The following is a 72,089-nucleotide window of genomic DNA, read 5'->3' on the forward strand; positions in this document are numbered from 1 at the left end:
ATTAACAGTTATGTTCTTGAAGAGGGTTTATGGCAACATAGATTATAAATCCAATTATCATAAGTAGTACCTCTGACAGCCCCGCATTTCACATCATCATCGCCCTTCATCCTGACAATTCCGGACATCCGGGCAATTCACTTACCCACAATGACTTTTCAGGCGTTCCAGTGACATCAATATCTCAGTTTGGGTTTGGGTTCATGCTTCGGTGAACCTTGACTATCACCATCAGCAGCTATTAGAGAATCAGAACTTATTTCTGTATTAGATAATGTGGGTAAGTATAGCTTTTCGTCTATAGAAGACTGAAAGCCTGCCTTCGGTGCCCGTGGTCATGGGTTCAATTTCCGGAGAGGCACTCAACAATTTCGATGTTGACCCAGCATCGTGGGGGAGTTATCTTAAGTAAGAGGTAGCGGACTCCAGTCTAGAAAGCCGGCATAAGGACTTCGGGTGTCGATGAGTTGACTACACATCCCCACTTTGAACGTAAGGCCGCTGGTAGGAACCAAAGGACTGTCGTGCCAAGAATTTAGTTTGTTTTAATTATCATAAATGCCTTCTTTATTATTAAATTTTATCCAATATTTTCTTTTCAACTAGTTTGCGAAACTCGGAGCTAGCTACTTGTTTTCTTTTTAATTCATGTTCATAGTTAGAAGAACTAATCACTAAGGAAAAACAATCTTTTCAATAAAATTCGTCTCGCGTCTTTCGTAACTCTAAGTTTAGTTATTTTTAGTTTGTTTTTTTTAAGTTGAAGGGCGGTTTATCATTTCCCCTCGCTTTCCCTATTTTTTTCTAGTTTTACCTATATTTCTTTGCACGGACATTGCACCTATACCCACGTGCTTAGTGTGTTCGTTTACAAAAGCGGGCCATTTTCCTGCCACTATAGAAAGTAAGAGTGCACTGTATCAGAGAAATATTAATTGACGTATGTAAGTGAATATATGTGATGAAGTCATAATTACTCAGTTTTTGCATCGTACATAGTTTCCTCATCCTCATTAATCTCTTTACCCCCGCTTCCTGAATTCCAGTTCTAGTATTCTTTCTTGATAGCAGACTGATGTCTCATGTAGACTTATTAACTATAACATCAGCAATAAATAAAGTACGGTTTAATTTGCACTAATTTTAAAACATTACATTAATTAAATAATAATAATAATAATACGGAGCGAGCTCAGGCTACTTGTTATGATTCTTGCTTCGCAATTGGATAATACCAGATTCGAATTCGGAGACCAGCCATCCTGACTGAGGATTTTCCAGGGTTGTTTCTCAGTTATACTGGGCAAATGCTAGGTTAGTACCTTGATCTAAGTTCTGGAGACCTTCCTTCCATTCCTTTTCCAATGTTTTCATCTGTTGATTACTACAGTGTAAAGTAGCCTCTGAGGATGTATCTGGTAGCTTATAGTGAAAAAACAATAACGACGTAATATATCTTCACGAAACGTGTGGGTTAATTTAACTACAGCCTTACAGTCCCAATAGATAGCTAAAGTTTTAATATCAATTTCCTGACTTTTAAATACTATTCTCATATTGTTTCAGCTTTCAATTTTCTCATGTATGTTCCCACCGAGAATTGAACCTGCGATCACATGAACAAATGCGAATATGTTAAATATTTTTGAACACTTTAATATACAAAACACAAAACGCTTCAATGATACGATGCATGGATATGTTTTGGTTACCTCCTGCAATGTATGTTTAAAGAAACATGGAGGGTGAAGAAAAATAATAGAAATCTCTTTTATATTTACTCCTTCAACAAACGACCGACCTCAGAAGGGCAAGCCATAAGTTAGGTAATAAAGTCATACAACGAACACAACCATATCGCTCTCCTGAAATTCTCACGCCACCAGTCTATATTTTTTGCTGTATATACCTTCGAAGTGAAAGATATTCATTATTACATTTGTTGATGGTTGGACTCTAGTGAGTCAGAAACTACTATTAATAAAGAGTTTGTTTTGTCTAGTATTCCTGCGATTAAAAGGGCCTTATCTATCCTTTGTATCTGAGAAAAGGAGAAAGTTTATTTTCTAAGAATAAAATAAATATTATCAATGTGAACCTAACATTAAGTTTCGAAGAGGAGCTAAACAGAAGAATTTGTTACCATTTACATCAGTTTTCAGACAGTTCACTATACTCTGAAATGGGAAGAAATCAAACTTGGAAACATTTTACTAAAGCGACTTCGACAGAAAGTGCAACATGTAAATATTGCAAGGTTAAAATAAAATAAAGAACAAAGGTAGCACAAATGTGTTACGGAAACATTTAAAAGCACAGCAACCTACTATATCAGTAATCCGAAAAGAGTTTTAACGAATTTTAGATATTCAATTTTATAAGATCACAATTTCAGATATAGGTTTGGATACGAATCAAGATCTGAGATTCGAATTTCGGATCCAGATCCGAGATCCGGACCCAGATCCGAGATCCGGACCCAGATCCGAGATCCGGATCTGAGATTCGGATCCGAGATCCGGATCTAGGTCCGGATCCGGCAAGATCCGGATCCGGATTTCACTGGATCCGGGATATCCGGATCCGAAAATTTTTGGCCATCCCTAATATATATAATAACATAGCATATTTCTTTCCAAAATTTTATAAAAACTATTTATTTTATAGAGTTCAAAATTCGGCCAAATGTTTATTAGTATTAATATTGCATGTTCACTTTTACTTTTTCTTGCTACGGTAATATTATAGCGCGCTAATTAAAAATTAATTTTCTTCCATTTAAAAGCTGTTTAAGATATTGGCTGCATTTTGCAACAGTGCAGAACAGCAGATAGGAATAGGAATAGGAATAACCAGGTAGATTTCTTTCTCTCTCTTCCCTCGCTGGGTCACGTGCGTGAACTTAGGATTCTCCGCGGAGAAAAAGAAACCGATGGAATGCAGATTGACAGCAAATAAGAACAAAGTCTGTTTTCTTTCTCTTCATAGATCGTAAAGATTTCCTTGATTCTATGTAAACATCTCCGCGAATAATTACCTGTACAGGAATATTGCAGCTAACAACGTACGAAAGTTTCAGAAAATCTGTCTATGTTGTTTTCAAGTGTGGGGAGTCTGTTCATCTTATAAAATCAGTTTCGAAATGTAGAGCGTAGAACAAACTCACTTATTTTTTGCATCAACTGACAAAAGTTTACATACAGATCAAAGAGAAGTCTTAGTGCGTTTGCACACGGCAACGATAATATCGGTGGAAGCATCGATAATGTCGACGGTGAAATCGACTTCAATGTACTCAAATCGTAGCTAACACACGCCACCGATATTATCGGCCGATCCTCCGACACGCAGATGCTGTCGGCCAAGCCCCAGATAATGTCGGCGGTATCGCCGACACCGATTTTGTCGGTGGCAATGTTTTCTTATGATTGGATGCACATGTGGCCGATAATGTCGGACGGCCAGTGGGTTAGATGAAGAGAGTGAGTGACAAGGCGCTGTATATTTTTGTTTCGTTTCTTGTCTTTGGAATTTTGTTGTTTCCACTTTTTTCTAATATAATTGTATAATAATATTATTATTATCTTGCCCTATAAACAACTTCGGAACAGCTTATTATTTTTTTACAGTCTCTGTTTTGGAGTAGCTAATTCCCTTTATTAAATAAGTATAAAATGTGGGAGGTTTGAAGAGTACTGGTTTCCTTCTAAATAGCTATTACCAAATAGAATATAGAAAATTTAGATAACCAAGTTCTTGATTATTTTCCACTAATTTTTAATTTTTGTTCTTTCTCTCTCTGTCTCTCTCTCTCTCACACACTTACACTCTTTGATGGTATATTTTTTAATCTATTAATGCATTTAAATTTCAATAATTCTGGAAATTAATTTAAGCGTAATTTTCAAATTTTGATACACTGTGAACATAAGCATATGGAAAAAATCCTGATTATTATTACTTCCTTTTATTTTCATTAGAATTGTGTGCAGATTACTTTCCCGGTTCCACTCAATAAGCAGTGATTGAACACAATATTTTTTGACAAGTCAAAGTAGAATTATTATTTTGAAACGAAACCAACACAATCAAACACTCTTTCCCAAGCTCCAAGGACAAGTTACTCACTTGGCATTTTCTTGATTGTGATCTCAAAAATAGGGATGTGACTTCATGCTTCACTTGTTACAGATTTTTTTCTCTCACTTCCAAAACTATCCCAAATCTCCCATTTTAAAAAATAATGTGTAGAATGGCAATTGAAAACAAAGACCAAAGCTATGTATCCAAGTTTTCCCTCTCCCCTTTGTACCGGGATCGACCCCCTGATAGAGTTCTGCATTTTAGCTACAGTGACTGGATCAAAAGGTTGTGTATTATTGCATTCTTACCTTTCTAGTTTTGCTTAGATTTTTAGAGATGGCAGGAATTTTTCCATTCGATATTTTAACTTTATTGAACTTGTGGAATGTAGACTTTGCATATGGGATAAGATAACAGACTCTTTCAAGGACAGGATTGAAAAGCAAAAAGCCCGGCGAGAAATTTATGCAAGCCTTGTCCAGGATTTTGAGTTCATGGACAAAAAGAAACGAGAAACGACAGGTATGTATGCAACAGCGCAAATCTGTCTTCAACATTAGGGGAGGGGGGGACGGGTAAGATCGTTCCCATATTATATATATACATATATAGCGATGTTCAAAATATTTCTGTAGCCGAGAAACAATGCTGTAGAGGATCAGGGGAGCAGAATTGTCTTCAACATTGGGAGGCGGGCAGATTTGAGGCTTATTCTGAGTGGACATTAATTTCATCTCACTTTCCTTTCTAGCGATCGGACACAAATAATCAAATTTCTTTCCCAAAAAACACATTTCAAATCGAATTATTGGGGAGGACAATCTCCCCAGTTCCAAGATTGGAGGGGACATGTCCCCTTCATCCCCCCGGGATTTGCTCCAGTGTATGTATGGAGCAATGTAAAACAGAATTACTAATTCGAATTTTATCATTTAATCTACTATGACATTAATGTTAACTACATGGAAAACAAAATAATATATATACATGTGTTTTCTTTGGGAAGGCCGATGGGGGCTGAATTTGAACGTAAACACTATCGGGGTTGTCACTATACATCTGAGCAATCCCGATAAATATGGATTCGACACAAATATTGGTCATTTTCTACTACTTTTACATGTCCCGGTAAACGCCCCCTGAGACCCCCTTGGTTCGAATTGTGAAAAAATCGCCTCTGGCCTCCAGCCGATACCGCGAAAACTATGAATGTGACACTAAAATCTGCCATTTTCTACTACTTTTACATATTCCGATAAAAGCCCCTATGATCCTCTGGTTCCAATTTTGAAAAAAAACCATGCCTCTGGCCAGCAGCCGATGGGGGCAGTATTTGGAAGTCAACGCCTGTGTGAGTATCACCATTCATCTCAGCGACAGTGACAACTATTGATTTGAGACTAATATCGGTCATTTTCCATTATTTTTACATGTCTCGCAATTCTCCACCCCGGTGACTCCCGGCCCACATACAATGGTGGCTGAATTAGAAAATCATCGCTAATGAAAGTATCACCATTGATCTCAGCGACCGCGAAAACTATGAAATCGACACTAATATCGGTCATTTTCTACTACTTTTACATGTCTGGGTTAACGCCCTCCTGAGACCCCCCTGGTTCGAATTTAGTCAAAAGCGCTTCACCTTGGTCTGGGACCTGAACCAAGGTATCCGTGTCCAAAATTTGGTAACTCTCTGCCAACTTGTCTGGTTCCCAGGCCGGTCCCGGTTGAAAAAAAAAAACTCTTCGTCTTGATCTGTGGCCTAGACCAAGCTACCCGCGACCAAATTTTAAAAACTTTCGTCCACTCGTCTGGTCCACGGGCCGCACACAGATAGAGAGACAGACACTCAAGCAAACTCTATTTTATTTATATTAGAAAAGTCAGATCCACCGTTATTGTAATAGAGCGGTGCTTGAGTGATTGATCGTAGAAATTTAAAATCCAATGAGTGATAATTTCATAGCCTTGTTTTATTACAAGTTTAAACTCTTTAGTCAGTAGAGAAGAGGGCATGATTCGTGGGTCAGAGTTGATGACAATGGGTTTCGGTGGGTCTTGGGTCACAGTGTGTAACAGTGGTTCATGGTGGATGGTGGGACAGAGTGGGTCACGGTGGGTCATGGGTCACGATGGGTGGTGGGTCAGTTGGTCGTGGCTAAAGTTTTCATTGCCCCACACTCTCTCTGAACTACAATGTTGAAAATTAATCAGTGAAAATCAATTGCAATTGATCAATCAATTGCAATTGATCAATCAATTGAAAGTAATTGCTGTGGAAATCAAAAATTGCAATTGAATTAATTGCTAATTCATTTCAATTGCAATTACTTTCAATCGATTGATTAATTGCAATTGATTCTCCTTTATTAGTGGGCAACTGCAATTAACAATTAACCATTACTTACTTCCGTTGTCAATTGCAATTAACAATTAAATTTACAGATTAATTGTTAATTGTCAATTCAATTGAAATTTGCCCAACACTGCCACTCTTCTCTTCACTGTCCCGATCCGCAAATTTGCACAAACTTTTTTCCTTCTATCGAAGCCAGTACTGCCTATTTGGGAAAAGTCTCAATGTAGAGTGGTAGTGGTAAAAACTATGCATATTCGCCGTTCTGTTGGAAGGGGGGCTGGTGGAATGTGCCGTAAAATTTTACGTTGCCCCCATAGGAAAAAATCTAGATTCGACACTACTAATATATATATATATATATATATATATATATATATATATATATATATATATATATATATATATATATATATATAAAATTGAGAAACACTATGTTTGTGACTATAAATCTCCCGAACCACTGATCTTAATCAAATTTGAAACATGGATGAGTTTTACGGCTGGGCTGGTTTTAGGCTATTCACTTTGATGGTACAACTTAGGGGGGGTGTAAAAATAAATAAAATTTAATAATTCCTGAACCACTCGGCCAATCTTGATCAAATTTTCAACATAGATGAGGCTCAGGCCTGGGATCGTGTTATTTAAATTTGACGAAGTAACGTGGGGGCGGAGAAGGAGGAGAGATATCTATATATAAATCAATTTATATAAGACTGAAAGCCACTATTTTTGTAACTTAATAACTCTTGAACTATATCTTGAATATCCGACCGATCGCAATCAAATTTTCAAGATGTATGAGGTTTGGATCTGGAAACGTTTTTGTAATTTTACTTTAACGGTACATCCTAGGGGGGAGGGGGGACGTATAAATAGAAACTAATAACTTTTGAACCACCCAACCAATCTCGATCTAACTTTCAACAAATATGAGGGTCGGGCCTTGGGTGTTTTTTTATCATTTCACTTTGACGAGCCAACGTAGGGGAGGGAGAGGGGGCAGATATATGTAAAAAAATAAAAATAAAAATGCCTGTCTCTGTGACTTCATCACTCTTGAACCACCCGACCGATCTAAATCAAATTTTCAATATACATGAGTATAGGGGCAGGGATTACTTTAGGCTATTTACTTTGACGAAACAAGGGGAGGGCGAGAGGGAGAGAAATTTAAAAACGATCAAAACTGGCCGATATTAATGTTGAATCCATAGTTTTCGGGCCCGATGAGACAAACAGTAACACTTCTGATGCTGTTTCAATCCAAGTTCAGCCCTAATAGTTGGGTAGGTGGAGGGTACAATGGAGGAGAGGAGGATAAACGTTTAAAAATGATCGAAACTGAGTAATATTAGTGTCGAATCAATAGTTTTAGGAGTAGCTGAGATTAACAGTGACAATTCTGATTTCGTGTGCCGTAGCACGGGGGAGGGGGAGCTATATATAATAATAATAATCGAAAATAACCAATATTAGTGCCTAATCCATAGTTTTCGGGATCATTCTGATGAACTGTGACATCTTCGATCCGGTTTAAATGCAAAATCAGCTCCGCCACTTGCGGGAAGGGGAGAAAGTGATATATAAAATGATCGATAATGGCCACTATCAGTGTCAAATTTATAGTTTTCTACGTCGCTTAGATGAGCAGTGGTACTTTCGATAATGTTTCAATTCAAATTCAACCCCACAACTTGGGGGAAAGGGAGGAAGAGATATTTAAAGATAATGGAAAATGACCGTTAATTAGTGCTGAATCCACATTTGTGGGGGGTCGCTGAGATGAACAGTGACACTTTCGTTGCCATGGCCCGCAACATAGGGGAGGAGGAAATATATATATAAATGACCGAAAATGACCATTATTGGTGTCGAATCCATGATTTTTGGGGTCGCCGAGTTGATCAATGATCTTTCCGATGCTGTTTAAATCGATGCCATTAAAAACGAAAACAGCATATTTCACGGGTACTAAACACATGAAATACGGAGTTGTGCTTTAAAATTTTCATTTTAACTTACCAAAGCGGGTAATATATGCTAGTAATACTAATAAAGCTCAGGTACTGTCCTTTCTCTATTTCAAAATCACCTATTTTTTAAATATCTTTGCTATAATATCTATTACTGGAGCTATCAGTAAATTTTTGTTTTTCGTCTTTATACAACACCAAGGTTATAAAGGAAGGTCTTTTATATGTGGGTTCGGAACTTGAATCTGATAGGTCGTTCCCAACCATACTATCTCGCCTCCAGAAAAACTGGATTACAGGGCAGAGTCTAAAGCAAGAAATTTCTCTCTCTTTTGCTAAAAATACTTTAGTTCGCATACTAGTCATAGCACATGTTTAGAGGTTTTTCAACGAATCTGTATGAGACGAGACCTGCAAATGACACAATACTGAAAGTTGAGCTTACACCAGGAGTGGATTCTGGTATCATCCTAAAACAAAAAAATCCTAATGGCTGACTACTTTAATGCTCATAAATCATTCTAATGTAAAACGTTTTGGTGAGCCCGGGCCCCTAGACTCCCCGTGGATACGAGCCTGTGTGACCCCCCACCCTCGAACACAATTTTCTGGAAGAAAGCCTCTATTCTTCCTTTTGTCTGTCTAGTTTACTGAAAACATGAAAAGCAAACTAGATCACAGAGAATAGAGTTGGAAATGATGGACATGTTGCATTGCAGACATATTTCGTACCGTTGATGATTTTGGGAGGTTTTCCAGGGACAAAATTCACCTCGGAGTTATATCTCCTATGGTGCTCAATATGAGTTGAGTTGATTTTGTCGTCCCTTTCAGCAGCGAGGCTATATAAGACGGGACCTACTGATTAATTGACAAACCCGAACTAAATGAGCTCTCACCGGAATCGAACCCGGGTCTCTCACGCCAAAGGCACGTACGCTAACCACTTAGACACGAAGAAGCTCGGAGCTCATATTAGAAAAGAAGAAAGCACATTATGGGAATTTCAGTGCAGACAACTAAGTATGACGACTGTTAAAAGAATATTTTTCATCTTGAATATATTGTAATAATGGTCAATCTTATTCAATAATGTCATTTTTTAAAAAATAGCATTCTCTTTTCTGTAACTTACTACAGTATACAAGTTAAATTTCACACAGTGTGCAAAAGAGGGGAGGGATTACAACGTACGATGGGCTTCGTTCGCTTCCTATCCGATGGACAAAACCTTTCTTGTAAAATTCAGCGTTTCAAAGAACCTGTGTGGTTGCTGATAGCTACACATAAATTGACAGAATTTTAGTACTGTCTGCCTGAAGCAAAGTCTTAATTTTAGCCTGAGGCAAAAAAGCAAGCACACCGCAGGCGTGGTGACTTCTGTGCCTCGTAACATTGTGTTTAAAAAAACAGACACAAGGCCACTTGTCAGTTCTTGCAACTGATAAGGCTTTTTTTCTTTTATACAAATCATATTGTTTGGAGCCTCTTTATTCCTTTCAAAAACAATATAACCAGATTCATGGGAACCCACAGCAATTGTAATAAAAGTTGAAAAAATATCTGTATCGTTCAGATACTTTATTATTATTATTATTATTATTATTATTATTATTATTATTATTATTATTATTATTATTATTATTATTTTTCGTTAGTCCTCACAGCAATTAATACTTAGCAGCAGGGGTTAAAGTGCGTGGGAACGCGGGGGACCCTATCCCCACCTCCAAAAGACTGTGTACGGCGTCCTCCCACTTCCTAAGCAATTACAATGGGCAAAGATAGGCATGGGGGACGGCGTGACGTCATGCCGCTACCTACCGTACCCCTACCTTTTCAGATGATTCCATCCCATCTAGCCTAATCCCACCTCGCCTAACGATTTATCAGCCACTTATATCTCCAAAATAAGAATGTCTACCATTTTAGGCGAGATGGGAATTTCCATCTTACTTAATCCCATCTCGCCTAAAATGGCGGTAGGATGCAATGAGGGAATTTCTGTACTGAAGAGGGAATTCCTCTAATAGAATTTTAACCAGATATTTCAATCAATATTGGCAATCTCTGTCAATTACAATATAAATATATAATAAGTACTATACAATAAGAAAGCATAGGGGGAAGTCGATTTAGTGAATTTAGTTCACTTTTGGTTTATTTTGGGAATACTGGAAATTGATTGGCAAAGAGAAGCTAATCAGAAACAGGGTAGAAATATAGAGGGTGTTTCAAAACAACACTTACAACGTTTGAGAGCTCATTCCTGACACCGTGATAAGACAACCTGGGTGCACAATGCTTCCTTTTGGCGCTATGACCAGCCAAAAACCAGTCGGAAAAATGCCCAAAACAGCCGTAACTCGAGAACAAAATGTCGGATCGAAGTCGGGGGAAAGGAAATGTATATTATTTTTAGCCATGGCTTCCATTAATGCACAACCCGATATGGTACAGAGGCAGCACAAAGGTCACCTCAAATAAATTGAAGAATTATGGGGATATTTTATGAAAGGCGGTTATAGCCCCACACAAGTTACTGGCACATGCAAGGAGCATTAGAATATTAATTCTGTGACATTTGTGAAAAATCTGACGCTCACTGGCATTTCCGGAACAAAATTTTGAATTTTTATAAAGGTACATCATCTAATGCTTCGTCCCCTGTGCCCTTCTAAGGCGGTGCGTTACCAAAATAGCATTCCATATTTCTAAAATGCATACTCTTTTGCTACAATGACGCCAAATTTCACACTAATTAACAAAAACACCTTCTTCTCGTATGTCCCTACTAAATCTCGAGCCGGGCTCTAACCGGGCAGGGCACATTTCGGGCCGAGCCGGGCCGGGCACAAATCGGGCCGAAACGGGCCGAGCACAAATCGGGCCGAGCCGGGCGGCTCGACTCGCCCCGAACACTGTGAAAGACGGATCGGAAACTAATGTTGGCAGCCTGTGTTAATCGTAATGTGGGAAATTAACTCTCTATTCAAAACTGTAAAGTACTGTACTTCTACTACTCTTATTACTACTACTACTCCTACTGCTATTATTATTATTATTATTATTATTATTATTATTATTATTATTATTATTATTATTATTATTATTATTACTTCTACTACTACAACTGCTACGAGCGTCAGAGTTGACATGTCTGGTGGTACATACTTTACAATCTAAGTACAGAAAAAATCGAAGAAATACTAGTTATTATGGCCAGTCTGCGTAGTCTGGCCAGTAGAATGCATTCACATCTGGTGCTAGAGGTCGTCGGATCGATCCCTCCTCGTGTTATGTGAGCTTTGTTGTGGACAAAAATCGTGATCGTGGGAGTTTTTGGATTAGACCGTTTTCGTCCACTGTTTTCATTCCACCAATTCATCCATCATCATTCATACGTCTTGAGCCGTAATTGCCTAAAGAACATATGAGAAAGTCAAGTCCTTGACCTACTAATTAGAATTTGTTCCGCTACATTAGACCACGGAGGCCGAAACCATGAACTGGCGTGTTCATAAGATTAGCGCAATTTGTAGTAATGCTCAATTCGCACGGCAGATTCCAAATCATATTACATGTTCCTGTATTCTTTATAATTCGATGCTACAATAATAATAACAAAAAACAATGATCAAATAAATCACCCAGACCCCAGGATCGATGAAATGTTCCTGGAACGGTGCGTAACAAGTAAATAACAGAGCTATATGACGGAATGCGAGGCAGTAAATCAAAACAAAATCCACACATATCATTGTTGATCAAAAAATACCTCAAAAGTCCCCTGAATGAAAAATGTATAGATATCAGCTATCAAAAATGCCTCTTAACATCACATATAATAGAAGGGATAGTTGATATTAAGAAAATGAAAATATAAGGTTTCCTAAGAAACCAATAGTGCAAAATGAACATCGCTTTACTGTATGTCCTTGTACGCATCGAATAGCACGGAAACAGATTCAACAGTTTCAGGCTTTAGAACATTTCTCCGTTCCTGAGTACCAAATTCTCTTTCAGTAGACGCACTAGAAGCAGGGATGACGAGATACTGACGCGTTAATTTACACAATTTTGGTAATGTTTGTTCTTGTTGCTTCCACCACTGCAGTATATCTAGTTCTCTTACACATGATGACATGTTGAGGTAGATGTCTACTTCATCATCAAATTCACCAGAGACTGAATGTCTATCTTCCCAATCCATTAGTTTATTCTTCTTGGTAGGTGGCTCCAAGTTATGCCAACTAGCCTAAAGGAGACGATGGTGAGAAATAAATGAAATAGTGGAGTAAATAAAGTGGAAGGAAACAGGAGAACGCCGCGAACCCCCCACATGGTGTTTGTCCACCACAAAGTTCACTTGGCGAGAGCTCGGATCAAACCAGGGACCCCATACACCAGAGGTGAACGCTCAACCGCTGAGCCACCGTTCCAGGAACACCTAATCGACCCTGGCGATTTGGTGATTTATTTGATCATTATATTTTGTTATATTTGTAGCATCATACTATAAACAATACATGAACATGTAACACCATTCGATATTTGCCTTGCTAATTGAACATTACTACAAATTGCACTGATTTTATGAGCACGCCAGTTTATGGTTTTGCCCTCCGTGGTCCAATGGTAGCGTACCAAATTCTACTTACTAGGTCAAGTACTTGACTTTACCATACGTTCTTTAGGTAACTACGGCTCAGGCTGAATGGATGATGATGGGATGAATTGGTGGAAAGAAAACAGTGGGAGGAAGCGGGACCACCCCAGAAACTCCCATGCACACGATGTTTGTCCACAACAAAGCTCACATAGCATGAGCAGGGATTGATCCGATGACCTCTAGCACCAGATGTGAGTGTTTTTTCTATTGAGCCACTATTCTCCCTCGTAGATCAAGCATCGGTTCACATTCTACGCAGACCGGCCATAATAACTAGCATTTCTCAATTTTATTCTGTACTTAGAAGGTAAATTCGGTACCATCAGACATGTCAACTCTGACGCGAAGTCGTAGCACTTGTAGTAGTATTAGCAGTGGTCGTAGTAGTAATAGTAGAAGTAGTAATAGTAGTAGTAGAAGTAGTAATAGTAGTAGTATTACCAGTGCATCACAGTCTTGAATAAAGAGTCAGTTTCCCAAACACATTACGATTAACATAGGCTGACAGTAAGACCGTATAAACACGGCAAAAATAGAGGTAGTGGAGGACATTAAAAAAACAAGTAGGCTGACAACATTAGTTTCCGAACCGTCTTTCAGACTATCGGGCCGGCCCGGTTCGGCCCGATATGTGCTCGGCCCGAAATATTGAATTATTAAGTATTTCAATCAATGTTGCTTTTTTATACAATTAATAACAAGTCTTATTATATTTAAAAGAAGAAAAACACATCTGTAAAATTTCTCCCGATTGCAAAGGTTGACTTCGAAGTTCGAACCTGGTTTACTTTTTCCCGAAGATACCCGAAGCTGGACTTAGAAAATTTTTTCCTTAAAATAGCAATAAAGAATACCCTCGACCTTTGAGACAACATGTACCTTTCGGGAGTCAACTTTCAAAAGTTTGGTGTGGGTTCTTTTGCCCCATAAAACTGTTTTTCTGCAGCAAATAAAAAAGCATTCCTTTATTTTTTTGCGTATTTGTCCATACAAAAAGTTTCGTTGGAATTCTTCGTGGCCTTTACACACATATGACATACTGTTACCAGCATTTTTTATATTTCGTGATCAAAGGTTTGGAGGGGTCCGAGCCCCCTAACCGTTTTTCTCAGAAAAATACGAAACCCGTTTGCCCTCAATTTAAACCTCCAATATCTGTGCAATATTTGATTCAATTTGGTTCACTTCTTCGCGTCTTTCGGGCGTCAACTTTTAAAATTTTGGGTGGGTCTCTTGCCGCCTAAAACCGTTTTCCCGCAGATCATAAAAAACCCGTATTCCTTTATTTTTTGCGTATTGTCCATACAAAAGGTTGTGTTGCAATTCTTCATGTCCTTTACACACATCTGACATACTAGCACTTTTCATATTTCGTGATCAAAGGTTTGGAGGGGTCGGCGCTTCACGCTTCCGTTTTCCCCAGGAAAATACGAAACTCGTATTCCCTCATTTTATGTCTACAATATCTATGCACAATTTAATTCACTTCGCCTCACTTCTTCCTGCCTTTCGGGCATCAACTTTCAAAACTTTGGGTGGGTTCTTTTGCCCCCTACAACTGTTTCTCCGCAGAAAATAAAAAAACGTATTCCTTTATTTTTTGCGTATTGTCCATACAGAAAGTTTCTTTGGAATTCTTGGTGGCCTTCACACACACCTGACAATCTGTTACTAGCACTCTTGATATTTCGTGATCAAAGGTTCAGAAGAGTCCGAGCCCCAACTAACAGTTTTTTTTAGGTAAATACGAAACTCGTATTCCCTCGTTTTATGTCTACAATATTTGTGCAAAATTTCATTCACTTCCGTTTACTTTTTCTTACTTTTTGGCGTCAAATTTCAAAATTTTGGGATGGGGTCTTTTGCCCCATAAAACCGTTTTTCCGCAAAAATAAAAAACCCGTATTCCTTTGTATTCAGTGCATTGTCCATACAAAAGTTTCGGTGCAATTCTTCATGTCCTATACACACATTTGACATACTGTTAGTAGCACTTTTGATTTTTCGTTATCAAACGTTTGGAGGGGTCGGCGCTCCACCCGACTGTTTTCTCTAGAAAAATACGAAACCGGTAACCTCATTTTCTGTCTGCAATATCTGTGCAAATTTCATTTACTTTGGCTCATTTCTTCTTTTCTTTCGGGTGTCAACTTCAAAATTTTGGGTGAGAGATTTTGACCCCTAAAACAGTATTCCGCAGAAAATAAGAAACCAGTATTCATTTATTTTTTTTGGTTATTTTGCATACACAATGTTTCGTTGCAATTCTTCATCTTCTTTACACACATCTGACATACTGTTACTAGCGCTTTTGATATTTCGTGATCAAAGGTTTGGAGGGGTCGGTGCCTCACCCAACCTTTTTCTTCAGCAAAATACGAAACTCATATCCTCATTTTACGTCTGTAATATCTCTGCAGAATTTCATTTACCTCGGCTAATGTGTTTTTACCTTTCGGGCGTCAACTTTTAAAATTTTGGATGGGGTCTTTTGCCCCCTAAAACCGTTTCTCGCAGAACATTAGAAACTCATATTCCTTTATTTTTTGCGTATTGTCCATACAAAAAGTTATGTTGCAATTCTTCGTGTCCTTTACACATATCTCAAATACTGTTACTAGTACTTTTGATATTTCGTGATCAAAATGTTTGAAGGAGTCCGTGACTCACCCAACCCCTTTGTCCAGGCAAATACGAAACCCGTATTCCCTCGTTTTAAGCCTTCAATATCTGTGCAATATTTCACTCACTCCGGTTCACTTGTTCTGACCTTTCCAGCTTCAAATTTAAAATTTTGGGGTGGGTTGTTTTGCCCCATAAAACAGTCTTTCCGCAGAAAATAATAAACTCGTATTCCTGTATTTTTGCGTATTGTCCATACAAAAAGATATGTTGCAATTCTTCATGTCCTTTACACACATCTCAGATACTGTTACTAGTACTTTTGATATTTGGTGATCAAAGGTTTGGAGGGGTTGGCGCACTACGGAACCGTTTTCCCCAGGACAATACGAAACCCGTATCCTCATTTTACGTCTGCAGTATCTGTGCACAATTTAATTCACTTCGGCTCACTTCTTCTTGCCTTTCGGGCTTCAACTTTCAAAAGTTTGGGTGGGGCTATAGCCTTTAAAACCGTTTTCCCGCAGAACATAAAAAACCCGTATTCCTTTATTTTTTGCGTATTGTCGATACGAAATGTTTCTTTGGAATTCTTCATGTCCTTTACACACATTTGACATACTATTAATAGTACTTTCGATATTTCGTGATCAAAGGTTTGGAGGGGTCGGCACCCCACGCTTCCGTTTTCTCAAGGAAAATACGAAACCCATACTCCCCCATTTTATGCCTACAATATCTGTGCACAATTTCGTTCACTTCGGCTCAATTCTTCTTACCTTTCGGGCATCAACTTTCAAAATTTTGGGGTGGTTTCTTTTGCCCACAAAATAATTTTTCCGCATAAAATAAGAAACAAGTATTCATTTTCGTTTTGCGTATTCTCCATACACAATGTTTCGTTGCAATTCTTCATGTCCTTTACAGACATCTGACATACTGTTACTAGCGCTTATGAAATTTCGTGATCAAAGATTCGGAGGAGTCCGTGCCACACTTAACCGGGTATTTTTTTTAGGTAAATGCGAACCCCGTATACCCTCATTTTATGTCTACAATATCTACGCAAAATTTTATTCACTTCGGTTCACTTTTTCTTCCCTTTCGGTGCCAAATTTCAAAATTTTGGGGTGGGGCCTTTTGCCCCATAAAACCATTTTTCCGCAAAAATGAAAAACCCGTATTTTTTTGTTTTCAGCACATTTCCCACACAAAAAGTTTCATTGAAAGTCTTCATTTCCTTTACACACATCTCACATACTATTAATATTATTTTTGATTTTTTGTTATCAAACGTTTGGGAGGGTCGGCGCCCCACCTAACTGTTTTCTCTAAGAAAATATAAAACCCTTATCCTCATTTTACGTCTGCAGTACTTGTGCAAATTTCATTCACTTCGGCTCATTTCTTCTTGTCTTTCGGGTGTCAACTTTCAAAATTTTGGGTAGGAGCCTTTGACCCCTAAAACAGTTTTTCCGCAGGAAATAAGAAACTCGTATTGATTTATTTTAAGGTTATTTTCCATACAAAATGTTTCGTTGCAATTCTTCATTTCCTTTACACACACCTCACTGTTACTAGTACTTTTGATATTTCGTGATCAAAACTTTGGAAGGCTTCGTGCCCTTTCCAACCGTTTTTTCCAGGAAAATACGAAACCCGTATTCACTCATTTTACGTTTACAATATGTGTGCACAAGTTCATTCATTTCGATTCACTTGTCCTTGCTTTTCGTTCGTCAACTTTCAAAATTTTGGGTGGGTGCTTTTCCCCGTAAAACCATTTTTACGCAGAAAATAAAAAAACAGTATTCGTATGTTTTTCGCATATTATCCATACATTAAGTTTCGTTGCAATTCTTCATGTTCTTTAGACACATCTCACATACTGTTACTAGCACTTTTGATATTTCGTGATCAAATGTTTGGAGGGGTCCGTGCCTCACCGAACCTTTTTTTGCAGGAAAATACGAAACCCGTATTTCCTCATTTTAAACCTACGACATCTTTGCAATATTTCACTCACTTCGGTTCACTTCTTCTTATCTTTCTCGCGTCAACTTTAAAATTTTGGGGTGGGTTCTTTTACCCTATAAAACTGTCTTTCCGCAGAAAATAAAAAAACGCATTCCTTTATTTTCTGCGTATTGTCCATACAAAAAGTTTCGTTGTGATTCTTCATGTCCTTTACACCCATCTGACATTTGTTACTAGTACTTTTGATATTTCATGATCAAATGTTTGGAGGAGTCCGCGCCCTACCCAGCCGTTTTAAAAGGAAAATAAGAAACCCGTATTCCCTCATTTTATGTTTATAATATCTGTGCAGAATTTCATTCAGTTCGGTTCACTTCTTCTTACCTTTCGGACGTCAAATTTGAAAATTTTTCGTGGGGGCTTTTGCCCCCTAAAACTGTTTTCCGCAGAACATTAAAACCTCGTATTCCTTTATTTTTTACGTGTTGTCCATAGAAAAAGTTTCGTTACAATTCTTCATGTCCTTTACACACATCTGACATACTGTTACAAGCATTTTTGATATCTCGTGATCAAGGGTTTGGAGGGGTCCGTGCCCCACCCTATCGTTTTTTTTCAGGAAAATATGAAGCCTGTATTCCCACATTTTACGTCTGCAATATCTGTGCACAATTTTATTCACTTGGGTTCAGTTATTCTTGACTTTCGCGTGTCAATTTTCAAAATTTTGGGTGAGTCTTTTATATTAAACCTTTACTTTATGTAACTTTTTCTTTTTTAAAATTCTTTTTTTTGGGGGGGAGAAGGAGAGATGTTTTTTCTGATATGTGTCTTTTGCCATTCATCTTTTTTGAACTGCTTAAGTAAGATCATTTTGTAACTTTTGATGTCATCCAACTCCGTCACCATAATAAAATTGTCATTCTTAACAATTTGTTTTATTTCCTTATGTTTCAGTTTGCCACACTGATATATTTTTAACAAAATTGAGGTTTGGTCCAACGCCTTTCGAATTCGGAACCAACCCAACCGCCGAGCTTTTTGGGTTGCCTGCTATTGCAGGAAAACGAGAATTGCAGGTGGTAATGCACTTTTGGAGTCGTGTATACATTCAGATTACACAAGGTGGTTCCTCGTTACATCTATATCTTTCTAGTTCCTATAGCAACGACATTAAAACAAGTAAACAAATCGTCATAGCAACGATAACAGGAAAAATCTCAATATAATACAAAATATTTAAATTATTTACTAATTTCTTCTTCTTCTTCTTGATAGCTTGTGCCTTTTAAATAGCTCATTTTGCCCGTAAATACCAATAATACTTAAAAGTACATAAGCATTATACATTATTGTTGTATAATGGCTCCCGAATTACTGGGACTTCTTTACATTGATCACAATTAACGAAAGAATCCTGGACCGTTAGACATTTCGTATACAAGTTACCTTAGTTTTTGAATATATATTACAATTCCTAAAATAACATACATTTTCATTTTTATCTCAATATCATTTTTATATGTATTTCATAATCAATTTTATTTTAAGTCTATAAAATTACCGACGATAAGGAGATATTCAAAATGTGGTACGTTTGTTGGTCATTTTTAGATCCTATATAAATTCTCTAATTCGATGCCAGTTATACAAATTAACAATAAAATTGATGTACGTTAAAATACAACTTAACCTATTTCATTTATTCGGGCATAGTTAGTATAAATTTGATAGACAATATTTGTATCGATGCATGGATGTAATTCATAGAATATGAGCGAAGTAGAATTACAATAAAATCAGAACAATGTTAAACGTAAAACAAAATAAAAACTAATTAATATCACAAAAAGAATAACACTTTCAAATATATATTATTATTAGTTACTATTATTTATAGGATTTAAAACATTGTCATTTAAGTTTAAATTACTGTTTTTATATTCTTGCAAATCCATTGCTAACGTGGCTTTAATCCAATCCACTTCAACTACATTTAGGATAAGTGACATTACTAAAAGATTCGAGGGGCGGGCAAGATGTTTGCAAGTTCCAAAAATGTATTATTACAACCTTTGCTTCGCATTTCAGTTGCCGCGAGGCGCGGTGGCTTAGTGGTAGAGCGTTCACCTCCGGCGCTTGGAGTCCCTGGTTCGAACCCAGCTCGCGCCGGGTGGACTTTGTGGTGGACAAACACCGTGCTCGTGAGATTTCTCGGAGTTCTCCCGTCTTCTCGCACTTTCTTCATTCCACCATTTCATTCATTTCTCGTCATCACCGTCTCCTTTAGTCTAACCGGCATAACCGTGCTAAAACTGAGAGCATTTCAGTTGCTTCCTCTTTCCTATCAAATCACACTTTGTAATACCAATGAGTATTACCCCTCTAACAGAATTTTAACTTATTTTTATTCATTACAGTACCAGTCAATTGTACACACAAACGTTTCAGGCAAATCATACCTATTGCAAGTAAAAGTGGGGCTCTCATTTGAGATTGTTCCATTCATTCCCGTTTCACCCACTTACAGAGGGAGGTCGGAAAGATGATTTTCTAAGGATTAGATTTTCTTCTTTGCATTATGTCACTTTATCTTTAATCATCTCTTTCTTTGTTGCATCATTCATGAGCCATGAAATGACAAATACCCTCTGTGATTTTCTATATGAGTTTTATTCTGTTCCTTTATCTCCAACAGTTTTCATATTAGTGGTACTGGACGTATCATCTGATACAGACACCATGTCTTGGCGGCCACTTTGAAAACGACGACGCATATGAAAAATCTTTTGCCAAAACATTATTTAGTGTTTGGAGGTCTATCGAACGAGGTATCACTTGACCCATGTTTTCATTTAAAATTTTGAGGTTGGACCCTGTGCCCCCACGAAAGGCGATCCTGGAAATCACCACTACAACTCATTCGGCATGCCCCATGCCATTTTCCTGTTTTACTTTTATTCTATTCATTTATCTCGAAACATTTTCACATTAGTGATACTGGAGGTTTTATCTGATACAGGCACTGTCTTGGCGGCTATTTTGAAAACGGTGACGCATATGGAAAATCTTTTGCCAAAACATTATTTAGTGTTTGGAGGTCTATCGAACGAGGTATCATTTGACCCATATTTCCATTTAAAATTTTAAAGTTGGTCCCTGGGGCGACACTATTCGATGTGGCCTATGGTATTTTCTATTTGAGTTTTTCTATGTTCATGTATGTTCAACCGTCTTCGAGATATTTCCGTGGAAAGATTAAAATGGGTTGTGCCTTCTGTACCGCCACGGCCGTTGAATTTCCACATCTTTGCTCACTAATCTGCGATCTTGTGCATTAGGCAAATGCATGTCATAAAATAAAGTTATGTCACGTCAATTCACGTTCCTGAACTTTACGCACGAAAACTGAAGCTCCAAGCGAAGCCCTCAAACGTTTATCCATCTGAAATATTCACTGTTAAAGAATGAAAATAATTAAAACACTGTTGTTTCAATTATTGAAAACAATGTACTAATACTTTATCTGTACTAATGTTTTATCTGATACAAGTACCATGTCTTGGTAGTTATTTTGAAAACGTTGACCCATATGAACAATCTTTTTTTTTCCACAGTGCTCTTTAGTTTTTATAGATCTATTCAAACGAGGTATTATCCCCCCCATGTTTCTTTTTAAAATTTTAAAGTTGGGCCCTGATCCCCCATGAGAACGGCTCTAGGGGTACAGCGACATCGTTTAAGTTCCCCATGCCATTTTCCTGTTTCACTTTTATTCTGTTCATTATTTTCAACCATTTTCATATTAGTAGTAGTGAACGTTTTATCTGATACAAGCACCATTTCTTGGCGGCCATTTTGAATATGATGACCAATATGAAAAATCTTTTGCACAACGCTGTTTAGTGTTGGGAGGTCTATCGAATGAGGTATATATATGAAAAAACGGTTCACCTTCAGACTTTCAAAAAATTCCCCCACCTCACTTTTCAAGATACAAGATTGAAATTTTGCACACCTATTATGTACTACTATGAGGAAATAAATAACGCGTCTCTTTATTTTGAAGTTTTCTGAAAATATCTCCCTTTTCTTTATATGTTCGAAATTTCGGAAGGTTTTCCCAGCAGGAAACGTTAATAACAAACCCGCTTTTAATATTTGTGTTAGATATTACCTTAAAATAAATAAATTAGAAGCGAAAAACATTAAATCGACCGAAATTACGAGAATTACCAACTCTGCTAAAGTGGGAAATTTTCAAGAACGCGAGGGAATTCTGCAGTTCAACACGAAGCAGCGACGAAGCTATGTCATTGAGAGAAAAGTGAGTTAAATCTAGAAACGAAACTTTTAACGAAACATTTCTAATGTGTCTTATTACGTGCATTATCTGCGAACTCCAAATATATGAATCTATACTAAGTATTAACGTATAGATAGAGCAAATAGTGGAAATTGCCTATGGAAAAGGACGAATTGGTAGCACGATCGTAATGAAAAATCTTCTTTCCCGTAGAACAAGTTCAGTTCATGTAAGAAAATAAATAGCTCAGTTTGTTAAAGCAACGAGTCTGTGTACCGGAGGTAGCTGGTTCAGACCCCACAGAAATGAAACTGCCTTTTTTATTACTGTGGTTATTTTATTTATTTTTTAAGTGGGAAAAAATCAAGTTGTAACATATGTGTAAAACTCATGACGATACCAAAAAAAGAAAAAAAAATGTTGTCGCACTTGCATTAGTGTCCCTAGTTTTGTTTGCAAACAGTTTCGTAATTATTTTCCCTGTGCTCACTGCTCACAATATGCTCGCTGGAGCATAATGAATGTTTTCCAGTAAACGTTAATTCTAATTTGGAGAATTTTATAAAGTTTCACAATGTTTATCATTAAATAGTCTTCTATCTACTTTTTTGGACACTTTGATAACAGATTTCCCTATTAAATGTTTAATTTTCCCTAGATGTTAAATTATGGAAAATTTAACAATGTATTTGTTTTAAATTGAAATTGTTTTGGATTTACCCCATGAGATAAGTAGCCCGAAGGAGGAGAACTAAAGTAACTGATATTCTACGTAAAAGCAACCAATTTCAGATTGATGACGCTTCTTACCTTCAGCACATAATCTTTACGTTAGAAAGTCAGACAGAAAAATCCTGTTTTTTCCTCTCCTATGACCACCCATCTTAAACTTCTACATATCATGGTTCGTTTTACACAATTTTGGTGCTCCTTCAAAGACATTCATATAATAATAATAATAATAATAATAATAATAATAATAATAATAATAATAATAATAATAATAATAATAATAATAATAATAATAATAATAATAATAATAATAATAATCTTGAATATGGCATCCTTACATAATGTAGTAACCTTAGATATATTAGTTTAAAATGCTTTCTTCAGTAATAATTTGAGCAACCATGTAGGAGGCGACACGACGTTTTATTTTGCCCCTCTCATTTCAGTACCCTTCCAACAGAAAGTAATTTCTGATAAGCAGGGCAGACAAAATTATAAGAAATATATTTACAGCATCCTCTCCCCCTTCATGATTGGAATATCACGTAGCATTTTTATTCTACCGAAGATGGCCCTGTGCGGTTAGGGGTAGGTAACTAAAGAAATACGTAATATATAGCGACCTTGGATTGTAATACGAGGGGGCTATATATTAGGTATTACTGCTTCTTTGTTTGTTCGAGGGAGCCCGTACACAACCAAGGGTGACAAAAAGAATAGGAGAAGTATCTATTGATTCTAGTGGCTGATCCAACACGGACTCCTGGGGAGAGGTGGTGAGTGAAAGATTCTTTTGATGATGTGAAGCTGTCACAAATTACCACTTAACTAAACTAAACATAATAGTGGGGTGAACTGGAACCCACTTAGTTCAAATTGATGTAAAAGTTTAATTTTTGGCTTCATATTAAAGTTCTGTTTGCAAAGGAGAATTTCAGTCCGAGTGGTCAATGATCAAATCTCGAGGGGCCCTTCGGTGTATATGTTATGACCCCCGTATGGTAAAAGGCAAAAATATTAAAATTCTTAAAACTTTCAAAGTTTTAATCTATTTTAAAGGAATTTTTGGCTTCATATTAAAATGTTGGTTCCAAATGACAATTTCAGTCCGAGTAGACAATGATCAAATCTTGGGGGCTCTGCAATGTTGGAAAAATAATTACGTCTATATCGTGATACTCTTGGTGACATCACGAGTCATGGCCTAAATATAGCACAAAGTAAACGCTAGATACTGACGACTCTCGTAGTCGACTGAACTAGCGCAACATGTTAGTAAGGAAAATTGGTTTCGGCGTGGGTTCAAACCCTGCCTAAAGGAAGTTATTATTATTATAATACTTCTTTTGTTAAAATAAGATTAAAAGTAATATTCAAAAAGTGATTTAACGATTATTTTTTAAAATTTTCATTACACTTCTTTCATTAAAATAGATTCGCCCCTGTACTATACAGATCCATAGCAAAAGTAGTAGTAGTAGTAGTAGTAGTAGGAACGGGTTAGAATACAATTCAGCATTCATTAGTTTCGAAAATATGCTTGCTGTTCGGGATGAACTTCCAAGATTCAGTATTGACTAGGAGTTTTTGTTATTAATATCCTTCTAACAATATTGGCAGTGGACAAAAGTTAGCCCATGTTGAAGCTTTTTGCTCGTAATTTAGTTATTTTACTTTATTATTTAACGAATATATTGAAAATATATTTGTCAGCAGGCACGTATGCAGGAACTTATTTCGGGAGCGGTCCAAATCTATTTGGGGGGGCGACTTCAATATGAGGATAAATTATCATAAAAATTTTAATAATAACCCCCAAAAGTAGGTTAAATTTACAGAAAAGTTGGGATTTCAGCGGGGGTCCAGACTCCATGGACCCACCCCTAAATGCGTCCTTGTTTGTCAGTAACGTTCCCTTATCTTGACACCTCAGAAATTTTGAATATATAAAGGAAAACGAGTTATTTTCGATAAAGTATCACTTCAAGGAGACGCGACATTTTTATTGGACATGGTGATACCCCACGTTAACAAGAGCAAGAATTCCTTCCCTTTGTTCTTTACCATTGCGCTCTATCCAAAGGTAAGGTTTGTAAAATGTTGGCAGAAAGCAAAACTGAACAGAACTCCACAGAAATGCATGCTGAACTTTCATTTATAGCTACCCTTTGGTGATTTGCCTTCAAGGTCAATCGAGTGATAGCCCAGTTCCGTCCCTGTTCTTAAGCCGTGTTGGTATTACTTGTTTTGATGTATTTGTTTTCCAAACTCCATAGGAACAGACAATCAGGGCCAATCATAGCATACATTTAATCAAATATATTTGTCGTGAAATTATTACACACATTATCCAAGACTCTTAATATATGAATCTATACATTTATTTATATAGATAAAGCAAACAGTGGAAACTACCTATCGAAAGAATAAATTAACAGCACGATCATAATGAAAAGCATGCCTCGTAATATAACAGACTTCTTTCGCCTAAGAAATCGAAACTCAGTTGGTCAGAACAACTAGTCTGAACGAATTAGTTTATTAATTCGAGTCCAGTACGAGCAAGGGTTTTTATTACTATTGTTTCCTCTTTTTTATGTGAGGAAAAATCAAATTGTGACATCGCAATATCAAATGTATTTGGTTAGGTAACATTGTCTTAGCTAAACTTTAAATATCAGTAACCGTCGAAATTATTTCACTAACCGATCAGTTACTGAACATTCCAAATACGTCAAACAAGTGGCATAACGTAAAGGTTAACCTCTCCTCCGCAGCCCCTAGTTACGCGTCCGTACTTTCAGGGGCGGACCAAGGGCCGGACGACTGCCCGGGGCTCCAAAACGAGCCTCAAAATGTAAATTTTATAATGTGTTTTCTACTGACTTTTTTGGTTTATATTCTTGTAAAGTAGAGGCAATTACATAATCTTTTTCCATTTCACCATGGAAGAAGAGTTTCATAGTACTAAGGGGACTGTATCAACAAATGGAGAGATGGCATGTAGAATAAAGAGTGGAGCGGGAATAAGGATTGTTCGTTTGTTTGCTTGTGTTTAGCGTTCCATGGTTATGCCTTAATGATCAAAGGAGATGTGGATACTGATTATAGTGCAATCCGAACCACGATTATCGTTCAACAGTAACGCACCAGGAATTGGACCCGGGACCACAGAAGGCAGGCGTGCTAGCCACTAGGCCAAGCGGGGGAGCGGAGTTCATATTGTTTATAGCGGGCCATATTCTTTGTGAAGTTTTCCTAGGTAATGAATGTCTTTTTGAAAAATGGGTTCAAAATATTAAAAACACTATGATAAAATATAAAATATAGGCTAGTACTAGGGGAGGAGGGCGCCAAAAAGTCACTTTGCCCGGGTGAAAATTTGGCCTGGTCCGCCCCTGCGTACTTTCTATATATTTTTGGGCTTTGCAGCCTTGTGCGGTTCCCACGCCACAGGGTTGCGGGGGCGCCATTTACGCCTATGCTTCGAACGTAATTCAATAACTGTTTCAGAAATTCTACCATCAGCGTGGAAACGGGAATATATATTTTTCTAATAGCCCCATAGATCTTTCACCCAGAACACCAGATGCAATTTTTCAGAATGGGCTCTGGGTAAATATAAGGAGGATCTGATGTTTCCTAAGTAAGTTCCTTTCAAAAAGTTTGATATTTCTATAACGGTGATGTAAATAAACATAGTCATCGTTATTAGCCCGACACAAAACCATCCTGGACAAATCCCTCTAGAACAATGATTGGCAAAAGTTTATATAAACGACTCAAGGGTGAAACACTTGTTAACGAAAGCAATGTTGTGTATACACTGCCTTGTTTCTGACAAAATATAAAGTGCTTTGAAATCTTTAGACACTTTTCCTATTCTTTTTGTCATCCTTGGTTGTGTAGGGCGGCCTGAAACAAATAAAGAAGCAGTAATATTACAGTAAAGGGGCGCTATAAATATATTACTTATTTCTTTTGTTACCTAACCATTACGGCCTAAAGTCACCTTCGGTAGAATAAAAAATGCTAAGTGATATTCCATTCACGGAGGAAAGGATGCTCTAAATATATTTCTTATTCTTTTTGTCTGACCTGCTTGTCAGAAAAAAATACTTTCTTTTGGGAGGGCGCTGAAAAGAGAGGGGCAAAATAAAATATCGTGCCCCTCCTACATTTTAAATTTTGTTACGTGGTTGCTCAAATTATTACTAAAGAAAGCACTTTAAACTAAGATGTCTAAGGTTACTACATTATGTAAGTGTGGCCAAGCGGGGAATAATAATAATAATAATAATAATAATAATAATAATAATAATAATAATAATAATAATAATAATAATAATAATAATAATAATAATAATAATTATTATTATTATTATTATTATTATTATTATTATATGAATGTCTTTGAAGGAGCACCAAAATTGTGTAAAACGAACCATGATATGTAGAAGTTTAAGATGGGTGGTCATAGGAGAGGAAAAAACAGGATTTTTCTGTCTGACTTTCTAACGTAAAGATTATGTGCTGAAGGTAAGAAGCGTCATCAATCTGAAATTGGTTGCTTTTACGTAGAATATCAGTTACTTTAGTTCTCCTCCTTCGGGCTACTTATCTCATGGGGTAAATCCAAAACAATTTCAATTTAAAACAAATACATTATTAAACTTTTCCATAATTTAACATCTAGGGAAAATTAAACATTTAATAGGGAAATCTGTTATCAAAGTGTCCAAAAAAGTAGATAGAAGACTATTTAATGATAAACATTGTGAAACTTTATAAAATTCTCCAAATTAGAATTAACGTTTACTGGAAAACATTCATTATGCTCCAGCGAGCATATTGTGAGCAGTGAGCACAGGGAAAATAATTACGAAACTGTTTGCAAACAAAACTAGGGACACTAATGCAAGTGCGACAACATTTTTTTCTTTTTTTGGTATCGTCATGAGTTTTACACATATGTTGCAATTTGATTCTTTCCCACTTAAAAAAATAAATAAAATAACCACAGTAATAAAAAAGGCAGTTACACCTCTATGGGGTCCGAACCAGCTACCTCCGGCATACAGACTCGCTGTTTTAACAAACCGAGCTATTTATTTTCTTACTTGAACTGAACTTGTTCTACGGTAAAGAAGATTTTTCATTACGATCGTGCTACCAATTCGTCCTTTTCCATAGGCAATTTCCACTATTTGCTCTATCTATACGTTAATACTTAGTATAGATTCATATATTTGGAGTTCGCAGATAATGCACGTAATAAGACACATTAGAAATGTTTCGTTAAAAGTTTCGTTTCTAGATTTAACTCACTTTTCTCTCAATGACATAGCTTCGTCGCTGCTTCGTGTTGAACTGCAGAATTCCCTCGCGTTCTTGAAAATTTCCCACTTTAGCAGAGTTGGTAATTCTCGTAATTTCGGTCGATTTAATGTTTTTCGCTTCTAATTTATTTATTTTAAGGTAATATCTAACACAAATATTAAAAGCGGGTTTGTTATTAACGTTTTCTGCTGGGAAAACCTTCCGAAATTTCGAACATATAAAGAAAAGGGAGATATTTTCAAAAAACTTCAAAATAAAGAGACGCGTCATTTATTTTGCTCACAGTTGTACATATCAGCATATTAAAAAAAAAATCCAGATGCTTACATGAACCCAGGCCCAGGCCAGACAGGAGCAAAAATTTCGATTTTTTTTTTCGAGAAATCACCCGACTTTTCCCGATTTTGTCTTTCTGGTGTATAACATGGACATGGGAGTGGTACTGTTGGAAAGTATGTTCTGTCCTGAAGGAAAAAAAAAGAAAGAAAAGAAAAGGAAAGAAAAACGAAATATGAACCATAATCCTACGATAAATAGTAAGGAATGAATAGCTGTTTGAGTGAAGGTTTAAAATTTACCTCAAAAAGTGGAAATTCTAAAAGGGTTAACAATGCATTTAGGAAAGAACAGATGTGTTGCAGAAGTACACCACACTGCGATGATTGTGATATCACAGCCAGTAACGTAGCGTGAAGTTTTGAAATGGGTAGGCTGAAATTAGATTCGTAGCTAGAGGGTGGCTAGGAGGGGCCCAATCCCCTGAGACTTGCATTTTTTGTTATATGTATATATGAGTGTAAAGTGAATTTAAGTTACCCCCCCAAAAAACTATCCCGCCCTTATTTAAACGATCACGTCTTAGTGTTCTGACTACGCTGTAATGCTTGATAGAAAAATGCTAATTCATGCAATATATTTTTCATACAATGCAAGAGAAAGTATAAGAGTGGTTCTGCTTCATATTTCCCATACACATACGGTTTCCTTACATATGCGATACTCGCACATCACACATACGCTATATTACTGTTTCAAAGAAACAAATAAAAACGGATAGCTATAAGACGATCTTAAGTGTAACTTCCCCAAATCATAGACAAACTTAAGTACTTCACCAAACAACAACACATATCAGCATACTAATGGAAAACAGTGGAGCAGTAGCTCACAGTCAATTGTTTTTTTAATTTTTTTTTACAGAAAAAGCTATTTTTAGATTGAAAGTATAAAAAAAACAAGAAAATATACCTCATCTGAGGTCTCCTTCAGTATCTATCTTCGAAAAACTTGCGGAGAGCAACGCAACGCAAAAAATACAAGCAATTATAACTGCTACTGCTATGTTAATTATCGAAAACTAAAATGTAAATTTTACGCTGTGATAACGCAAACCAGTACGCAATAAGGTCCCTGATGTATTAATACTATTCATACTAACATAACTGTTTTATTCTCTCTGTCTTTATTTTTTCTTGGTCAAAACTCGTTACTGAATGTGAGCTTCTAAATTTTTCATAGTATCTGTTCTATACTTTCTTACAAGACCGCATCTTGTCGCTTTTGTCTCGTCAAACACCCGAAAGGCTAGCCTTTCGTCAACATTCGTCCACTTTCGTTGTATCAGGCTGAATTTGTGTATAGCTCAAGAAGTTTTCGTCTGCTGAGGGTGGCGAGAAAGTGATTGTCTCGCCCCATTCTCCTAAATCCATGAGAGAAGCGGAAGGCTAGCCGCCGATAGCCTTCAATGCGTTCTTGCAGAAGTTCGCTTCAACTCGCTTGATGTTTAAACAGCGTATTATAAAATAAACCCATTTGAATAAAATTAATTGTATCAATATCCAAAAAGCAACATTTGAGGGAGATGCATAAATAAATGGATAGGCTAAGCCTTATAGCCTCAATGGACACTACGTCCCTGATCACAGCATATTATGAACTAACGAAACTGAGGAAGAGGACACCAGTATAACAGTAAATCGAGGAGGGTTGCCTTATGAAATAGGTAAAGAACGACCCGCTCGGGAGAGTAATACTCCCGCAAGTACGTTTTTTCGCGCGCTACTCTAGCCAGCTGTTTTACGCGCTATCCTAGTCAGTTGTTTTAAGTTGGTCACAAAATCTATCATTTAGTACAAGGGAAACAAAACGAGCCTTATATCATGGAGTACAAGGGCAACAAAACGAGCCCTCCGGGGCTTCTAACCCGTTCCTACTACTACTACTACTTATTGCTCAAAAGCAGGGTTGATATGTTTAAAACAAAATGTTTAAAACAAGTGTTTAAAACATGTTTAAAACGAGGGCTGTTGCTTTATTCAGTTTGTTTTAAACGTTTTAAACAAATTGTTTTAAACGTGTTTTTTTTTTCGATGCTGGTTGGACATGTTTAAAACAACTAAAATATCAGATTGAAGAAGCTAATTTAATTTTCTAACAAACAACCCATCTTCCGCAGGATTTGTGCATGGTGTAAATTACAAGCAGAGTTATATTCTTATTATAACAGCAATTACTGAACGAAATTCTGCACATTAATGTGCGTATAACTAAACCAACAGAAATTCAAATGAATTCTTTGAACATTTCTTAATTTCCAAGAATAATGGAGGTTAAACACACAATACACTATTCTAAGATCCAAATTCACAAATTCAAAACTTGGGTATTTTTTGATCACTATCATTTCCATAATAATGGACAGTTCTCATATCATAAGTTAGAAGAAATACTCTGACAAATACAATACAACTCATAGAAAAGAGCAGTGACTAGCCTACAAGGAGGAAATGACATTTTAACTAAACAGTTTTCAAGATACATCTCTATCTGCAACATGGGTAGCTAATAATGATTAGTGTCTACGGCATAACAACACAATTAACTCTAGACACCCGCCAGGGATTTTAACAAAACGGTAGACTCTCATGTTCGGGGCTCTGGTGACCCCCCTAATTATCACAGAGTCATCAGTTATACACCATTGGAAAGCTTATAGACCACAAATTCCAACGAGGTAACATTCCTGAAATTCCCGCCGTATTCGTAGAAAAAGAACAGACAAAAAAAATCATTAAAAGTATCAAAATATTGACTTTGTGGGGCCCTGGCAACCCTTGCAGTCTCCCTACGCTGACAAAATGATGCTAATGTGTAGGCTACATACTTGTGACAATAATATTGTGACGTACCGTCACATATTAGCGAGAAATTTATACTCCGCCATTTCTTTTTGCATTCATAAACTTTAATAGAAATTCTATATTTAATTTCTTTTGCGTTCGGTTTAACTTTTGCGGGCCTAATTTATCTAGTTTCTTTAGGGTTGCTCAATCGCTGCACGAAGCAATATAGAGTGGGTTGTAAGCTATGCATTCGTTTTTTTTTTTTTTATTAAAAACGTGGGGAAGCGAATCGTGGTTTTCGTAATTTTCTCGAAAAGGTGAAAATAACGCGCCATCCTCTTTGTACTGAACAACTGGTTTTTATAAGTGGAGGTGCTTTTCTCCAACTGTTCAATTTTAAGCAAGTTTAAAATAAAATTAGACGTTCCATGTCTGTGAAACGTATAAAAAAAAAGTTGTGAACAGGATTATTCTCAAGAAGTTACCAATGTTGATCTACATGATTGATTTGAACTGGAAATTATCCATTCTTCATCTGGTCTAGTGCATGTTTGTGAAAATCAGTACAGGTAGGCCATGACGGGATTGTAATTTAATTTGTGAATCGGTGAAACAGCTAGGAATTGTACAGATCTGATTTATCTTCGATTGACATATTAATGCACTATATCACAAAAAGTATTTTCTATATCGTATAAATGCCTGACAGCAAATGAATAGTGTAAGTTAAGAAATCGTGTTTTGCAGATTTTACGTATTGAAACATGGCAGTTACTTTGTTTATATTAATAGGCGTAATGATAAGTGTTACCATGTGCGAGTAAGTTTAATTGCCGAACTGCTAGCCATGTAGGACGTTGCTGTCAGGGGTCGCTCCTTGATAGGGCGACCAAAATTAAGTAAAATGCCTTAACGTCTTGAATTGCCTCTAGTGCTCCCACGATATGTCAACAATGCGCTCTTGTAGGTAGAATTCCGAAATCATAACAATTAAGTTTTGTTCTCTAAGCTGAATTAAATAATAACCAATACCATTTGGGTGTCTTCAATAATTATATACATGTGTTAAGTTAGTATATAAGTGTCATTTCTTCTTGAATTATCATGTTTATTTAGTAAAGAAATATAGGATAATAATATAGACATTTAACAATTGAAATACAAAGTGCAATCCTTGTCGCTTCGAGTTTACTGTTTCATCACCGATACTAATAATTATTGGAAATGTTTCAACCTTCATTGATCAGAACCAGCATTCCTGTTAGCTGTTATTAATGATATTACATCAAATTTTGGCATCCTCAATAAACACTAGCCAATGGATATGCAGAGAAAGTAAAATTTGTTACGTGGGTGTGCCAATCTTGTAATGTATATGCCATTATTTACTTTACGCTAGTTAAGCATATTGAAGTGTAGCTATCCCTACCAAAAAAAAAAGCCTTTTGTAGAATGATGGATAGGTAAATTGCTAGTATAATTATGCATGGGTTCAAGTGATAGTAGTGAGTGTTCTCTAATAAATGACAGTGTGGTTTAGTAATTGAGTGAAATAAGCTTTTTATGTGTAGGCACCAGTTACTCCATTTATTTACGTTGTAACTGTTAGTTTGTTTGTGTAGCCCCATTGTAAGTTTACGTCGACATATTAGAAATACTACGAATCTTGTATATGATGTTTAGTCCCTGAGTGGATTAGAGTGCAGCTGTATGCGCCTCTTTGTTATAATTCATGGTAATTGTGAAATACTTCGTTTAAAATATATTGAGTTTGGGGCTCTTCGCTTCAAAGATGCAAGGGATACCATATTTTATGGTTTATTTGGATATGGTGCTTGTTTTTTTTTATATGCTTCACTCAATACCATCATGAGAGTATCCATCGTAACAGTATATGATCTGACAGGTTGATTTTCATCTAAATAATTGAGATAGGCTAAAATAAATTCATATCAAGGGGTAGTCTACCTAAAATAAAATAAATGTAAGTCATCTAATATCTGCTGAGTATGTCTAAGCGAGTGATAGGCCACCTTTTTCAAATTGATAGGCCACGTAACTATACTTCCTCTGGATTTCAACATTTTGCCTCCATACATTTGTCCAAAAAAAAAAAAAAGTCCGTAACTGGTCAGAGGTCGAGTACATATTAGATAGTAGAAATTATAGTGATTTCCTTTCTTGACATTTGATAAGTTCTATCAATACAACAGAAGTTTTAGAAACTAACGTTAGTGGTCCAAAATAGTTTATACGCTAACTACATATGAGGTAACTTATTTCTCATGAGCCGTTTATGAAAACAAAATTAGTTTACGGTTGTAGTTCAACCCAACATTTTTTTCTTTCCGCCTTCGTGGTAGGGACAGTTGAGTAACAATTGAAGGATTAATGTTATAGGTTCATAATATTTCATTTATACTGCGTGTGAAAAAAAAAGGGTTTAAGATATTTCGCTATTTAGTAGCTATTTTTGATTTCTGCGCTCATTGAAGAGGGCAATCTTAAAAAAAAATCAAGGTTATTTTCGGCAAGTGCAGTGCCACTCATTCTCTTGCCTACTTGAGATTAGTAGTTTTGTGAGTTTATATGACTATTTAGAATTGAGATCCCTGTTTGTATTATAGGAACATTGAATGTTTTAAGATAGTACTAGTTTCGTAAGCCCAGAACATACGAAACGTGTAAATGTTATCATTGACTTCCATACATGGAACTTCGATGCGTCGTCGTAACTGCCATCTATGATAAAATAATGTGAACTGTTTGTTTGACATATTTTGTCTGTTGCCATAAATTGTATTATAATTGTTATTAAAAGATTTATTATTGGTGAGATTTAATACGAGTCGTCAGGCAATCCTCGTTAAGTTAATATCAGTGGATAGTAAAGATCTGTAAATCATCAGTTCTGTTAGCATTGAGTGCAAGCTGAATCCGAGTGCAAGTGAATCCTGTACCACATAGTAAATTTATCAGTGAATTTATTAAGTCAGGCCTACCTTATGAATTTAGTGCAAGTGTGTGTTAACAGCCTTCTGCCACGTAGATCTTTATATCGACTAATGTGTAACAGCAGCTCATAAGATTATTTACCAAATACTGCATTATATTCATCGGACAACCATGTTCATCAAAACATCAATACAGTTAAGAACCCGAACTACTCAGCTAACGGTGTTTGTTCCACGATTCAAAGGATAGTAACTCAATCTAACTACAATCGTTTGACCAATTTATGATAAGGAGATTTAAATTGTGCGAGCATTAATTTCGAGGAAATATTACTTCGTTTCGAACTAATTCACAAAGGAAAAACTCAATGTGGATTAATTTCTTCAAGTGCAAATAATAACTTACCAGTATTACTGCACATAGATATGTTAGGTAAATATTGACTAACGAACTGGAAAGACTCTTCGTGAGGTACTAAATAACTGTGATATTACACGAGGTAATATCAAAGACTAATATTCATGTTATGTGCATTTATTAACTTTTAACTTTTTTCTTATTTTTATTTTTACCTTTTTAAATACTAAACTCGGTTTTAAATAATTGTTCATTTAAAGATTGTTCTATATTGTCTACATATTAGTATAATTTATAACCATGAATCATTAAGCATTCTAAACATGGTGTGTCAAGTGTTTTATATTCTATAACTACTCGAATATCTAATATCTAGCGTGTAACATAAATGATGCTACTTTTACTGTTGTTTATAGTAAGATTTGTAACCATTCCAAGAAGTTACATATATATTTCACCATACTCAATATTCATACCAGTCAAGACTGAGTATAGAGGATTTTTATTGTCTCTCATATTATAACTTGTGTTTATGTAATAATATATAACTGAATGATAAATAAAGGTTTGAATAACTGCGTTCGCAAAGTTAAAATTAATCAATATATTAAGTACGAACTGTGATAATTTAAATTTTTGCTGCGATATTCAAATATACGCATATTCTATTATTGTGTTGTGATATTGCAAATACATATCGACTTCAAGTATTTTTTTATATACATTTTTATATTGGAATGCTGTAGAGTAGTATGCTTATAATAGAAATAAAAGGAAAGATGGTATTCATGTATTTAAGTCGAATCTCCTTAAAAATTTTTATTATAATTAGAATAAGGGTATATATATATATATATATATATATATGAATATTTTCTAATATAAGGTTAAGAATCAACAGAACAAAGCTTAGAGAATAAAACTTCATATATTTACATAAGCATAAGGTAATAATATAACATTATTTTCAGATATATTAGAAGAAATGATATTTATTTTCTCAATCGTATACTTTGCGTAAATGATAAGTGTTCTTTCTATGAAAGTAACCTCGAACATGTGTATTTATAAATAATTGTCGACAGATGTGATGATGACAAAAGATAAAATGCAATTAAGGAATAATTAATATCGACACAGTAAATAACGTTCTCTCAAGTTAGAGAGTGAACAAGGCTCTTTAAGGTGACCGAAACTACTTATTCAGTAAGCAAGTAAATTCAAGTTTAAGGAAGATGTCGACGTACTTTCGGGGGTCTTTCCCTTCCTCTCCAACTATCCTTTCCCTCATGCCTTATCCTAATCTTCCTCTCTTACCTTCATCTTTTCCCCTTTTCTCTCCATCTTTCTTGCTTCCTCCCTCTCTTTACCTTTTACTATTAGATTCTTCTAGTGTAATCTTTTCCCCTTTCCTATTTTCCTTCTTCTTATACCTACCTTCCTTTTTGAAACCACCTCCATTCTCACGGATTTGCTTGTGAGTATGCTAAGTATGCGGTCAACAAAATTTCAAATTATCTTCGGATGAAGTTCGCCTGTGTCACAACCAGAGTAACACCAGGCTAGCAAGCAAACCGGAGCGAGATTGGAGGTTACGGAGCGTTTCAATATAAGAAATGGTAGCCATTGCTGCCATTGCATAATGAATTCGTTTTATGTAGGAAATATTAATATATATATATATATATATATATATATATATATATATATATATATATATATATATATATATATATATACGCAGAAAAACATTCATTGAATTAGACGTTCTCCCCCCTCCCCCACTATAGTACCACGTCCATATGCAAATCATTTTTGCTGCTCACATCATGTATACGAACAAGAATTATGCTTCTAGACCACTTCAGTGAAATATATCTTGTGTTATATGGGACCGTCTCGAAAATAAATGTAAATTAACAAAATTTGACCTCCTCTTCCTCTATAAATAACAAGTACACATACAGGTTACTATCATGTCGGGGACTACTTTATTGCTTCACATACTAATTTTTAGGGATGTGCCACAAAGGGGGGAGAAATACCCGCCAAAACCTGATGAAAAAAATTTGATGAAAAATTTAAAAAAACAACTTCATCCTCCCTCTCTCGGCCGTACATACGTACCCCTTATATACATAAAATGCAACTGACGGAAAGCTTCATCCCTCAAAAATACTTTGGTACCAAATCATCTTTCTAGCTTAATTAAGGACTGAGCTATTGATGTTTGTTGTAAATATAAATGTAATTTACGTAAAAAAAATTAAAAAAAAAAACTTGCCCCTTCCCCCAAGAGGGGGAATGACCCCCGAAAAACTGTTGAAAAAAAAAACAATATTTACCCTCTTCCATATACATAAAATGAACATCAGCAAAGCTGCATCTTTCAGAAATAAATTGGTACCAAAACCATCTTCCAGCCTTAATCTGAGGTTTAAGACTGAGCCATTGAGGTTTAAAGCCCTGAAACAGCAGTTACGTCAATGGGCGTTTAAAGATTAAGAATGCAGACGACCAGTTGAACGTAACACAAAGAAATTAAACTACGTATTCTGTGAAAGGACATCGGAAAAATCCCGATTTCTTTCTCCGGAATTGAATATTTGGACGGATCGAAATTAGGGAAGTTCCCGAAATTTGATCTAGCGGTTGAATATAGATGACAAGCAATACCTAAGAGTATAAAAGTGTAATATATATGCCTATTTAAATTATTGTTTTAAACAAAATAAACATTTTAAACATGTTTTTTTTGTTTAAAACAAAGTACTTTGTTTTAAACGTTTAAAACGTTTTAAACAAAAAAACGTTTTTAACATAAAAAACGTTCTTTTTTTTAAATCATGTTTTTTTTCAACCCTGCTCAAAAGTAAGTAAATCACATTTTTGAGTATTATTTTAATTTAAAAAGTGTTATAAAAATGTAAAAAAAAAGTTAAAAAAACTTTCCTCGGGCCGGGTTTGAACTCACGCCAAAAGAGATTTTCGTTACTTGCATATAGCACTAGCCCACTCGGCCACGAAGACCGATAACAACAATCGTCTGAATTCTGCTATTTGAATGCAACGTGGCAAGACATAGATAACGCAAACCAATCAGAACTGTGTTTTTCGTTCCTACTTCCGGGAGCATTACTCTCCTGAGCTACTCCTGGTATAGAGCAGAAGGATATAGTCTACGACAGTGCCTCGTTACTTCCCGAGGACGCACGAAGTGCAGTCTTTTACAGATTATTCACTGAACATCTAGGAACTTAAAAATGGGGTAAAAAAGCGAGTGTCGTTCACTTTTGTGGTGGTACGAATATAAAGAACAACGTATGTATTTCACATTTGGGATCGTACAACTTGTTTATTTTGATGCACGGTGAACTCTCTTCAACTGTTTGAGAGTTGTATGCAATAGTAGCAGGTCTACCGTGGTTGATTACCGGTTTTTGAAGGGTTGTTTTCAAGGGTTGTTTCGTGAAGGTTTGGGCTCATTCCGTAGAGGTTTTTGTGAGCTCGCGGTTTTTTTTTTTAAATTATTACTTTCGCTTATTGGTAATTTGCATTTTCGGGATTTTCTTGCGGGCCGTATAACGTCCTGCAGTTCTAGACAGAGGTTCCTCCTACATGGGGGTGCCATTTTTTTTGGTTCTGCCTATATTGACGGAGCTTGTGCTTTGTGTTCTGCAGGTGGCAGTACGGTAGGAAGAAGATGAAAATGGTGATATTTGTACGTGTAAGTAAGTAAAGTGCGTGGATCGTGACGTAAATGTGCGATCTTAATCTTTTTTTATATTTGTGCTTTAAAACCTTGTATTGCAGATCTTGTATTGCAGATAATAAGTGATTTTTTGTGTTGATTGATAGTTTAATGTATTAAAATTTCAGCACGTTGGCGGTAAGCACTTCTATGTTGCTCAATAGGTCATTGTAGGCATTAACTTTTCCACAGCTTTATATTTCGTGATTAACAATAATATAGCCCTTGTACTTCGGGCTATATGTGCGCTTTTTCGCTTGGTACTCCCTCCCTAATTTTTATTGCATTCTTAAAATGGCCCTTGTACTTACAGATGTTTTTCTAAGAATGTGTTTTTTTATATGGTATGCGAAGAATAATAATGTGCCCTTGTACATTTTGTATGAGTATATGTGGGGCATTTGAAACACATATCGCATGTCACGTGCACGTGGATGCTTCTTACTGTTGCACTATGTATAAAAATGATTTTATTACATGTAGTAATAGAACACGCAAGAGACCCAGATCATGTTGTATTCACACTTCATATTGGAGTGTGAATACAACATGATCTGGGTCTCTTGCGTGTTCTATTACCACTTCTACATGTAATAAAATCATTTTCATACGTAGTGCAACAGTAGGAAGTATGCACGTGCACTGGACATAATGAGGTCCTCTTGTATACTATTACCGAGCAGAATTTGTCTTCTGTTGGCATCTGTAAATTACAGCCGAGAAAGTGTCATTGGTGTACGTTTTACATCAGCGCCTCTACCAGTTAACATTTAAACCCCAATTAACGCAACTGTTGCACCAAGAGTTTAAACCTCAATAGCTTAGCCCGTAATTAAGGTAGGAAGAAAATGTTGGTATCAATGTATTCCTGAAGAATGAAGCTTTCTGCTCTTATGTATTTTATGTACAGGGGGTACCACGGCGGAGGGGAAGGGGGAGTAAAATTTGTGTGTTTTTTTTAATTTTTTGCATCACGTTGTTGGGAGGCTATTGGGGGTACACTCATAAAAATTGGTATTTGAAGCAATGAAGTAATCCACTACATGGTAATTCCCTGTACGTTTACTTGTTGCTTAAGTTATATGGGGAGGGGTGAGGAACGGTCAAAATTGACCAATTTTTGTCTGTTTTTTTATTTTTTTTTAACGTAAGTTACATTTATGTTCAGGACAGTTCCGCATAAGACAAGGTATTTTTTTCACTGAATTGATCTAGAAGAATAATTTTTGTTGCTGAACATGATGTGTGAAGTAAAAATGATGTGCGTATAACTTGGTGCTATGAATGGATGTCAAATTCAATGAAGTTTTCTTCGACGCATAACATGTTTTTTTTTTTAGAATATTTCTTGCATAAAACTAATTCATTACGCTTTTCTTTTCAGTAAAAAAAAAAATCTATTTTATTTGACACGCGCTCACAATAATTTCTTGTAGAAAGAACAGAGTAACTATAGTGCTGCCAAAATGTCTTGAGCCGTGGCGAAAATGCGAACTAAAGCTCACACCCGCTACACATCCACGCGTTGAACCAATAAGGATTCAGCAGTTGCTAAACGAGAGAACCTTAGCGAAAGGAAGTGGAATTCCTTCAGCCGATAGCAGCGCCTGGAACCGAAGACTAGGTGTCAAGTCAATGTGGTATATGTTTAACATAGGGTGACTGCAAGGGTTGTCAGGGCCTTTCATATTTCTTAGGACCTTTTTCTATCTTCTTTTTCTTTTATGAATAAGGCGGGAATTCACAAATATGAAATTTGTGTTTTAGAAGCTTTCCAACGATGTGTCAATCATGAAATTAGAGGTATCACCAGGGCCCTCAAGCAAGGGCGCCGATTTCCCCGTAAATTTAGGAGGGGGGCATTCAGATGCAGAAGGCATATACATATGAGGATTTTAAGACAAATTGCATTCAAATTATGCCAAATATTGTATATTCATAAATACAATGTGGGGGCCCATATGAGCTTTGGGGGGCCCCCTCGGCCCCCCAGGACCGGCGCCCTTGCCCTCAAGGTTAGAATCTAGGATTTCGTTCAATTCCCTGGAGGCCGTAGAAAGGTTTAAAAGGCTTAAAGAATACTTTCTGTCGTGATCGTATATAGCCAAGGTAATGAAAAGAGAAATTGAACTCCAATTAAAGAATGAACCAATATATTTTTTTTTCCTTCATCAAGAAACACAGAAGTTACAGACTACAGAAAACAAAAGGTTCCGACTGTTAGCTTAACGTATCTCACCTCTCAATAACTATGAAGTCTCAAGTAGTCCTTCAAAAAACGTGCAAAAGCTTATGATCAAGGTTAAGGTGTTTCAACATACTTCCACTTAATATTTAAGAAAGAAAAAAAAAAAGTGATAGACTCAGGATTACTTTTTATAATCCTCTTGCGTAAACAACAGCAAAACAAGTGTTGTCATTCTGTGCTATCTATTGAAGGAATTTCTACAAGTTCATTGTTCTTACAAGACAAAAACTAATAATGTAATTGTTGTCTGAAAGAAATAATGACGCAAAATTTATGGCGCGTGTGTAAGATGAATGATGGTTATTCCCAATACATTAAATGATTTACTACTTCAACAAACACACGTGTACTGTTCAATGGAGAAGTGTTATTTGACGGAGTGGGAACGAGGAAATGTTTTTCCTTTTTTTCCTGTAAAAAAAAAAAAGAAAAAGAAAAGAAAAGAAAAAAGAAAAAAAGAAAAGGAAGGCATTTTACCATAAATCAAGTAAAAGCTATAAAACTTTTATTTATTCAATTATGAAATAGATATATTAAAAAACAATTTTTACTATTTTCTCTACATCAATCTACTGGGTTGATTCATTAATTCGGGCCGTCCCTTTTTTTGGCCAGTCATCAGTGATTAATAGGGGCAGGAGTTTTCCGTAAGTTGCGAATTCGTGAAAGTTTTCCGACAAAGCCGAGAGTTGGTTTTTCAACGAACTACGGCAGATTGAGTAAGGGAATGGGTATTATGAAGTCGCGACAAAATGCGATAACTGATATGTTGATCGAAATATGCCGCAAAACGCGATAAATTGTAAATTTCAGTTGTTAAGGGACAGAAACAAAAAGTACTATTTTCCAAGCAAAACGTTCTCCTTTTGCAACTGGCAACGCTGATTACTACTAACTTCCGTTTCAAGTTCATAGCTGGTAGTTTTGGAATATGAAACATTCAGCGTCGTGTTAAAACAGCAGAAATCCTCACTTTGGTGCTTTTGTGGAATGCGTATGCTAAGAGAATTTATAATTTTATAAATGGTGAATAAAAAGGAGACGGAACAAAATCGTACAAGTGAATTTGCCAATGAAGGTTTATATGTAGGTGATATGCAAACGTTAATGTGTAAATTTTGTAGTTCACGTATTGAACGGAAAAAGAAATATGCTGTACAAAAACATATAAAGTCGGCAGGACAGAACATAGCAGGCATAAACTTAACAGAGACAGAGTTGAATGTGGACCAATCAGTGCGAAGCGACAAATTACATTGGAAGGTTTTGCAAATGCGTAGAAGAAGGCAAAAGTAGAAAAGATTGAGCTCATATATGAGACCGAGATGTTGCTAAAGTGCAATATACTCATAGAAAAAGTTTACCACCCTGCATTTCGTGCGTGGCTTATAACGACTTATCAAAAAGATAGTCGTAAACCTGGTTCGTTTGCTGAGATAAAAATTCGAAGTGGTATTATTTCTTTGACATTAAAATATTAGCTTCGATATTTAAAAATCATTAATCTCACCTTTTTAATAAAAATGACAACGTCTATAAACGGTGTTAAACTGGTTTATTATTTGATATAACTTATAGTATCCTTTTCTTAAAACTGTTAAGTACACAAACTCACTGACTAGGTAACCGTCAATATCAACAACTATCCCATAATAATCACTTACATACATTAAAAACATTCTTCTTTTGTTAATATGAAATGAACATTCTATTAAGTATAGTGCACATGTATGAGTACTTTCTGCCCAAGGTACAGGTAAATATTACACAAACCAAAGTATTTTGTTATATAAAAATGTCGCTCGACAAAGGGACTGAATATAAAAGTCATGAGTAGGCTTGGCTTTTATCTTCAAGAACCACTGGTCCGTTAACATTAGTGTTCTTTACATTGCTTATGTCCATCATATTTTAATCGCACCTTGTATATCTATTCATTATATTTCACATATACATATATATATAAATACATTCATAACAATTCTTTCATTTCATCAATATTTATCTTTAATTACATTAATTATATTTATTTCATTATTATCCATTATATTATTAATATATCTTCTTATTAAAATATCGTCGCTTATTTAATTCGTCGTCGAAGTGTGCGATTTCAACAAATGTAAAGGACAAACGCGGGTTACAAATAATATTAATCTTTACGGGCGCATTAAATAACAAACAAGTTAGATGTTGCATTTAAAGGTATACATAGTAGCACTAAGATGTTATAATAAAGAAGAATCTCGTTCAAGTTAGTCGTTGAATAATTGATTTTATAGAATAGGGCTTCTTTTTAACATAATCTTTTGACAATTAAATTTTCAACACAAATCAATCTAATATAAATAATCTTTGCTTTTAATCAATTATAAATCGAACTATAATTCATCATATTGCTTGTATAGCGAAGTTATAAGGATTGTTTTCATTATTGATATTTACACATAAACTCAAAAATGAAAATTTACAAGAATCTATAACTAACATGAATTTAACCTAATTTCAGTAACGGTAATCAGGTTACGTTCGAACTTGCATACGGTTCTAATAAAGTACACTGTACTGCGCTATCATGATTAGGTTCTACATTATGTTGTACATGTCTTTCATCGTGATTTTGATGTTGGTATGAAGTGCCATCTCTTGATCTCCAATTACGTCTATCCACGTAGTTCGCTGCATTTCTGGAATTTCGCTCAGTACTTCGATTATTTTTATATCTACTGCTGTTGGGTGATCTGACATCATAATTACCATGATCAGTTAGGTTAGGCGGATTCCCTACATAACATTGTCTATTTTGTTCATTTGGATTGCTAAAGCATACTCGGCTTCGGTTAGGTTTCGTATTATTCACACTTCGGATATCTAAATTCCGAACTGGCACCAAATGATCTGAATTATTCTTATTTTTACCTATTCCTGATTGTGGATTCATGGCATGGTATTGAGTTTCGTAGCATTGGACAAGCATCAATAAATGGCTGAAACTCATACACTGTGTGGAAAATAAGATCTGTTGCAATTTAAATGGAAGCAAATTTCGAATCGATGCTATTATTCTCGATTCCGATTGCAAAGGATTAACGACCTTTAATTCGTTGTAGACATTTACAACAAACTCTACCACAGATTTGTGCAATCGAGGATTGAAGTGTTGATTTCTAAGGGTGGCATCTCTATTTGCCAGCAAAAAGTCATTTTCATAATTTGCGATCAATGCCGCTTTGAATTCCTCATATGAACTAATGTGATCACGTATTGCCTTAAACCATAAGGAACAAGGTGGGAGTAATACATGGGGTATTAATTTCATATATTGTGATCGATCGATACACATTATATTGCATTCGTCTTGGAATTTCTCTAAGAAAGAAGTAGCATTCTCATTACACTTACCACTGAATTTGCTCATAGCTCGAATTTCACTCATTTTAACACTTAATTTTACCTTCTTTTTCTCATTCCTTGTTCTTGTTGAGTGATAGTTCCTATCCGTGACATGCTGTGTCGTCACACCATCTATGTTTCGCTCATCAGTACTCTTCGGACAACTTTCTTCTGGTATAATATCTTCATCAGACCCCGGCGAAGGCGAGTTCATCTCTGGTGAGTGGGGCAACTCAAAGCGATCACTACCCAAGTTATTACGGTAAATGTTGTCTTTAGCCTGTAACGTTCTAATCTCTTCCTGAATAGTAGCTAATAACTGTGTATTTACACGTATGTTATTAGAATTGTTGCTAACCTGGATCTTTTGCTGTTTAAAGGAAGATTCTATTACTTCTAAATCTTTTTTTAAAGCACTGATTTCTTGGTTTTGGTGATTGTGCTTTTCTTGACAGTCATCGGATATCCTTTTTAACTTTTCCTCGAACTGTGAGGATATGTCGTTCACCACCTGGACAATTGTTTGTTTCGTTTCATCTGATTTCTGTTTATCCGTTCTATCCGTCTACTTAATTCTTCATATTGCTTGTTAGCTTCGTCAAACTTCAGTTCTATCTTCTGTTCCATGGTCTTGTTAGATTCGTTGAACTTCTGTTCCATGGTCTTGTTAGATTCGTTGAACTTCTGTTCCATGGTCTGGTTAGCTTCGTCAAACTTCTGTTCCATTCGTCTACTTAATTCTTCATTTTGTTTGTTAGCTTCGTTGAACTTCTGTTCCATGGTCTGCTTTATCTCGGTAGACATCTGCATCATTTGTCGCTGTAAAGCTAACACGATTCGATCCTCCGATGTCAATCCTGGTGTTACACTAGTCTCATCACTGTCACTATTATTTGCTTCATACTGCATTGTTTCGTTGTCCATTTTTCTTATGATTACTTTACCACTTCGCAATATGGTTAAGTTCGTATTCATTAACTGTAGTATAAAAGTAAATCCAACCTTACTCTTCTTCGGGAATTGAATTTACAAAGTCCCGGGTTTCGGCAAACCAAAATTTTTATAACGACTTATCAAAAAGATAGTCGTAAACCTGGTTCGTTTGCTGAGATAAAAATTCGAAGTGGTATTATTTCTTTGACATTAAAATATTAGCTTCGATATTTAAAAATCATTAATCTCACCTTTTTAATAAAAATGACAACGTCTATAAACGGTGTTAAACTGGTTTATTATTTGATATAACTTATAGTATCCTTTTCTTAAAACTGTTAAGTACACAAACTCACTGACTAGGTAACCGTCAATATCAACAACTATCACATAATAATCACTTACATACATTAAAAACATTCTTCTTTTGTTAATATGAAATGAACATTCTATTAAGTATAGTGCACATGTATGAGTACTTTCTGCCCAAGGTACAGGTAAATATTACACAAACCAAAGTATTTTGTTATAGGCTGATGAAGTACAAGACTGGTAAAAAAAAAAACTTGTAAAAGAAGAAAGAAGTAATTTGTTGTTAGTAACTGCACAAAGAATAACTTCATTGTCCTAAGTAGCATTATTGATTTATTGCTTATTATTTACTTTGGGCTTACATTAGAATTTGTTGCTTATTACTTATTTTGGGCTTACATTAGAATTTGTATAATTTATATTAAAGTTTGTAAAATAATTTACTTAGCGACAAAATGAGAAATTTTATATATCAAAATGCGTCAAAATACGAAATTTTTAATTTCAAATGCGAAATGTTTAATTTCAAACTGCGAAAAACTCCTGTCCCTAGCGATTATGGTAGTGCTGTTGAATATACCAAATTATAAAAAGTGTCTCATGAAGAACACAACTTTTGAGTGCATAATAACATACAAATTTATTGTTAAAATTAAGTAACTTGCGTGTGCTGCCTGTGACTATGTATGAAATATGATATCACTCAAACACCCTCCACGACTCTGCGAACATAGCACTCTCGTTCTTTCGATGACATTATCCATAACTTTTTATCATACTTGCACCTTTACTTCTGAAGTTAGACGCTGAATCTTAGTCTTGAGCTCTGGAAGTGATCGTGGTTTGTTGGGATACACACGAGATTTCAAATACCCTCCTCCCCACCAGATTTCATATGGCGTCAAATAACAAGATATGTGAGTGGTCAATTCACGTCACCGTAGCGGGAAATCACGCGGCCATTAAACTTCTCTCGTAACAAGTTCCTGCCCGCATTTTTGCCGATCCCAAACGTTTCAGCATACTTGCCAATTTGATGTCGAGAACAGAACCCAAACAACCCCTGCGGGGCTTCTAACCCGTTCCTACTACTACTACTACTATTACTACATTAGCTGTGGATCTATATAGTACAAGGGCAAACGTACTACTACTACTACTACTACATTAGCTGTGGATCTATATAGTACAAGGGCCAACTTATTGTAATGAAAGAAGTTTAATGAAAATTTTTTAAAAATGATCGTTAAATTACTTTTTGAATATTATTTTTAATCTTATTTTAACGAAAGAAGTGTTATAAAAACTTTAAAAAGGAGTAAAAAAACTGTCCGTAGGCAGAATTTGAACCCACGCCAAAAACATTTCCTTTACTAGCATGTTGCGCTAGCCCACTCGGCTACCAGAGCCGACAACACTTGTCGTTTACTTTGTGCTATATGTAGATCATGTCTTGTGATATCGTATCTGTATCGACCAATCAGATCAGAGGATATCTGAAACGTTTGGGATCCGCAAATATGCTTCCTGCCCATACAGAAAACAGATGAAGATCATACTACAGGATCTTATAAAATAGAGGACCTGTCCTTACAACAAAATCTTGAAGCCATACGTCACAGTTTTTCCACCCCTACTCTGCCCACTCCGCCCAATAGGATCGCAATGTTTTGAGCCAACAATCATGGCAGAAACGAAAGTAGCCAGTGCCGATGCTCGGTTGTTTTTTGGCTTCATCGATTTAATATGATGAAGATACATATGGGCAGATACTCTATTTATAACATCCTTGCTACAGACTGAAGATTCGGCGCTCCATCACTACTAACCACATAGAAAACAGATGAAAATCGGTGTAACGTTCTGTGTTGGCAACTTAGTAGAACAGAAATGGTGTACATTTCAAAAGTTCCATTCTTTGTGGGGACACCTTTTAGCTTTATTGTGTAGTATTATTTCTAGTTTTGCTAGGGCTAATCATTCTTTTTGTTTGTTTTTCAGACTTTGAATTATGAAATGTCAAGTTGAAAAGAAAGATGTCCGCCACCTTCTCCCGTACGAGTTTACAAAAGGTTCTAGTGCCGCAGAGGTATCCAGGTAAATCTCTACAATGTGTGGAGAGGATATGGTTTGACACATTCTGACGTGGAAATTTTGAACTAAGCAATGCGGCACGTCCTGGTCTCTGAATTCCACTTTTATTTTAGGGCCATTTTGAACTACTTAATCCACCATGATCCACATCAAAGCACTGGGGAATTGGCCGCGGATATGGGCAGTGGATAGATACATAAATGTTGTGTGTCGCTTTGAACTTATTGGAAAGGTTCAAGAACTGGATTTGTGGGTTCACATTTACTCAGCGCAGACAAGAACTAACGTCTCACCATATGTGGTTCTTTACTTATTCGTCATTGGATTAAAAGAAGAAACAGGACTGGAGATGAATGAATATATGACTATAGATTAATGGGGGGTGGGGGTCAGCAGCAAGGTGATTTGTCCCCATCATGACAAAGCCAGTGGCCGACACATATTGTACAATTAAAATTCACAGAAAAACTTCTTTAAGAACTGTATTTCAGATCAAAGTACTACAAAGTAAAACATTAAAAAAATATATAGAAGTTAAAACAGAGGTCGTATAAAGACTAAAAGAAAAAAATACAAAATATATAACAAGAAAATAACTTAAAGGGTAACAATATTAATAAAGAATAACGCGGAAAATATAATTAAAAAAGACAGACTGAGTTTGCTATTTAACGAACACGAGTGAGAACGCAGTTACTAGAGACCACATCATCGTCCAAAACCTAAGATTTTCAGGCATTCCTAAACGTTTTCTGAGGTCTGAGCATTCTTAAAAAAAAAAAAAAAAAGCCGAATAATCTGTGGCGATACAAACTCCACAATACGGAAGGTTAGCGCCACATACTAAATAAGAATGTGTTAAATGAAGGCATCCGATACGCAAACGAGTCAGGATCACTCCATCTCGGCAGTCAATACGCGACGACGTTTGACAATTGACAAAAAAAGTTTTACTGAGTAAAACTTATTGTCATTCGCCTGGTTCTAAGCTGATTGTCAGTAAGATTGGACAAAATAATTACGGAGATCCACTGTATGTGCATGAGAGAGTGCTTCAATGTCATCTCTGCCAATGCGATGTTCTTGGCTGTTATGTCAGCACGCTCGTTTCACAGAATGCTGATATGACCCTGAACTCAGCAGACAACGGAGACAGAATCCTGTTGCTATCGCTGATAGCACCTTAGAAAAATGTCATGCATGAGGGCATGTTGGCTAAAGATGTTCCGAAGGGTTTTAATAACGCTTGGCGAGATGGTGCAGAGCAGCGCACGAGGTAGCGAAAGCTCAAGCGCATCTCAAGCGCAACCTTAGTGTTGTTAATTTAGCAATAAATACTTGACATAGGCAATGCAGACTAAATTCTGAGCTGCCCTTGTCCGAGACGAAGAAACTGGCGGCAGAATCTTCTTTCGAATTGTCCATATACACCGTAAAAAATCTAGATACTGTCTCTGTAATGCTCCAAACTCTTGTTGGAACTCCTGGGTATTTGAGTACAGTTTGGTGTGTGACGATAAGTTACAGCGTTGACCGGGTCAACAATTATGGTGGAAGACCACAAACATGCTGCAAACAAAGAGATGGCCACTGAATTTGTGTGCTTTGAGACCTTCGTAAGGACAAACATACCATGTGTGTCTGGCGCTAGGATATGCAAATTGTACCGGTTATAAACCCATACAAAAGAAAGCAGGAAGGTGACACACATGAGCTACATGGTTTAGGAGGTCTCCTGAGGCGATATGTTAATGATAGTTCGTTTGCTTTAACATAAAGGATAGTTACAGGATTAGTGCAAAGAACACTAGTAGTTAGCCGAAATCCCAGGTGATGTATAGTGTCAAGCTCTTTCAGCAGAGAGAAACAGCCTGATAAGTAAATAACACAAGTACAGTCTTACCTGTACTGAGTTAGACCACGATATAATCATAACAAAACTAACGACCAGCATCCCAGAGGGAGTGTGAAAGTACCGGTACTCGGAGCAAGTTCACAGCTTGGGGTCAAGAATAATTAAGATTTCGAATGTGCGGTGCCTACTTTACGCGACAATCAAAAAGTAAAACTCCAAAATCGACTGTTCCAATAAGAGACATGCCATTGAGGTGCAAGTTCAAGTCAACAAGACAAATTATCTAGCGGCAGAAGTAAGCGAGTTTTTTTAAATAATAAAATGAAACAAACCATTTCCCTTACGACCAACGAACAAGACAATTCAATGTAAGTTGAATCTGTCGAGTAATAATGCGAAAATATCTGAACCGGGAATAATGATCTTATAATGATCTAGCTTCGGCAAGATAAATGACAAATTGGACGGTGTTATGCATCAATTGACTTAGCGCCAAAACATGGTTCTGAGATATTGAAGAAAACACAAACATGTTACCATTACGATCCAGCTCTTGGCGCTGTGGTCGAATAGCTTTTTCTGAGCTTTTAAGCAGATAGTAGTGTTTCAAACATTATTTACGTTATTTACATTGTCTCCTACGCACTGATGTAAAAATCTCGAGAATCAAAAATGGCGCTTGGTCAATTGTTGCATAACACCATCCAATTGAAGGTTATCAGCAGTTGAATGCCGATTAAAGGGTTTAAGAGCAAGCCAACCGGCCAGGATAACTTGTTTCAAGCAGTTTTGCTTCCTGAAAATGTATGCATGCCTTACTAGATTGCTCAATATTTTGTAGTACTTGAATAATTTGAAGATTAACTTTATCACGCAGTATAATAGTGATGTCGTCAGCAAAGGAACGCACTGTAAGGTTGAGATCAGGAAAGGATATTCCTAAACCTATTTGCATCCATCCTCTCTCACGGAAGTGAATGATGCACTGCACGAGGAATTGCGTAATATTCGACTTGTTACTATTCAGGATCTCTATCATTCCATTTCGCGTCGCATTAGAGCTACTTTGAGAGAAACAAGTGGTCTGAAGCCATGTTCATCCTGTAAATAGGATATAAAACCAAACCACATGGCGTAACGGCCCATTTGTGAGGCTAAGCCTGCTCCAGCGCCATCCGTTAGCGATCGGCTGAACTACGTCCAGCCTAACAGCGAGCATGTAGTCCGTGCTCTGCGACGCCCTCTCCCTAACAGACACCGGGAGCTTTACGTGACTCCTAGTTTGACTCACGACGCTCGGTGGACACCGAAAATTGGGAAGCACCGGCCGGGATTCGAATCCGGAACTACGCGGACATGAATCCAACGTTCTGACCACTACAATACGGTATCATATTGTACACAGGATAAAATGATCCTAAAATAGATAGAGGATTACTAATGAAAATCCATTATTATTTACGGAAGTTGTAAACAATTTAATACCCACTTACTTCTCAGCAAAAATACTTAGTATATATTCTTCACTGCGAAATGACTCACAAACAAAACGTGATTTCATGAAATATTTCAGAGATAAAAGATTTCCACAACTCTTTTGGTTTTAATCCACCAAAGGGCATACGATACAAATATTATGCTAAAAAGATATCCTCACTGTCATTCTATACTTAATTGAGTATTATTTATGAATGAATGGGATATCAATTGAAAAGAGAGTCAAGTCAATTTGTCGTGGAATGGAACGTGACTTTCGCTACCGGTTGAGATAAGTTTGTTACCTAGGTATATAAATCAGGATCAACAACAACACGAGGCACACTCATGAAACATTTCTATCTTAAGAATTATAACCTTCAAACACTTAAAAATAAAAGCCTACTTCGTGATAAGAATCTTAATTGGAAAAGCTGCGAACTATATCGCTTTGATTCTTTTATCTTTTCCTTGTGTATGGAAAATGAAAGCAGAGTTCGTTTTCGGCGAAATCGATCACGTATTAACTACAGACAATATTACTAATAGATATATCGGATTTTCCATAAGAAGGTATTAAATTTTCCGCTTTTGTGTACAACTATGTATTAAGGCATGATTCGATCTATTTTAAAACACCTGTTACCATGATCGCTTGCTAAATTTCTCACATTGAATTTCGTTTCAAATACATTGGTGATTTTAGAATCGCAACGTCAGGAAAGACATCTGTGAATGGAATGACACTTACGCAATCATCAGTGGAAGACATGCTGATACGGGGCTAGTCCGATAATCATCCGTATATCCACTCAACACGTTAGCGATGGGCTCTCATTGTACCATCAGCTATTTGTGGTTCTGAGTCAATTCAAACCAACATGTCCCACCAATTCTGTATTCAGCTGATACCGTAACACCAATGACATAGACAAATCCATACCCGTTACCATGCTTCAGCGTCTAGCTAACTTTATTTACAAAGTTGTCTGATCTGTCACAGCTATACGGAAAATACGTATGTCATCACGTTTTGTGGTCATTGCTTACCCAATTTGTTCCTGCATACAGTTGTCTTCTGTTCATTGCTTCGACAAAAGAATCACTGTCGTGCCGGCACGCCTTGCAAGGGCTGACCTTTCCGGAGACTGACTATGCCGATGTTCGAATGCTGTCATCTGCTTATGTTGCACTCTTTGATATCGGCAAGGTGTAATCATGATTAAAACCTTTGTATTTTAAGTATACCCTTGCTGGCGCTGCTGTCGATGTGTGTTTCCCGTACCTACATCAAAAAACGAGGGATCAGTTGCTGTGGCCGAGATTCTTCTATACTTCGACATGGATAGGGTTGCTACAATGAATTATTTAACAAACTTCGCTGTGCTCTGTCTTGTTAACCATTCTAAGTAGCCTACGATCTTCACTCGTCAAGACCAAACGATTGAATGACAAATGGGCTACACAGCCGAGATCATTCACCAAAGAAAAGGGAGGGTTTCTTCGTAAAAGGGCGGCGAGGGTTGGGCAGAAGAATGTTTCACATATTTTCCGAGGACACACTTGAAATAGAAAGGCTCTAGTGTGTACGGCCCATTTGTCCACCCTCCACTCAGGCCCGTAGCCAGCCCAAAAATTTAGGGGGGCGGGGCGGTAGAAGTTAGGGGGGACCGACCGAATCATATTATACTTCATCACCATATTATAGTTCATTTGCAACCCTACCGTGAAATTTTATGGGGGCCAACCAAAGTTTAGGGGGGGCCGGCCCCCTTGCCGCCCGTGGATACGGGCCTGCCTCCACTACTTGCGTGCTGCATAAATCCTTCATTCGTAATTCTACTTTGATCACGAAACCAAAGGCACTGCTGGAGCCATGGATGCACCATCTCGCTGAAAAAGTAATAGTTTAAACGTACAGAAATCCAATCCCGTTATTAATTCTTATTTCAATTTTCACTAATTGCAGTCTACAGCAAGGTGACCAGACGTCCCGTTTTAGCCGGGACAGTCCCTTATTTTCAACCGTTGTCCCGTTTTTTCTTATTCTCAAACGGGACGCCTAAATGTCCCGTTTTAAAGCAAACATGACCCAGTTGTCCCGTAATTATTATTCAAAATATACTGTAAATGGTCAATGCTAATTCTGCACTCTTCCGTACCAACACTCATTAGGACAGGGGCGGATTCAGAGGGGAGCGATCGCCCCCCAGAAGAGGAAACTTTCTTATTTTATATATATAAATAAAACCCATCCCAAAGTTTGGAGCCCTTAAAAGTAGCAGTATGACAACCCACCGCCCCCCAGAAGTTGGTCCTGGATCCGCCCCTGCATTGGGAAGGTTCAGCCGTGCCTAGAATTTCTGAATATTCAAATGAGAATTGAGTGTTCTGTGGTTCAAGTGGAAATTGAGTGGGAATTCTGAGTGTTGAAGTAGTTAAAAGTATTGTTGGCTAGTACTTAAGTTAGAAACGCTGTGTTATTATTCTTACTTGTGTATTTTGTAAATTGAAAACACTGCTGAGTCCCAAAATGCAATGTGGAAGTCACCCTTCCTCCCCCCACCCCCGTCGCCGATTTTATGCGTCCCGTATTTGAAAGTAAAAGTTCTGGTCACCTTGGTCTACAGACTGGTCTCATGAATTGGAACGAAGTCAGCGGTGGTTATAGAGAGAGAATTTACGGTAGTTACTCCTCATATTTTATTCTCGCACTGACTTCTGAATGAAAAGCCTTATTTACCAAGAAAAAATAAACATTTCTTGCAGATCTTTCGTTGAATTTTATTGAAATATTCATTAAATTAAGTAGTAACACAGCCAAACACACACACACACACACACACAAATTCTGTGTACCGGACCCGAGGATATGGATTTGATGTATTTTATAACCCAGAATCCAACTTTCGAAACCCCAGGACGATCGATCGTGTCAATTTTTTATGGGCGAAATTTTTTTACCGATTTTAGATAGGGAGGATACACGTAACACAGCCATACAAAAAAAAAAAAAAAAGTTCTGGGCAGCGTACCCCAGATTATGGATATCGATGTATTATGGTTCACAGAATCCAAATTTCGATTCCAGGAAGATTGATCGTGCCAATTTTGTTTTATGAGCGAAAAATGTATGTGCTGTCGTATGTACCAAAATTCGCTGAAGTTTTTCGGCCATAAAAAAAGACACAGTCGATCGTCTTTGGGTTTCGAAATTTTGATTCTGTGTACCAAAATACATCGAATTCATTCGCTGGGATCCGGTGCACGGAATTTTTATTTTCTTTTGGATGGCTGTGTATGGATCTATAAATCCAAATGAATTTCTTTAATAAAATTTTATGTGTGTGTGTGTGATCACGGCCAGTAAAGTTTACTATTTCGATTTAATAATATATTATCGGTATAAATTTTAGAAAATAAAATATTTAATATAACAATGTCTTTATAATTAATTATTTTCTTCTTCTTGATTCGCATGTGGCTAACAATAGATAGTCATTAGAGAACTTGCCTTGTTTGTTGTATATTTTGTATTAAACTAATAATAAACGCAATACAATACTACCTTAACAATCCGTAAATCTAGCTTATATTGATCTCCGGAAGGAAAGAAAGGGAGTTTCGTTTCACATTGTAAAACTAAGGTAGGCTTCTAGATTAGTGGAATCTAACTAAAACCGGAGGTAACAAATCTATATAACTTCCAATTACAATAAAGGGATACGGTCACAGATGGAACCTGTTCTTCTGACACCGAATCCATATCAAAGGAATCTGTTCTTCTGACGTCGAATCCATATCAAAACTACAGTCGACGAGAACTATCTTGGCAGTGACGTCAACGCTCTGAGTTGCAAGGCTACCAACTTACGCTATTCACAAATAGTGCTTAGATGGCGCACTGAACGCTTCACACGTCACGTTCGTAACTACAGTTTAAAATAATGCTGGTAACGAACTAGAGAGAATTTAGATAACAATGTATTTGACTAATACTAGCATATATATGTGCATTTTTACGACAAAGAAAGAAAAAATAAGATTAGATCCTATATTTATGTCGTCAAAAGACAATATATTTCCTTTCAAGAAGCAGTTTTCTATTTCCAATATATTTTTTTTTTTTAAACCTAAATCCCAACTTGTGCAGTATATGTTATAATGCCCACTCAGAACCTTTGAAGTCAATGCTTTTTTTAAGTTCGCACAATAATTTATTTAAGGTGGCGACAATGCCTTCAGCATAAAGATTGTGAATTGTTCTACGAACTACTACTTCATCGAAAGAATCTAATTTGTTTGTCTTTTCTGTGTATTTGGCCTTGCTTTACAGGGTGTTACGACGGGTTGTCCAGACTTTACTCCTTCTTTCACAATTCGTCACACGGATCTCTCACTGACACATGTTGCTCGGGAGGTTTCATGAACACTGTCAGATTTATTATTGTTTGCTGCAAGAAAAGTTGTAAACATTAAAAACAATAGCGCGCCATAGACGCACGAACTTGCATGACCAACATGTATGAAAGGTTTCTTTCATCATGCATCTTGAAAGAATTTTTTACCCACACACGTACCAATATGCTGTCCAACATACTGAAAGTAGTTGGAGAAATGTGGAGGACGAGGAAACGCGTGCTTTTTCTTTCTGCAACTGCACGACCTTGGCATGCGACGGAGGAGAGACTCACGTGATTTCTTCCGCTGTCGTGATTGGCGGACCTAAATATAAAACAGCCACCTTGCATGAACGAGCCCATACACGGTAAACATGCATGCAGAACGGCAAAAACATCAAACATGTTTTCAGAAGATTTTGAAAACTTTCAACATGAATGAACGAGGCTATACACGATCAACTTGCCTGTGGTTTTATCATTTATCATGCAAGTCGGGCTGTTTCTTCAGGCATGTGTTTACGTGTATGGGCCTCAAATGTCTCCTGCATCACAATGCAACGGCTTGCCTTTCTTTAAGGTACTATCACCCATTCTTATACACAAAATTTCGAGAACGAGAATAAAACAAAGGATTGACAACTTTCACCAGTCACCACAGACCCCTAAAGAAAGAAAACACGCGCTTTTCAGTTCATTTCATTTCGCTTTTATTTTTTAATTTGTTTCTTTTTCCTGGAAGTGCTGTTCTTATGTCCTATTAGTAAATGTTATATTTTTCGAAGCGACATTCACGAACCCCCACGTTCTGTTTCTGCGACCAGAAAACACGTTCACATATCCTCTAACTCAAGGGCCGTGATAGGTAAAGACATGGGGGTTTCTTTAAAATAAACTTTGGACTTCCCTTCCCATTTCGTCCACTGCATATTTGTGTCTATCTTCAATAGAACGGAAGTTTGTAGCATGTTGAAATCTGATTGTTGTTAGAACAGAATAAACATAAATGGCTATCATTTAAAATTATTTTCCACATACTTATAATATAAAATTCATATATAAAATAAACCATATTCTTCATGAAAGTTATATAAATATAAAAACAAAAAAAAAAAGAAAAAAAATGTAGCATTTATGTCCCCTCGAACTCCAGTTATCGTTATACAAAGAGGACAAGTATATTTATCAAAAACGAATCACCCATTTCGGTTCATTTCCTTTCGCTTTCCTGTTGTAGAGAACGGAGCGTGCTTTTAAGTTGGTATTTGTGTTCGCGCATTTTCTCTTTCCTGGGATTGGACGTTGAATTGAACGAAGCGTCTGCTATAACCAGTAGGATGGCATTTGAGCAAGAGCGAAGTCTACGTCACTGCCAGGATAATTCTCGGGCACTGTAGTTTCTGGAACCTTTTTTTCTGATGCCGAAACCATGTCAAAACTAGTTTCTGGAACCTGTTTTCTGACACCGAAACGACACTAAAACTATCTGGAACTTGTTCTACTGACACCGAATCCATATCAAAACTAGTTTCTGGAACCTGTTTTTCCGATGCCGAATCCATGTCAAAACTAGTTTCTCACTATCTCTTACAATTATTACTATATAGAAACCAGAAGTTGTACTAGTTTTTGCTCTTCTGGATTCAGTAGGAGAACTGAGACGAGTCTTGTTCTTGGGTCGCTGAATTCCAATCAAAAAGCCCAATCCCAATCTTTTTATCTCTTACTTTGTGGTCAATGGAGGGAACACAACTGGAGGGAATGTCATTGTAGAAGTATGTGGAGGGAATGTATTCTTGGGATCTATTAATGGAAACCGCTTCTCGATATCTATTCCCGTTTTTGTCCATGGCTATTAACACTAAAACTAAAAATGCTATAATTCTACCACTTCCGATTAAAATAAAAGGCTAAAGGGAGGACGTTGAACCTTAGTTTTGAGACGATGAATCGATTACAGAAAAAAGATTCTTGCAGTCTCTTACTCTGAGACGAGCGGACAGACATAGCCATAGAAGACTTCCTCTTCTTATACATAGGATAGTTTGGAAGTGTAATACGTACTTACTGAGAATGATCCCGAGGAATGCATATATACTATTTGACAATTGCTAGGAAACATACATATTCTCAAAACCTATACCTTCTGGGAATATGATCAGGTTACTCCAAATGACTATAACACAATACAATAAGTACAGACATTATTTGCAACTTTATTCTCAAAAGATATTGGGATCCCCAGCCACGCAAAAAAGCAGGACATGATACAGCTAAATAGAAGATGCGAAGGAATATGGAGAGAGGACAGAAAATGCAAGTTACCATAAGTGCAGAGAATTCTTATCAGATCAGTAAAGCGTGACCACTTTAGACAGCACAACATTCTCAACATCTGATTTGTATGCCGTCGATGAGAATGTTTAGGACAGAGACTCTGATTATCCTGTCTCATTTTTCCTTAAGGGTAATTTTGGGAGCCTAAAGGGTCCACGGTGAGTGGAAGATTCCTCTGTGCAACTTGTCTTCCGACGTCATCTTAGGTGTATTCGTTAGGATTAAAATCTTGGACAATCCACATTGGTTGTTGTCCTCACTGTCCAATGTCTCTGTAACGTGGGCAGTTTTGTTTTCCATGTAAATGAGATCAGAAGAGAACCCACTGCACCGCAGTCATACACTGAGAGAAATCGGTTCTCCGGACAACGGTATATTGTACAAATATACGGAATCCTCTTGCTTACTACAGAAATCAGTATGGAGCATACGCTATCCGTATGGTACTGCCCTTAGATGTTACATCATGCCGTTGCAGGATGTCTGATAACTAACAGTCTTCCTTATATTACATAAATATATGTATGTCACCTTCATCAACTATATGTTATATACGTTCATTTGTATGTGAGATCCTGACCCCTATTTTGTTTCATACGGAAAGTACGTACAGATGGAACACTTATACGGAAAGTATTATAAAACATGCGTTTTCAATTATACGTATGTTGTACGTTAAGTCCAAAAACTACAGGATTTACAAATGTAACATACGATTTTACGTACAGCACATACATTTTTTTCTCAGTGTATAAATAAGTGAGATTAGTGTTATTTAAGAATTTTCAAAAGCTCTAGATTTTGGCATAGTAAGTGCTAAAAACAATATCTGTTTCTCTGATTATTTTAAGGAAACAAAGGTGTACTTGTTTTTATACATTTAGTAATATACACTTTCGTAATTGAAGCCGGATAATCTTTGTGTGCTATTTTTTATCGTTTATTTTGTAACAAATAACTTAGTCACTGAAAACAATAGGTTATTATTAGATTTAATATTATTCCTAAGCACAACAACCTCTATCTCTTGGTACATACTCAATGTGTACCAAAGAACGAAATGACCTCCTCGGTTTAAAAAAAAAATCTGTTTTTCTTCTAATTGCTGCAAAAACAGTGTATTTTTTACAATATGAAGAGATTAGGATGAGGAATTAGATTTCTGGGCTTCCGGTATCTGGAAGCGGAAGCTTTTCCACTTTTTCCACCGAGTGTCTCCGCCGGGAATTGAACCAGAAACTTCTCGCACCAAAGGTTTTACAATATGAAACTGAAACATCTAGCCATTCGATATATATTTCCCCTTAATCTTGCAACAATATTCATATTTCAGCAAAACAAAAGTAAAACTGTGTCTTTTGGTTGAGCAGTTTCCCATACTCACTCTCGTAACAACTTACACGTACTTACGGGTCGGGTAGAGATGTTAAGAGCTGTTCCAACAAGTGTCAAATGAAGAAAGCTAACTCATATTTTCTCTTACAGGAAATTCTTGATCTACTGTTTCGGAAAGAAAGAAAAATGCCACCTTCTCATTTCCCTACTGACAACTGACAATGAAGCGTAAAAATGAATAACAGAAATGATAAACATAAAGTGAAGCGATGTTAAAAAAAAAAAAAAAAACTACAGTAAAACCTGTCCTCAATAGAACTCTTATTCAACGGAAATTTGTACAGAAAGAACTCTTTGACTATTGGAAAAAAGCAGTAATGTAAACAGGAAAACTCTCCTTCATTATTAGAAAAAATAAAGTTAATATTTATACAGGATTTTTTCTTGTTAATTTTGCTTGTATTAAGTCGTAGCAGAAATAAATATGGTAAATTGGCTAAGATACGCACGAAATTTTATTTTATCTCAGTATATTCATGCACTTTTTGGCGTGGGTTTGCTTTCATTAAGCAAAAACCTATTTTTTAAAAAGGATTTTTTTTCGAGGCCCGTTCGATTTCACTAAGGACAGGTTTTACTGTAAATAAAAAAATAAAAATAATTCACTCATTATCGGTGTTTCTTTCTCAGAGCTTGAACATTGAAATCGCTCTTAGCAAATCCCAGTACCTTTATCACATATGTGTAACATGTACACTATGTAAATTGCTCTTCCTTTTTATACAAGATAAAAGTTTCACATATTGATTTTATAAAGATTTGAGGACTATAAACTGTCTCCCGACATTCGCGGTCAATATCAAAATGATAGAATGACGTCACAATGGAAAGGAAATATCTATTAAAAACGCAGTAATAGATAATTGAGATCAAGGTTGCTAGTTTCAAAATACTGATATAGCGTTTAATTCAATTGCGATTTTCCTGGTTTCCTCTTTTGAGAGGCAGTGTTAAGTAACACAAGGAAAAATGTATTTTTTTAAAATGGTTTTTGAAATATAGAGGAAAAAGAACAAATTCAAAGTTTGAGCTCTGTAACCTTATAATAAGAAGCGCCAATGGCGGAATTATTGCTAGGGTGGTGCAAGCATTCTTAGCTCTTTCTCCAGCCTCTAATATCCCCACATAGTGTAGTTGCCAACGCCCTCGCCTTTGGTGTGAGTGGTCCTCAATAGGGACACTCGGTCGGAGCCATCTTGATTAAGGTTTTTCTTGAATTTTCATGATTCACACTGGGTAAATGCCTGGATGGTACCAAAGATAAAGTTCCCAGGCCGCTTCCTTCTTTCCCCATTCTCTTTTTTCTTCCCAACTTCATATGGTAGGGAGGTAAGATTATAGACTTTCAAATTTCATCCTATTTTCCACTGTAAAGTATCTGTGATTCAGCAAGGAAATAATTATAGATGATAATTAAATTGAAATTCATCGGAATTTGGCCCATGCCAAACACTTTACCATTGTATATTGTAAAGATCATATTCACCGGTATTGCAACAGAACAGTGTTGGGCGATTGACCGTAGAAATTCAAACTCCGATTAGTGATAATTTCACAGCCTTGTTTAATTACAAGTGTAAAGTCTTTAGTCAGTGGAGAGAAGTACGTGGATCATGGGTCAGAGTTGATGATGACGAGTTTCAGTTGGGTCGGAGTGGGTCACAGTGGTTCATGGTGGGTGGTGGGTCAGAATGGTTCATGGTGGGGATTGGTCAGTGGATCGTGGGTCTGAACTGTTTCATTCCTAAGGTCGCTTTAATTAAAAGTTACTTCTAGTATATGTTGTCGTCAATCCACTTGCCCCATTAACTATGCTCTGGTGACGGTTTCCACTGTTTCCAGCATGTTAATCTGTCTCTCGGGCTCATGAATGGCCTGTTCTTCTCTATTTCTATACCACGCGGTGTCTGTTCCGTCTTTTGATTCGCCCTGTATAACTTCGGAACATTGCGATATCACGCATACTTTACAATATAGATATTTTTTGTTGCTTGTTCTTAGAGGAATCACGTGCTTAAAATTTGGACCTAAATTTTGTGCACCATCCTATATATTCGCAGTGCTAATAATAGATGATAAACTCTAATCAACGGAGATTCCATAACAACAAATATGACCTTGAGTTTCCGCTGGTCAAGGAAAGGGAAAGAAATGTATTAGGAATGCAGAAATATTGACTTGTTCCTTAACTAATTGAGCGATCAAATCGGATGAGCTTCATTGCTTGACTGGTTGTTTACAATCATTCAAGTCTTCTCTACAGTTTATTTCTACTCCACCAAACAGAACAACAACAAGATCGAAAGCGTTGATTATTAATATGATTAAACAAGGTTTATTTCTTTATTAAAATCTGCTTTGTTATACCATATGATGAGCACCTGCATAGCGTTAAGTTTTACAAATTGAGAGCTTTGTTTACTACTCCTAGTAAACACAAACTGTTAACGTGATAATTCAATACCCAGTATAGTATATGTTTCAGTGTTTCACGATTATATAAATATTTGATACAGAATCATCCATGAACAATTTCAAATAATAATAATAATAATAATAATAATAATAATAATAATAATAATAATAATAATAATAATAATAATAATAATAATAATAATAATAATAATAATAATAACTTTATTTTAAATGCTTTGAACAGCTCATAGGCAAAAATACAGCACAATGTTAAAATCATGATATAATCATTTTAAAAGGCCAGAAAATTTGTAGTATAGAATGACTATTAGAGCAGGTTAAGGCCTTTGTCAGAAGGTTAAAATGATTAAAATTATAATATATTAAAATATTAAAATTCTAAGGTTCAAACTGATATATAAAACAAAAATTTTAAAAAAAGTCAATTTCATAATATACCATTAACACAACTATGCAAATTAATGTCTCATTTTAACTATTATTTAAACGAATAATTCGACTTTGCTTAAAATTGCACGTCCAGTATGCAAAAATCTTGGTTACTTATTGTACAGTAATATTTTAACATAAAAGACTGGTTCTTTAAATAAAAGATTATAACATAAAAATACACTCAAAATACACAATAACAATAAAATTAAGACTGGCAGCTAGAACCCTTGTCATAAAGTTAAAATAATTTAATTTTTGTAAGACTTACTCTGTTATTATTGTCTTATCCAGGGCCGTAGCCAGCCCAAAAATTTAGGAGGGGGGACCCGATTCAACCATATGATAGATTATCACCATATTATAGTTCTTTTGCAAGCCTACTGTAAAAAGTTTAGTGAGCCAGCAAAAATTTAGGAGGGGCCCGGCCACCCTAGACCCCCCTGGATACGGGCCTCTATGTCTCTTAACATATGCCCATTTTAAATTGTAAGACATTGCCACCCTTCTTAGTATTTCACGTTTTGAATTCAGTGCTACCAACATCGATCGATTCCTAACACTATAAATCGGCAATCTTATTCCTGTATTTTCTAACCAATATTTCCTACTATATTTGTTATCCAGTATCATCTGAATAAAGAATTTATCAATAAATTTCTCCCTTTAAGACAGGAATTGAAATCCCCAAAATGTTAACCAATATTCATATTCATGTGCATAATAATCCTTTTACATTTTATAACAGAGTAACTTATGAAACATTTCTGTACAGCTTCAATTTTGTTAACAAGTGTATTAGAGAAACTGTTCCAGACCACTGTACCAAATTCCAGTTTTAATCTAACAAGTGTCTTATATAGATATGATAATAATAATAATAATAATAATAATAATAATAATAATAATAATAATAATAATAATAATAATAATAATAATAATAATAATAGTAGTAGTAGTAGTAGTAGTAGTAGTAAGTGTTAGATTGAATGTTCCTTTCAGCACTAAGACTATATAAGACGCAAATCAATAGTTTAAGATGGATTGTAAGCCAAATTAATGAGTTTAAATTGAAAGACTTTGACCGGGAATCGAAGCCAGGTCCCGTGTACCAAATGTACGCGCCCTAGTTTTTCTTCTTAGGAAGAAAGATCGCTCCAACCGGAATGATCCTCTCCAAGGTTATTTTATTAAACTTTTCTGAATTCTCCCTTATCCAATACGACAGCAACACGAACATTGAAGCTTTGAAAACAGTAAAAAAAAAAAAAAAAAAAAAAGCGCCATGCTATCTAGTGGGACTCGAATCCATACGATGGATAGCACTTCGTCATCCGAAGCCGAATGCCCGAGACCGTTCAGTTATTGCCACTAATCCAGCGGGTATGAGTAATATGTTTCCAGAGTTTTCAGACCAGTATATTTTCATTTTTTCAACTGTGGACATCCTGTACAGCATAATCTGCAATCTATATGTATATATTCGTAAAGTACTAACCTAGATTAGTAAAAATACGAAATCTGAGAAAAGAGTATAGGAGTTAAAAGGATCTAAAGCTAACATTGTAATCTATGGAAATGTATTTATATCCTAATCTCAATCTTCTACAAGCTCTGCTGGTATAGTGCCTAGTGCGTATGTCTTTGGTGCACCTGGTCCTGTGTTCGATTCCCGGTGGGGGAAGGGGGAATATAAAATTTTAATTTCACAATCATTCACTTACATCTGTCTTCTTTAGTACGTAAGGAATAATCCTGGGAAGTAAAACTGAAAACTTTCATTTCTCAAAGTTTGATTCTTACGCTTCACAAAATCACAATTTTCCCTAAGAATGTGGATATTCTCATATACGAGGGTCACTACGAAAGCTTTGAGATATGCATTGTTGTGGCATAGTATTTGAATTCCAACAATTGCGTTAGGTAGTGGTATCCAGAGCGAAGAAGTGAACAAAGTTTCAACTCGCCTCGCTTATCGGCGTGGCCGTATCGCCTTCATTTGTTTGTTGATGTGAGCAGTATTCGGCTGTCTAGAATGGAGCTCGAAAGGGAACATTTTCGAGCAATGATCCTTTACGATTTCAAAAAGGTTTGAACGAGACACAAAGCCTTGACCGTTTGCAGGGGGCATTTGGGGACCTTGCTCCTTCCCGTGCTACAATTTTTCGGTGGTTTGGTGAATTCAGAAGAGGCCGGACATCGCTTAAAGATGAAGAGAGAGCTGGACGTCCGGCAACAGCTGTGTCAGATGAAAACATTGCCGCTGTGGAACAAATGATTCGAGAAAATCCTCGAACAACTTTCAAGGATATTGAATCTACAGTGAACATTGGATCGCCAGCAGTAACAAAAATTCTTCATGATCATCTTCGGCTCAGGAAGATTTCATCTCGTTGGGTGCCTCACACTTTGACTGATCAGCAGAAGCGTATGCGTGTGGAATGGTGTGAAAAAATGCTTGCAAGATTTGATGGGGGCAATTCTCGACGCGTCTCTGACATTTTTACTGGTGATGAGACTTGGATCTATCAATTTGACCCTGAAAATAAACGCCAGCCTACAGTTTGCATGTTTCCAGACGAAAATCCACCCACGAAAGTGAAGCAACCGCGAAGTGTGGGTAAGAAGATGGTCGCAACTTTCTTCTCCAATTCTGACCATGTTGCAACTGTTCCACTTGAAGAACAAAGGACTGTTACTGCTCAGTGGTACACCACAGTTTGCCTAACAAAAGTGTTCCGAAGCTTCGGGAACGGCGTCCAAGAACTGGATTGCGTGGGATCCTGCTTCATCATGACAACGCGTCCGCACACACGGCTAACATCACAGTTCAGTTTTCAGAATCTACGGAGATCAAACTTATGACTCATCCGCCGTATAGCCCTGACCTGGCCCCGTGTGATTTTTTCTGTTCCCCAGGATCAAAGATCGCATGCGTGGGAAGAGATTTTGCAGCCCTGAAGAACCTGTAGTGGCTTACGAGAATGAACTTTCAACACTTGAAGAAAAAGACTGGCAACACTGCTTCCAAAAGTGGTTTTCGAGGATGCAAAAGTGTGTACAGTGTAATGGTGAATACTTTGAGAAAATGTAAGTGTTAAATTGATTTTAAGTATGTAAGTTATTTCACATCTCAAAACTTTCGTAGTGACCCTCGTAATTTAATTATTCAATTGTAACCTTGCATATGTGAATGTATCCATCTCTGTCTCTACATTTGAATTTCTATTTCTCAATGTTGTCCGTCACGAACTCACATGACATGGAATCGAATCTTCGACTCTTTTACCATATGTAAGCATTCTACCAACGTTTAATCGTGATTTTATACTGATTTATTGTTAGTAGGCTGCGGATATTTGGGTACTTGAAACAGGAAACAAGGACAAAAAATTAGTAAAACAAGAACGAACCAGTTGAGAATGCTCCAAGCGCATTGCCAGAACGAACTTAAAAAGAATTAATTTTTCTTATTAACTTCAACAGGCTTTATACTAATTGTTCTATGTATTTTATTACTATACTCATTAAACAATTCTTGTAATATATAGGGAGTCCATAAAGTCCTGCAGGAAACTAAAACTCCAAAACTTCGAAACCAATTGGAGGTTTGGCGATGAACCTTAACTAGCTGAAACAAAACTTTGAACCTTTCTCTAATTACACCAAAAAGTATTTGTTAATACATTTCGTAGTTTCCAAGTTATAGAGTTTTACTTTCCTGCAGGACTTTATGGACTCCCTGTATCTATCCATTTATAATTTCCTTGAGTGCTAAATTTTTTTTTCTGTTTTGTTTAAGAGTGCTGTTAAAACGTTCTACGATATGTTGTTGTACGAAGTCACATGCTCAAAATGGAGGCCTTAAAATTAAAAAAAAAAAAAAATCGCAAAATATCACCTCTCTATGACTTACGGTTCCACAGATATCGCTCCTTAAATCTCCCGAAATCCGAACTATTTGGCCAATATCTCGGGAACGGTTGCCAGTTGGCCAGTGGCCGCACCGGTTACTGTTTGGTATCAAAATGTTCACCATCCTCTTAGGTACTGATCAACACTAATATGATCTTTCTATGACTTACGGTTCCCGAGATATGGCTCTTGAAATCTCCCAAAACCGGAACTTTTTAAAACCAATATTTCGGGAACGGTAAGAGTGACGCGAAAAATTCCATCACTTATTTCAGATAATTTTTGATGCTCCATCGAATGAGGGGCTCAAAATTGAAAAAAAAAAAAAAAAAAACAATCGCAAATAACAAACAGACAGACACACACAAAGACAGAGAATTTAGTAAGCAGCTTTTTAAAGTTCGTTGAGAACAGACATACAAAATAGTCAAAATAGACATAACGTACATCAAAAGTACAGGCCCGTATCCACGGGGGGGGGGGGGGGCTAGGGGGCGCCCCCCTAAAAGTTTCACGGTAGGCTTGCAAATGAACTATAATATGGTGATGAAGTATAATATGATTGGGTCGTCCCCCCCCTAAATTTTGGGGCTGGCTACGGGTCTGCAAAAGTACTCAAAAACTGTATGAACATTTGCATGTAGTTACTGAGAAAGAAAGGAAAGTAATGATTGGAGAACACTCACGTGGGACACACTGTGACGATACTACTTTCAGTTCCCAGAAGGTATTTCTGAACATCAATGAAGTGTCATTATTATGTCGAAAACATGTTAATCTCCGGCTAAGATTATTAAAAGATTACAAAAGGACAAACATGAATTAACTAACTGTATTGTTTTTGTGGTTTGTTTTAGTTTTATTATTTACTCGTATATTTTTTTTTAGTACAATAAGCTCAAGTACGGCAGATCCTTATATGATATGATGGAGCGATTCAAGATTAATTAAGTGGAACAGAGTTTATGTATTGTTATCAGATTATTCTGTTCTCTTACGTCAGTGTACATTTATCTGTTCGTGTGTGATTTTCTATATATAAGATATTCCACATAGTGTCTGCACAGCATTTCGCATTAGAAGACAATACCACAAGAAGTACAGCCTTCTGTACCATGTAAGTAACTACTATAAAAAAGATTGTTATAATAGAACTTTGATAAGATTTTCTTTCATCATTCTTTTTTAGAAAAATAACACAGACCAGAGTAGATTGCTGCGTACCCATTCACCTTTCCTCAGCATATAAATACAAGCTCTTTCGCGGCGATATGGTGAGCGTACGCGACTTTGACGCGAAGGACTCGGGTTCAAATCCCAGTGGTATTGGTTTAGATACCACGTTAAGCTGTTAGGTTCACGTATTCAGGGCCGAACTTAAGACCATTGGTTCGAATCGGGCGACGCGATAGAATGCAATTAACTCTTGATTGTCAAATCAACTACACACAAGAATACATTGCAATATAAGTTTTTTTTTGAAAATCCCAGTGATTGTAGATGGAGAAAGAAAAAAATAAATATTTTAGCTTAACGTGAAACGAATATATCCTTTAGGCTAAGGAATACGATGATTAAGTCAAGTGAATGATGATGGAAGAATTGGTGGAATGAGAAAGTGGGAAAAACGGGAGAACCTCGAGAAAATCCATGGACACGATATCGTTCACCACAAAATTACTTGGCTGGGGTTCGAACCGGGAGCCCAATGCACCAGAGGTAAACTTTCTACCAGTGAACCACCGTGTCTCCCTCTGGAGAAAGGAGTTTTTCCAAGTTGAAACTGATCAAAACTTAGTTGTGATTATCAATTCAGCAAGAAAATTTGAACAGTTTGACAATTACGTCCGTTCAATTTGAAATTAGCACGAATTTGAACTTGGATAAAATTTTAAAATACTTCAGAGAGAGAGAGAGAGAGGGCGGAGGGAAAGCAAGATAAATAACCTTAATAAAAAAGGAATAATGACTAATTTATTGTTTATGAACGTTAAATAATTTTTAGAAATTTGAAAAATGTAAATTGTCTTCAACAGTGCACTTATTATTATTTTTTTTTTAATTTTGGATCAAAAGATCCATTATACTTGAAGCAAAAATTTTGTTGTACGCCTTATATTTGGAGGACTAAATATAGTGTAGCCAAACACAAACTATCACTTAACTCAATATGATGTGCTTATTCCGTAGAAAATGCGAAAACTCGATTTAGGGGTTGTTCAAAAATTTTGTGGCCCCTGATTCAAAAACTACTTATTGGACAAGATCGTAATCTTTTGTTCCATTTTTTTTTGATAATTTCTAAAATTCCTGTTTCTTTAGAAAAAAAATACATTAAGCCTTTTCAGTCACTAAAAAAAGGTGGTATTGTGGGTATGCACACTCATGTCCAAAATGATTGTCGCATATCTATAACTGCCTTCTTGTAAGAATATAATTTGATAATGATTTTGCAGGGTACTTTTAATACTGATACCATGTGTATAATCGGGAAATGTATATTTGTGGTAAATTTTATAAGAAACAAATTACAAATACGAAAATTAGAGTGAGTAAAACAAAATGTTGCTAAATGGACAAGAAAGCTTTATTTTCGTTTTATTGTTCTTATTTACTGCTCTTTTGACATGAAATTTGAGACATGCCGATTATACACATACTAACGTTATAAGAAATACCGGGAGAATTCGTTATCAAATTATATTCCTACAATAACATATTTATAGACATGCGACAATAATTTTAGACATGAGTGTACATTTCAGAGATGATGTGCAAATATGTAGTTCCCATAATTGTTCCGAATTGGGCTCAGCACCTTGTAAGGCCGACTATACACTTATTACATAGCTTCGGTGCTCGAAGGGAATGTTGAACCATAATCCTATCTGTCAATTAAGATATAAACAATAGCTACATTTTTTTAAATAAATTATTACAACATGATGGAAGCGGATGCCATATTACTGCAACTTTTTCCTGTTTTCCGGAAGCCATCCTCAAAAAATTTTGCTCAGAACCCTCAAATCATTCTGACAAAATCTCCTTTAAGAGGCTCATCCCGGAGAAATTAAAATACCGTTAATTTTACAGTAATTACGTGATATTTTCAAATAGATAAAAGATAATTGAAATGTGGAACAAGAGCACCCTAGACAATATTATTTTGCATGAGGTACCGTTATTATAAGTCACCTAGTGGCTTTTTGTTTTCAGCCGTATAGAAACGCGAAAATAAATGCCGATTTTCAAACTGGCTCGAAATCGAAAGCAGATGAGTGAGTCATGATAACAGTATCTCATGTAAAATGATATTGTCTAGGGCGCTCTTGTTCCACATTTCGATTATTTTTTATCTATTTGAAGATATCGCATAATTACTGTAAAATTAGCGGTATTTTAATTTTGCCGGGAGGAGTCCTCTTAAGTCAGGATATGAATGTTGAGCATAATTGATAGGCTCTGAACAGAAATAACACATTTTGTTGAACACGTAGAAAAATGAGAAACGAGTTGAGATCCAAAATTACATGGGAAATTACGTTAAGACGAGAGTCTAGCAGTAGCGGCTCCTGAGGGAAGTCACTTTAGTAAATATTTAAATTTTTTTGCTGCAAACTAAGTGAAGATAGCTGTATACAAGAAATACTACTTTAAGTAAAACTTCTTTCCCTTTGCCTGTAAAGATAGAATTTAAAACATCCAACGATCATGCCACTTATAAAGAGTACCTATACGCTTGGAAACTCTTCCTAATTACTTTTTTAATACTAATTTGAGAATGCTGAATCTAATGAATCTGTTTTAAAAATACTGTTGCACTTCGATAATTCGAAACTCGATAACTCAAATTCCTTGATAATTCGATTTTTTTTCACTTTTCTTTGAACTCCCTATGTCATTCAATGTTAAAATAACCTCTATAGGTCAAATGTTTAAAAATTACAATCTCGATAAACTTACACGTCACGGTCCCGACAAGATGGTGCTACCAGGACTTCGCCATTATTTTTAAGCTGTGAGGACCACGTGATTACTGTGGTGTGTGAGTTACATGGCTCTCACACATGGCCAAAAACATCAAGCCGGAACCTTCTTCTCTCTCATTTTCCGAGCTTTGTTGTGGCGAGAGAGCTTAAACCGTGAATGGTATCCAATCAGGTATATATAGTGAGAAAGTACCATACAAAGAAAGAGCTTTTCTAATCGAGAACGAACAGTTTTCACCTAATTAGTAACTCAAAATCTATTGAACGTTTCTGTACTGTGTGATCTATCAAACAACTTGTCTAGATGAGCAGTTGACGAATGTATAATGAACGTACGAATCTGACAACGTGTATAGGTGACATCGAGGAAAATATAGAAATGGAAATACAATCACGTCACATCTAGCCATAACAATGGGTCACATTAGTTGTGATACAAAATAGTTGACTGGACAAGGAATTGACACCTGTTTTAGTACATCCTCGACAAACCTTTTCAGGAAATATATAGTTTGTCCCCAAATTCAAGGTTCAACTTTGGAATCATCCTGAGTTAGAGGATCTAGTAGAGCAGAACGGTTGAAGCTTGTCCTAGCATGTATTTGAAATTTTCTGTCTTCTCTAGAGATAGTTTCGCTATTTCACATCTCTAATGTTTTCTCTGCTACAATAATAAACAACTTAGTCACATATAAGGGTCTTCGCTACAGCGAAATTAAATTACCGCTAATTTTAGAGTTTTTCTGTTATATCTCCAAAACAAATAAATATATTCGAAAAGCAGAAACGTAGTGGACTAGACAATACGATTTTGCATGTGATAGCGTTATCACAACTCATCTTAAGTTGTTTTCCTTTGGAGTATACGTAAAACCGATTGCAGTCATTTTAAAGGTTGTACATCATCATTGAATACCAAATCTGCCACTAACATTTGTCCAGGAAAACTCATCCGAAGTTTTACTTTTAAATTGACTAATAAGAATTTAAAACGATAATCAACTTTTGAAACATATTTGATTTTACTTTGATTAAACAATATCATAAGTATCTGATCTACGATGATATGTAGAATACTTAGTCAATGTGAACATTACTTTAGCAGTCATATTTACCAGAAGTAATTATTAGATTATTTGATACAAACCACTTATTAATACTTCAAGTTGATAAACAAAGTACTCGATGAACCTATTTATTAAGTTTTTGAAGCACTATATCCTTGTATAGTGACTGATTAAAAAAAAAATAATCTTTCGCGTAATATTGTTTTACCATGCTCGAAAGATATATGACAGCTATTTTGAAATGGCCAATATGTGAGGTTCAAGAAGTATGACTTTACGCTCGGAGGAATGGCAGACAACAATAGGAACAGCCAGGAAAGAAAGAGGGGAAGATCAGTGCTGCGCCGTGGAAGAGGCCGAGCGGGGCGATGGCCACGGCCGCCAAAATAAGAATAAATTCAAGAGGAAAATAAGAATATATATATATATATATATATATATATATATATATATATATATATATATATATATATATATATATATATATATATATATATATATATATATACAAAATGGAGGGAAAAAATAGTAAAAAGTGCTCAAAATCAAGGAAAAGCAGGGTTTATTTTTGAAATTTTTCTTACGCATCGCGTCAACCATGGTGGCAGTTCGCGGCAGATGTGTCGACCTCACTCGTATGTACGGGGCCGCCGTCGTATACTCTCGCCCTGGGAGCTCATTTTCCATAGCACAGCACTGGATGAGGTGGGGAAGGATGAAGACAAGTATTTACAGTACGGCTGTGCGATGTTCACATCTTCATTTAGCGATCATTCTCAATCTAGGCTATTTCAGACGTTGCCCTATAGTTAAAAGTGGAATTTTTTGAACTACTGTAATTTGCCGAATACTTTCGCACCGGGAATGAAAACGGGTATCGTGTGGACCAAAGGCTCACTAATCGGAACAGCATGTGATATCCGGATCGGAATATCAATCATTACAAAACTTTTTTTTTTTAAATGTTAACGAGTTCCACATGTAACCTTCTTGTTCAAAATATTACAGTGTTCCATAACTTTGGATTACAACTTCTGTGTTGTTATGCTACCATAATTACGCTAACGAATGTATGGTTGATTTTTGCATATTAGTTTCTTTTAATTAAACAACAATCGTTCAATTATTTCATAGTCTAGCCGGGGCGCCCCAGGCAATTTACCACCCCGTGCAATGTATATCAGTTTGCAATTCCAGTACAACTAGCTCTTTTATCTTTATTTGTTGATTTTCCTCTTACATCTGTTACTTTTTTTTTTTAAAAAAAACCTTGTTTCCGCCTTCAATGATAAGGAACTTGTTTGTGACATAGACAAGACTAGTTTTCATATCAAAACTTTGATAACTAACTAAATGGAACAAGTGTTTGCTACTGTTCGAGTACTGAGTTCTTGTATTTGACGAGAATCAAGCACTTCATGCTGGGATTTATTTGACCATTTGCTTTAGCACTGTCCATGTGACCTTAAATTAATGGGACCTAAACATGATTCATGAATGTAGTATTCAAATAGAAGGTCAGTTTAGTAAATTTAATTAACATCATCATGAAATT

The 72,089-nt window shown here is 36.3% G+C and overlaps 1 long non-coding RNA gene and 1 pseudogene across 2 annotated transcripts in view; both read left to right on the plus strand.

The window, feature by feature from the left end:
* The first annotated feature begins 31,482 nt into the window (after positions 1-31,482).
* Positions 31,483-59,169, plus strand: LOC145689938 (uncharacterized). The gene is made up of 3 exons (XR_014132125.1): positions 31,483-31,761; positions 47,143-47,238; positions 58,789-59,169. It is a non-coding gene; the product is annotated as an uncharacterized LOC145689938 (long non-coding RNA).
* Positions 59,170-66,533: 7,364 nt separating this feature from the next.
* Positions 66,534-72,089, plus strand: part of LOC145689940 (glucose dehydrogenase [FAD, quinone] pseudogene) — a 19,847-nt pseudogene continuing 14,291 nt past the window's right edge. Inside the window, exon 1 of the transcript XR_014132126.1 lies at positions 66,534-66,595. The product of XR_014132126.1 is annotated as a glucose dehydrogenase [FAD, quinone] pseudogene (transcript). The remainder of the gene's footprint in view (positions 66,596-72,089) is intronic.

The sequence above is a fragment of the Thermobia domestica genome, chromosome 7 (genome assembly GCF_964235325.1).
Source record: "Thermobia domestica chromosome 7, izTheDome1.hap1.1, whole genome shotgun sequence".
In the NCBI taxonomy this organism is placed as follows: Eukaryota; Metazoa; Arthropoda; class Insecta; order Zygentoma; family Lepismatidae; genus Thermobia; species Thermobia domestica.